The 71,397-nt window shown below is 46.1% G+C and overlaps 2 protein-coding genes and 2 pseudogenes across 3 annotated transcripts; all 4 read left to right on the top strand.

Annotated features, from left to right (window-relative positions):
* The first annotated feature begins 15,428 nt into the window (after window positions 1-15,428).
* On the top strand, window positions 15,429-18,904 carry LOC147000541 (sperm motility kinase Y-like). The gene is made up of 3 exons (XM_085833328.1): window positions 15,429-15,915; window positions 16,409-16,523; window positions 17,281-18,904. The coding sequence occupies exons 2-3, from the start codon at window positions 16,421-16,423 to the stop codon at window positions 18,822-18,824; spliced, it is 1,647 nt and encodes a 548-aa protein (XP_085689454.1). The 5' UTR covers window positions 15,429-15,915; window positions 16,409-16,420; the 3' UTR covers window positions 18,825-18,904.
* A 147-nt stretch (window positions 18,905-19,051) lies between these two features.
* On the top strand, window positions 19,052-26,543 carry LOC147000540 (FERM domain-containing protein 1-like; annotated as a pseudogene).
* Window positions 26,544-55,379: 28,836 nt separating this feature from the next.
* On the top strand, window positions 55,380-59,851 carry LOC147000539 (sperm motility kinase Y-like). 2 transcript variants are annotated; one of them, XR_015045914.1, is made up of 5 exons: window positions 55,380-55,866; window positions 56,360-56,474; window positions 57,232-58,820; window positions 59,536-59,691; window positions 59,805-59,851. XR_015045914.1 is itself a non-coding variant. In XM_085833008.1 (3 exons), exons 2-3 carry the CDS (start codon window positions 56,372-56,374, stop codon window positions 58,773-58,775), a joined length of 1,647 nt encoding a protein of 548 aa, XP_085689134.1. In that variant the 5' UTR covers window positions 55,380-55,866; window positions 56,360-56,371; the 3' UTR covers window positions 58,776-58,855. The 2 variants fall into 2 exon arrangements, 1 of the variants encoding a protein (XP_085689134.1); XM_085833008.1 differs by lacking the exons at window positions 59,536-59,691; window positions 59,805-59,851 and having other exon boundaries at window positions 57,232-58,855.
* LOC147000538 (FERM domain-containing protein 1-like) lies at window positions 59,003-66,469 on the top strand (annotated as a pseudogene).
* Window positions 66,470-71,397: the final 4,928 nt, after the last annotated feature.

Genomic DNA, 71,397 nt, shown 5'->3' with positions numbered 1-71,397 from the left:
AGAACTGCTAAGAAGCCAACTTGCCTGCTGGCTACAAAGAGCAGCTGTAGGCTTCTGGGTTTATGCTATATTCTTTATAACCTCATATACTGAGTGCAGAATACCAATGGCACCTGTTAATATGGTAGCAGATGACACACAGCTCCTATGAGGTAGCCTTATTCTCAAGAAGGCTTTCATCCACAGGGTACCAGATTTCTTTCTGCCATGTCCCTGCTGCCAATGGGGCCACCCTATTTCTTAGTTCATGTACCTTGTGTTTCCCAGGACTGCAACCATCTGCCCTTGAATGCTATTCTTTTTAAATTTTTTTATTAGATATTATCTTCATTTACATTTTAATTGCTATCCTCTTTCCTAGTTTCCTCTCTGAAAGTCCCTTATACCCTGCACCCCCCCCCCTCAATAGGCTTCCCAACCCACCCACTCCCACTTCCTGGCCCTGTTATTTGCCTGTACTGGGTCATATAATCTTCGCAAGACTAGGGCCTCTTCTCCCACTGATGGCCGACTAGGCCATCCTCTTCCACATATGCAGCTAGAGACAGGAGCTCTTGGGGGTACTGATTAGTTCATATTGTTGTTGCTCCCATAGGGTTACAGACACCTTCAGCTCCTTGGGTACTTTCTCTAGCTCCTTCACTGGGGGCCCTGTGTTCCATCCAATAGATGACTGTGAGCATCCACTTCTGTATTTGCCAGGCACTGGCATAGCCTCACTGGAGACAGCTATATCAGGGTCCTGTCTCAGCAATATCTTGTTGGCATATACAATAGTATCTGTGTTTGGTGGTTGTTTATGGAATGGATCTCCAGGTAGGGCACTCTCTGGCAGGTCCTTCCTTCTGTTCAGGTCCAAACTTTGTCTCTGTAACTCCTTCCATGGGTATTTTGTCCCCCATTCTAAGAAGGAGAGAAGTATTCACCTGTTGGTCTTCCCTCTTACTGATTTTCTGGTGTTTTGCAAATTGTATCTTGGGTAATATAAGTTTCTGGGCTAATATTCACTTGTCAGTGAATATATAACATGCTTGTTCTATTGTGATTGAGTTACCTTACTCAGGATGATCTCCTCCAGATCCATCCATTGGCCTAAGAATTTCATAAATTCATTGTTTTTAATAGCTGAGTAGTATTCCATTGTGTAAACCTACCACAATTTCTGTATCCATTCCTCTATTGAGGGACATCTGGGTTCTTTCCAGCTTCTGGCTATTATAAATAAGGCTGCGGTGAGCATAGTGGAACATGTGTCCTTATTACAATTTGGAACATATTCTGTATATATGCCCAGGAGTGGTATTGCTGGATCTTCTGGAATTGCTATGTACAATTTTCTGTTTAACCACTAGAATGATTTTCAGAGTGGTTGTACCAGCTTGCAATCCCACCAGCAATGGAGGAGTGTTCCTCTTTCCCCACATCCTTGGCAGCATCTGCTGTCGCCTGAATTTTTGATCTTAGCCTTTCTGACTGGTGTAAAGTGGAATTTCAGGGTTGTTTTGATTTGCATTTCCCTGATGCTTAAGGAAGTTGAACATTTTTTCAAGGGGCTTCTCAGTCCTTTGGCATTCCTCAGTTGAGAATTCTTTGTTTAGCTCTGTATTCCATTTTTAAAGTGGGATATTTGGTTTTTCTGGAGTCCAGCTTCTTGAGTTGAATGCTATTCTTATAGTGCTTTCTGTGAGGAGCTCTGGATTTCCTTCATGCCTTATGTCTTGTGTTTCTCCAAGGCTCATTTCAGAAAACACTTGAGGAAGCCCAAAGGTTGTTTCCATAGTAGAAATCTATAACAACAAAAACTTTGACCTTTTGGCCAAATACAATTCTACAGTGATCTCTTGGTTTAAGTGCCAGAAGGTGACAACCCAGGAGGGACATTCAGAGGTACTCATGCTGTCCTTGAGGTGAAGTGCTCCTGGGGACCTGTGTCCTGCAGGCTGGTACTCAACCTTACAGCAGCCCACTCCAACTGTGCCTGGGATGGAGTCAATGCTATCAACCTATCTATGAAGCAGTTTATGAAGTTTGCTTAATGTATGGCCAATAGGTGCAGTGTATATCAAGGCCAATATGCAGAAGCAATACGGAACTTAGCCAGCTGGAATGCTGTATCTCACAATGTACATGTCTATCAGAACATCAAGATGCTCACTCCCAACATGTATAGGGTTTATATATCAAAGATATCTTAATCAAGCTGTTAAAAAAACGAAGAAAAATGAGGTTGGGTGAGCTCTATGGTTGCAGGTACTAACCCTGAAATTTACATGTAATTAAACACACACACACACAAACACACACACACACACACACACACACACACACACACACCCTGGGAAGTGTGGAAAAAAATTTTAAAACCTTTAAAAATGTAAATAACTGTATAAGTTTTAAAAGTCTACATGAAAGCCAATGGGTATCATCCAGGTTTGAGGAAGGGTCTTAGAGACGCCCATCCCCAACACTCAAACACATATACACACTCAGTCAAGAATAAGTGTACATATCTATTTTATAGGAAGCCATAATGGATCATTAGGGGAAAATGAGAACCAACTTATTCGTTAAATGTCAGTATGGTCATTCTTCAAGATGAGTGCAGCTGTGCCAGTGTTATTCACCATGGGATGCAAGAGGCACCAGACCTGCCAGACTAGACCTGACTTGCTCAATTCTGAGAATACAGGCCGGCTGCCCACTCAAGGGTCCATAGAGGGAAGGTTTCCAGGCTATGTACAGAGCTGGAAAAGCCTACAGGAAGGCACACCTTTAACTGTAATGCAGGAAGTACTAGGAACCAGCTTTTTGCTGATGGGCCCTGGTTAACATGTAGCTCTGCTAAGGCAAGCATTCATCATCCATCTACACTCTGACAGCAATGAGAGTGTAGCTTAAGTTTTGTTTCATAGATGTGATCTGCTGCCCAACGTATCTTAAAAACTGAATCCTTAAGGATATAGCAAATAGAGTAGTGGATTCTAACACCATTGTGCATTTCAGAGTGAGCAAGTCACCAATGGCCAGCTGACTGATTCCTATATGAGTGCTCTATATTGAGCTATGAGCCTAGATCCTCCTCAACTTTAGATAGTGGGTATCACTCAGTTGTCTAAGCTGGCCTTGAACTCATTCTGTAGACCAGACTAGCCTTGAACTACACCCCATGTGCTTCTTGAGTATCTACTTTTATAAGCCTATTTCTCTAGGCCTAGCAAACTTCCTTCCTCCCTTCCATATTCTCTCCCTCCCACTCTCCTCTCTTTGTTTCTTTGTTTCTTTCTTTCTCTCCTGGTTTTCTTTTCTTTTCATTTCTTTTCTTTCCTTTCTTTCCTCCCTTTCTTTCTTCCTTCCTTCATTCCCTGTCAGTCTTCCTTCCTTCCATCATTTATCCTTCCTTTCTTTTTAGATTTATTTATTTATTTATTTTGTAAAGATTTATTTATTTATTATATATAAGTACACTGTAGCTGTCTTCAGACACTCCAGAACAGGGCACCAGATCTCATTGTGGATGGTTATGAGCCACCATGTGGTTGCTGGGATCTGAACTCTGGACCTTCGGAAGAGCAGTCGGGTGCTCTTACCCACTGAGCCATCTCACCAGCCCGATTTATTTATTTTTAAATGCTTTATTTATTTATTCATTCATTTATTTAATGTATATGAGTGCGCTACCTGCATGTATACCTGTGTCCCAGAAGAGGCCATCAGATCAGATTAGAGATTGTTTGCCATGATGTGGTGGTTGGAATTGAACTCAGGACCTCTGGACGAGCAGCCAGGCTCTTAACCACTTAACTTTCTGACCATCCCCAGCCTACTTTCTTGAGCATCCTTGGATAATATGAGAGCTGTCTGTCAGCTGAGTACATTTAGGTTCCCTTGAGCACAGAGCAGTTGCCTTTTGCCAGATCAACCTGGGATTCTTCTGACTGGTGCTGTCCTTTGCCAGGCCTGTCACCAGTGCCATGGAGTTTGTGGGGCTCATTCATAGAGGCATGCAGCTCAGAGTACAACACCCCACCCTGGTGCCCAAGAACTCTGCAGGTCTCACTTGAATATCAATGCTACTGTGATCCCAGCTTTCTCCGCAGGCAGTAAGGAAGGTAAGCTCACACCTGTGCCAGGACAGTTCCCTGTATAGTAGTCCATTCCTGGAGGACCAAAGTGAGCAATGCAGTGAGCATTGATGGTCTAGAGCCCACATCAAGGAGGCCCTTGTGATACCAGGCTTTGGATGGGGAGAGGGAGGGAAGGAAGTCAGAAAAGATGGTGGACTTTCTGACTTTGATAGGACACAGATAGGACACAGATGCATCCTAAATGAAACACAAGCTCTAGTTGCCAGTTGTCCAGTATATAACACATCCATGAAACCAATCCCCAAATTGGAAATGCCAGTGACATACAGGGAAGGAGGTTAGATGTTAGCCACCTAAGTCATACAGTACTCGACCATATGAGAGTCACTCCCGGACTTAAACACAGGCAGTTCATGGCCTCACATGCTATGCTGGACAGCTGCTACCCTGGGACTCCATATCCTTCTGCAGAAGTGCAGAACCCTGGACAGAGCAGGTCCCAATGCAGGCTAGTTCTCAAGCTCATGAAAAGGCAGTATAGAGAGTTATAATCTGTCTTGCCATGGTGACACTTCGGCAAGGGAAGAAACTGGTAAAGGCACCATAGTTTATTAACTAGCAACAGCCTGTTCCAAGACGTGCTCACTGTAGTCAGGGCTTGGGGAATGACTGCTTCATGGTGCGTAGAGAGTCCCAGTTGTATACTAAGGGATTCCCAGACTATGTGCAGAAGCCTGTTCTTTATTTAGTGAAACTACTGGTCTATTGTGGTTCTTTCTTTCTTTCTTCCTTTCATCCTTTCTTCCTTTCTTCCTTTCTTCTTCCTTTCTTCCTTTCTTCCTTTCTTCCTTTCTTTCTTTCTTTCTTTCTTTCTTCTTTTCTTCCTTTCTTCCTTTCTTCCTTTCTTCCTTTCTTCCTTTCTTCCTTTCTTCCTTTCTTCCTTTCTTCCTTTCTTCCTTTCTTCTTCCTTTCTTCCTTTCTTCCTTTCTTCCTTTCTTCCTTTCTTTCTTTCTTTCTTCTTTTCTTCCTTTCTTCCTTTCTTCCTTTCTTCCTTTCTTCCTTTCTTCCTTTCTTCCTTTCTTCCTTTCTTCCTTTCTTCCTTTCTTTCTTTCTTTCTTTCTTTCTTTCTTTCTTTCTTTCTTTCTTTCTTTCTTTCACATGGGAGTTTTGCTTTGTTTGCACAATGAGGGTACATTGGTTAAGTTTTGAAAAGTGTTTCTAAGAGGTTCACTTGGGGAAAGCACATAGCAAGGTGGACAAATTGCTACCTTGAGCAGAAGAGCCCATACAGAGTTTCTGAGAACTTATTGAACAAGAATACCAGGTTTGCTTGAAATGGGGCAGACAACTATTGTGTGAGTTTTTAGTTTACACCAGCACAAGTACTTTTCAACAGCATCATTTTGCTTGGTGGGTCCTGATCAGACACTGCCTCAACCCTCTTCCATGTAACATTTTTCCCCCAAAGGGCAAGGATTGTTACCCTAATCTCTCTGTATTTTTGAGTAAAATTAGAAGTGGTGTCCCAAGAGTATATAGATTTTCAGCTACGTGTGAGGCTTGGGAGACCTTTGTGACCCTCTGTTTTCTACTCTCCTGACCCCAGGCCTAAAGTGCAGCCGAGCTTCCCTATGTGAGAAAGCAGGTTCTGGTAATTAGTGGATCATGCCACCCTGTGCTTCATGTCTGCAAACCATTCTAGTGGACTCTGCAGTCCATGCTGGACAGCTCTGGCCTTGGACTCATAGATTGGCCAGCAGCGAGTGGGCAGCTGAGTTTGGACTAGATCTGCTCTTCCATGAATGCCAGCATCAGCAAAGGCCAACACAGTGGAGGCAGATTGTAAACTGGCAAGGAAGGCCATGTTAGATTTTTCTTACTCTCTGATGGGCCTTCATGCTTGTGGTCTGTGTCTAGCAGAGTGTTTACCCACAGTTAAGAGGAATTTATTAAACAACCAGGGGACTCAATAACTATCAGGCCATGGTGCTTTTCCAGAAACTGTGCAGAGTCACAGGGTCCCTTCTAAGAGGCATCTCTGCCTGCCTGGTTCCTGTCCCAATGGCATGCTCACCTATGGCTGGTTTCCATACTTTCCAGCTCTGTCTAGGGTCACTGGATTGGCAGTGAAGGAGACCTCTATCATCAACAGGAGTCTGGCTGTCCTACCAGATGTCCTTGGGGCCTTGTCTGAGCACTGTGACCACATCCCATATAGGAACACCTAGCTCACTCACCTGCTCCAGGATTCCATCAATTTGATTTCCTAAGAAACCCCAAAATAGCAGTGACAGAGAGCCAGGCTTTCAGGAACTACTACAGCCATGCTTGTTCTTTTGCCTAAGCCATACCACCTCTGGCAAAGTTACAGCTTTGTCAGGCCCCTGCTGTGTTCTGTCCTCAGTGTCTTTGTAGGTCACTAGAGCTTACACCATGTATTAACTGTGCTGTAGACTGGTATACATGGTAGACTTTGCTCTTGTCTTTCCAGACAGATTGTAAAGTTTTTTGTGGGGAGTCTATCATGGTTATCAAGGCCTATATGAGGAGAATGTGCCCAACCCAGCCAGGCAATCTTCTGCTCCACTCTCACAAATGTGAGAAAGATGTCAAGATGTGGCCCACACACCAATGGGTCCGTGGTTTGATCACAATTACTGTGATCAGTAGTGACATACAAGCCTCCTCTTGTCCAAGTAAAGTGACATCAAGAAGTACTTCTTTGGACCTTGGGTAGTAAAGGAATCCTGAGGGCTCCATGGGTAGGTCACCAACCCTATTCCTTCCCTGAGTCCATGAACTACACCTGCTTAATGGTCCCTGGACCTCCATGACTAAGACAAGGAGAGGAGACCCCAAGGGGGCCTATACCACTGCACCAGCAACACTGCCCTTCCAGGTGGAGGCAGCCTCCACAGACTGAGGAGAAGCCTAAGTGTTCTCTCCCATTGCATCCAATGGGGTCTTGTTTGCATAGCAAGTGGCAGCATCTCCTGTGCAACTGAGCCATGCTGCTAGGGAGATCTTTGTGTTGTTTACAGTAATTCTAAGCTAGACATGGGAAGAGGAACTAGAGACTTGTGATTTAGAGATCCTGCAGTAGCCTGCTTTGGGTCTGTAGAGCCTAGGCTGGCTTTGCAGTCATAGAGCTACCTCTAATGCCCAAGTCTCACAATGACACATTCTGTAGAAGGTCAGACAGAAGTCAAAGTGGATTCAGGGCTTACATTGACACTTGTTTCTCTCAGATACTTTTGCTCCTGAGAATCCTAGGAGCTTAGAGCCAAAGACAAAAAGAATAGGACCTGACCCATGCCCCAGGCTAATCTCAGAGATTGTTCCCCATCTCCTACCAGTGGGCAGGCCAAGGAGACTGATATGGTGGTCAGAAGGATTGAGGGTCAAGAACTGCCTTGCCCAGACATGGCTAAAGGCTGGTGGTGCTTGAATGCTAGTAAGCCACCTTCAACGCTGGCTGGCATAGATGGGACAGCTGTACAGCTCTTGCCTACAACACAATGTCTTGCAGGGTTGGGTCTTCACCTGGCCAGTACAGAGAGAGGAAGCTTAGGAACTTCATTCCATGGAGAGGAGTTACTCTCTGGAGGAACCAGCCGCTCTACCAGTGTCCAGCCTCAGGTCTCACTGTTTGAGTTGGTCATGAGCTGTCTGGATGACTGGGCAGACACATATTGTCCATCCAGGCTGAGGACATACTGATCACCCCTGTGGTCATTTTCTGCCTCCCCATTCTGCAGAGAGATACAACAGTGTGGTGTTAGTTTTCATCCTGAACATTTGTTGTTTCTACAATCCCAGGACTTCCAGCTCTACTCAGACTTTACTAAGTCTGACATAGGAGACCTGTCGTGTGCCTGATAGGCCTTCCTGTTCGTATGCCCAGTTTTAGCTCTCAGAACACACTTCCCTCTGTGTTACCTCATGCTGTTTCCTCCAAAAACCCCAGCATGCATCATCTCCATATCCCACCCTCCCTAGGATCCCTGATGATCCCTGATACAATTGTGTTCTCCCAGGCTGGACTGTGGGCTCTTGTGTGACTCAGAAAGATACTAAATAATATAGGCATCCTCCATGCCTTGGTATATGACCTCTTTGGGTCCACACTGGCCTAAGGATTCCAGTCAGACCAGGATTCTCTCCCCATCATTGTCTTTTTGTACTTCCCTCTTTGAGGAATGGCCCTGGATGTGGTCAATACACATAACCGTGGAAGCATGTGAGAATTTAAAGAGGGCCACTTTGAACTTAAGCAAACCTCTCCACTGACTGCCTGGGTTCCATCATCTGACATTTGCTCCACGTTGCTGGGCAAATTTATGCTTTTCAGCCATGACAGACTAAGTTCTGGTCTCAGGACCCTACACATAACACAGGTGGAGAGTCACACACAAGACTTGTTATTTGGTCAGTTCTTCAGAGTACTGCCTTGAGCTGAGACACATTTGGAGGGCATATGCAGCTTTATTAAATGTGCTGGCATCACTCTGGGCCTGGACTCTGCTGTGACTGACTCTCATGCTCTCTCCTCCCAGTCTCTATCTGTTCCTAACTCTCTGTGAATCCAGCACCATGAAACCTTCCTGGTCAGTCAGCCTTCATGCCAGTCCAGAGCTAGTTCAGGAACACAGAGCCCATACTGTCCTCTCTCTAGGTTTTTTAGGACCATGGGTTCAGTCTCTCTGGGCCTCTATGGTGGTGGGAACTCAAGTTTCTTAGGTCTCCAGGGCATCTGGTAGCAGCCCATTAGAACAAGGTAGAGGTAAAGAAAGGTGGAAATAATGTCCTGCAGTTCTGCATTTCCAACACTGGGGGCTCCACACTGTTCTCAACGTTGTGAACTATACTCAGCAAGCCCTCTCACTAAAGCTCTGAGCCTGAAGCAGAGAACCACTGTTAAACCCAGTGTTCCCAAACCTGACTGTAACTCCAGGGCTGCTTGTACAGGATTCTCCAGGACCCTGAGGACCCAGTTTGGAAATCTTAGGTGGGCAGGTTGCAAGGAGACACAGGGCTCTATGGCGTCCTCATCTGGGATATGACTTCTGTCTGGCCCTTCATCTGGATTAACATGACCCACAGAACTGGTCCTATAGCTCACCTCCATTGTAGTGCTTTATCCATGTGTGCACTTCTATGAGCACCTGTGATCATGGGACCATATTTCAGCACAGCCTAGGCCTATTCTATACAGCAGCAGGAAGATAACCAAGTGGTAAACATATAAGAATGTGACACTACACAGAACTGGTCCTATCCCTCCTCGTTTGGGGAGCCTTGTTGAAAGGAGACCCATCAGTGCTCTGCACACATGCCCACCCTTATCCGGAAGCCAGTTCATGGTTACAGACACATCAGGACAAATACTTAAATGGTTAAGATGTGACACACATAAACATGTGGACCAACTATACTGACTGAGAGAAATAGTGGATACAGCTCTGCCCTGAGGCTGTCGTAGTGTACTGCTGCTACTGCTACTGGTGTGTGTGTTTCATGGTTGTATGTGTGTATATGTGTGTATAGCAGAGTGTCTACATTGACATTTGTTTGTGCATGTATCTATGTACTGTATAGTCATGTTTTTATGTGTCTGCACGGATATGTGTGCACAGATGTCTATGGGTCTGCATGAGTGAGTGAGTGAGTGTGTGTGTGTGTGTGTGTGTGTGTGTATGTGCATGTTTGTGTGTGTGTGTGTTACTTACATAGACCTGCATGTGGGTTGCTGTCGTATGCTTGTATGTATGTGTGTGTTACATGGGCCTGTGCGTGCTTGTGGATGTGTGACTTTAAAAAGAAAATAGCAGCCTCTGGGTTAACTGTGGAGATGTGAGACCCTCACTCCCCAAAACAGGTTAGAAGTCTTCTGTCTGTCTCTCTGTCTTTGGAAACAATGTGCTGTCATCCTCCTCTCTGAGTCCATAAAGTCTCAGGCCAGAGGTCAGTGCTCTGATCTGGCCATGTTAAGCATCAATAAGTTCATAAAGAGGGCAGGTTTCTCTTTCCTCTCTAAATCTCTAGTGCTGAACCACATCCACTAGACATGGCTCCAGCTTGGCATGGGGCCCACTGCTCATAGATTCTAGGTCTTTTCTTGCCCCTTAAAGCAATGTAGCAGGAAGAGATTGAGCCAAGGCTACAGCTACCAGGTATTAGTTAGTATTGACTGTCAAGTGTGTGAGCCAGCTCTCTGTCACTGTGAAAGACACCTGAGAAGATCAACTCCAGGAAGGAGGGGTTCTCTTGGTTTGTGATTTCAGATCCAGGTGAGATAAATACATTTCTGTGTGCCTGAGGCAAGGTGGGATTTAAGGTAGTGGAGATTAAGCTGTTCTTATCATCCTTGTGAAGAGACTGGGTAGGGCCAGGCAAGAAAGAGACTTCAAGGTTAATCCTCTAGATACACACTTCTTCCAACAGGACACCCCTCTCAAGAGCCCATTCAAATTTTGAATTCATCAGTGGATCCAGGCACAGTCAACATTGTAAGATTATGACATGACATCATCATCTCTAAATTTCACACTCAAGAACTGAATAATCAGGTATTTTTGGGAAGTTTTTGTTTTTCTGGCTCCCATTTATAGCTATCCACAACCGGAGGTATCCTGTGGGCTACCAGATAGATATGCCTGGAATAACTGATTAAATCATCACTCTTAGGATCTAGGCTCAGGAAATACCCCCATCCCCAATACAGGCCCAGAGGTGCATTGCTCTAGTGTCCTAGGCTGTTCTTCATCTGTCCATGCCAACAGTCAGCATTACTTGTTGTACTGGCTGATCTTCAAAAACAGGCAACTCCTTCTCCCCAGAGGGCTACAGGTACACCACCTACCTATACCTGCACTTGTGATACACAGCAGACTCCAGTCATTATGAACTGCTGGGTAAGCATGCATGGCATGGGACAGAAATCCTAATGTAGTAAGGCCAAGATCACTCCCACGTTCAGTATCCATTGGCTGACCTCATTGTGATGTCCAGTGGCCACTGGCTAGAGAACGTCATTGTCCAGTATAACTGGCTGACCACATCCAGGTGTTCAGAGGCCAGTGGCTGACTGCACCTTGATGTCCAGTGTTTGTTGCTTTCTTCTTTGTAGAAATATCCCTTTGCATTTCTCTCTCATTTTTGTCACATCATCCCTGTAGACAGCCATATCAAGGGTGTATTTAGTGTTATCTGTTTTATAAACCTTTCTTGCTCGTTTGATGTATGTGTGTGTGTTTGATTTTTACTTTCCTGGGTAAACTTCTACTTGTACAATAAATATTAATGACCCTCCCTTTTGTTTGCTTTGGGATTCTGTTCATGTCTTCACTCTTCAAAATCATTAATGTTTTCTAGTATTTCTTGGTTTTACTGCTAAATGTTAACCTGTTGTCTGGCTGGTCTTAGTGCAAGCAATGACATAAGCTGAGACTGAATTAAATCTATCACATACTTCCCATATCTTTGGAATTATAAAGAAGAAAGAATAGGAATGATGTTGGATAGGGAAGAGGAGTAAGAAGGAGGAGAAAGAGCTTGTTTGAGAGGACATGACATAGGAGGGGAAGATGCCTGTTTGCTACTGTAGTGTATTTTTCCATAGTTTAGAAACAAAGCAAGCATGCTACCCTGCTGAGGACACCCAGAAGGACCATTCATGTCCTGAGACTGCATTTGTCCAGGAGTCCTCTGTGGGAAGATGCTGAGGAACTGTCAGCATAAGTGTAGGTGTGGAGTGCCCCCTGCTGGATACATGGACAGAAGGGCAGCAGAATAATTGCATCCATTTCTGTGCCAGCATATTTACTGAGAAGAACTGTCACCACTTTGGGCCATTTACTTGTGCTGTGGGATCACACAGTGACATTGGGCATCATGTAAGATATAAGATAGTGTCTTATGCCAATGACTAAAAGTTCTCCTGTGAACAGCAGCTCCTGTTCCTCTGCAGGGTCCAGAACTGCTTCTGCTTCCTTCTAGTATTTTGTGAGTTTATTTAAAAGTTAACCTGGTCCATCCATGCAGCCTGCCTAGTCCTTCTGGACACACCCAGTTGCCTGGAATGTCCTGTTGTCTACTCTGACCTCCATTTCATGGACACTTCTCTGCCCACCTTCATCACACCTGTTGATCTGGAAATAAACAGGTTCGATTTCCTCCCTACACCCATTCCCCTGAGCAGGCCCCCAAGTCTTCTGAGACTAGGGGCATGTACAGTCCTGACGCAGCTCCACTGTCCTCCCACCTCTCCATCTGCTTTTCCCTCCCTTTAAATTCCCTACTAGCCATGTCCCTGAGGCACACCCAACTTTTGGGAGACCTGCACTTCTCCTTAAGTTCCATTGTCCTGCTAAAGCCTTCCCATGAGAGGATTACTGTACCAGGAAACACATTTTAGCAATAAAGATAGAATTTACCTCAGAATAAAAGACTGGCACCAAAGTTTCTTGGGCAAACAAACCTAAGCAGCCAGCTGGAGTAGCCATTCTAATATCTCATAAAACTTTCAACAAAATTTAATGAAAAGTCATGGGGAAGTATTCTTAATATTCACTAAAGGAAACATCTACCAAGTTGATGTCTCAATTCAGAACAATCTGGAATCTACTCACTCAGGGAATTATGCCCTGGACTGACAGCTGCAGCCAAGACTTCTGTACACAGGTACCCAGCCAAGAGACAGATAGGAAAGGATTAAATGCTGAGAAGCAGACTGGAATGCGGGGGAGGTTAACCCACCAACAACCCCAAACCCCTAGCAGGATGAGAATCGAGAATGGAGAGCCGGTTCTCAGCCAGCCTCACTACCCATAGATAGACTTCTTCCAGGCCTTCCTTTTATGTCAAGGGGCATCATCCTTAGTGAGGTAACTCAATCACAAAGGAACTCACACAATATGTACTCACTGATACGTGGATTTTAGCCCAGAAACTTAGGATACCCAAGATATAAGATACAATTTGCTAAATGCAAACTCAAGAAAGAACAAAGACCAAAGTGTGGACACTGTGCCCCTTCTTAGAAATGGGAACAAAACACCCATGGAAGGAGTTACAGAGACAAAGTTTGGAGCTTGGCGAAAGGATGGACCATCTAGAGACTGCCATGTCAAGGGATCCATCCCATAATCATTTTCCAAACACTGACACCATTGCATACACTATCAAGATTATTCTGAAAGGACCCAGATATAGCTGTCTCTTGTGAGACTATGCCGGGGCCTAGCAAACACAGAAGTGGATGCTCACAGTCAGTTATTGGATGTATCACAGGGCCCCCAATGGAGGAGCTAGAGAAAGTACCCAAGGAGCTAAAAGGATCTGCAACCCGATAGGTGGAACAACATTATGAACTAACCAGTACCCCGGAGCTCTTGATTCTAGCTGCATATGTATCAAAAGATGGCCTAGTAGGCCATCACTGGACAGAGAGGCCCATTGGACTTGCAAACTTTATATGCCCCAGTACAGGGGAACGCCAGGGCCAAAAAGTGGGAGTGGATGGTTAGGGGAGTGGGGGGCGGAGGGTAAGGGGGACTTTTGGGATAGCATTGGAAATGTAAATGAGGAAAATACCTAATAAAATATTTAACAAATAAAGAAGGAGCGGGGAAGGAAACACTGCTCTGTCCCCGTGAGCCAAAAACAAGCCCCCTTCCACCCTCCCATCTCAGCCCATAAGCAGCCACACACCAGGCCTGTGTTTATCTCTAGAGGCCCATGAATCCAGGCAGATGAGCCCCCCCTTTTTTTGCCATACTCAATCAGCTCAGCCACCCTCTGCAATGGCAAACAGCTCCTGTATGCCCTTGTATGTATGCCAGTCCTGAGACCCTGGGCCATAGGTGCTCTGCCTATGTAAGATCAGAGAGCCTGCAGTTAGCTAAATATCAGTGTCCCTTGGCCACAAGGGAGAAGGGAGTTTGGATTCCAGCCCTAGCCTAGTCCTGTAATAAACAGTCCTCCTCAAATGCAGACAGCAATGTCTAGATGACAGCTCCCCTGGCCTAAAACTGTCCTGTGATTGATACTATAAGCCAGGAAGCAGGGACTTGAACTTGACTGACTCAGGCTAGGGAGGGGTCCAGGGCACTTGATCTCAACTGCAATGTCAGAAGCTGAGCTACAATGACCAGTGGTGGCAGGTTTTCTTTTCTGTTCTCAGGCCTGGCAATAAAGTCCACATATGAGGATCTTTCCTCCCAGTCATAGTGTCTGCAGATATGATTTTCCTCAACAGAGGCCTCAAAATTCCAGAACAGAGTCTTCAAAAGGAAAGAGCTGCACAGTGCACTGCCTACAGCACTCTGAAAATCAGAGGCCCTTTTAGAATTTTAGCCAATCAGTGCTCAGTGCTGAGGAGTAACACAGCAGCCTAGGTCCTGTGACCTGACTGTCACAGTCTGTGGCTCAGAGCCTATTTCTTTTGTGTCAGCACAGGCACTCTGTTCTTTCTGGTCCCAGGGAGCACAGAGCTTCTGATCCTCACACATGCCTGCTCCACCTATGGACCTTAATGTCTAAAGTGAGTCCTACACTCAGTATGGACTCGGTTTTCTATACACCATGTCAACCTCTGTGTGGGAGAGTGTGTTTGCATTTGTATGCTTACCCCCTTGTGTGCCTAGGCATACATACATACCCCTATGCTTATGTACTGTCAGAGGCCATCTTCCGGATAGATCTTCACACTTGCACATCCATGTCTCCCATTCCCATCCCCACCCCAGGAATGCTGAGCTTATGGACTTTACTGTTGTACCCCACTTTGATATGGTTTCTGGGGATTCAAATTCAAGTCCTCACCTAGGGAGGGAAGTCCTCTGCCTAAAAAGTTCAGCCCTGTCTCAAGAGAACCTAGAGCCTTTCTGAGGAATTATGAGTACAGTATCTTCCCTGATTGCTTGCTTTAGAAAGACAGCTTAGTCTTGAAAGTTAAACTGGAGCACCAGCTTGAGGTCATTCAGTCAGAATACAAAGAGAAGTTGACACACAGAATCAACTTATAAGGGCTTTATAGAAGGAGGCACAGCAAACATTCTAACCAGATACCAAGGACAGCAAAACACCCTAGAGACCTTGCTTTCAAAAAGCCTAATGTCACACTCCATAGCCCAGCTAAGCCAGAGCCTTGCAGTCCTTCCAACTATGTCATAAAGGGTCCTATTATGACCTTGTGAGGAGAGATTGTGAGGCTCTCCAGGCAACAGATGTTAAGCTGTGGCCAGGCCTGAATTTCTTTGAGTGCATTGAGAGGAGGTGTGGAGTGGTGCCCTCTGCGACTTTATTGTATCTAGTGAGCTGTGTGTGGTTGTATTGGTTTGTAAGTGTGCTGTGTAGATGTGTGTGTATAAGTGTGTGTAGGAGTGTGGTTGTTTACAGATTTGCTTGTGTGTGAGGCTGTGTATACTAGTTCCTGTGAGTGTGTCAGTGTATGTAGGATTGTGTGAGTTTCCCGTTTTGTTTGTGTGTGTGTGTGTGTGTGTACCTTTTCCTGTGTGTATGTGTAGTGTGTGCTTACATGTTTGCTTGTGTGTAAGTATGTGTGTACCTGCTCCTTTGTGATTGTGTGTAGTGCAATTCAGGTTTTGTGTAATAAGGGTTTGTATGCCTGTGTTCCTGTGTGTGTGTGTATAAGATCACTATTGTGAATTTGTGTGTGTGCTTTTGTGTGTGTGTTTGTGTGCTGTCACACACGTGAGTGTGTTTGGGTTCCCGTGCCCATCACCCTTTCCCTCTTGCATCTGTGTTACCTGCACCTTGGTGCAAGAGAGTGTAGAGGCCAGTAGCCAGCCCGGCTGCTGTTCTTAAGGTAGGCCATCAACCTTATTTTCAAGACAGGCTCACTCACTGGCCTGAAGCTGGCCAAGTCTCTGGCCTGGCTGACCAGTGGCTCCCAGAGATTTGATATGCCAACCCCATAATCTCAGATTAAGTGCCTATGTGGATGGCTGGCTGTTTATTTATTGATTGGTTGATTTTGGTAGCAGTTCAAGAGATAGCATTGGGCCCTATATTTTCAAGGCCACTGACTGTTTGCTTCCTTAGTGTTGGTGTTTTGATTTTTATTTATTTGGATGGGTGCTTTTGTTTTATTGTGGTCGGTTTTATTTTCTCCCATGGTATTTTGTTGTGTTGATTGTTTACTTTTGCATTTTAGGCTGCTCTAGTGTATCTCCATTTTCAATGCATTTTGGTTTCCAATTTTTACATCGTCCCTGTTTCTCAAAGTATTCATTACATGTTATCATTGGGTTATAATTTATACATATTTGCCCTTTGTGATATTTTGTTTTTTCCATCAGTCACTATTTGACATGCCTGCGAATGAGCCCACAGGGACCTCGAGGTTCAGCGGGAGGACATCTAGTGGTTCCCGGAGCAGCTGCAGCATCCAGGACATATGGAACTACAGTGGAGGTGAGCTATAGGACCAGGTAGCAAAGAGCCTGACTTGACCAATGCTAATCTGAATTCCTGGATGCAGGCTGGAATGGTCTCAGGGCTACACTGAAAGCCACTCAAGTATCATTAACACTGTGTGGCCTCATTCTCAGAGTCTTGATCAGGTAAAAAGCAGCTGTGGCCTTGGCCACTCAGGTTGAGTCTATGGCATTTTGGAATTGGTTTTAGGTTGAATAGTCACTGATATTTCACTTTCTTATTGTTTATGGTTATTGAATTTTAATTTTCAATATTTTGCTCTTGGGAAGTATGGTTTTGTTGTGGATGAAGAGGTCCTGAAATGAAATGGAATTTTCTCTGAAGTGCTGGGGGATATATATATCTGTTTTGTCTTATACTAATTCTTTCTCCTCTCATTTATTTCATATGATTTTTTTTCAATCAACATCCACTCATAATGTTGATCAGCTGTAGCCCTCCCAGTCCCACTGTCTTATGATTATAGTTTCATCATCTGTATTTAGGATGTGTGTGCTCTTGGCTTTCTAGTTTGGGGTTGGTTTTTTGGTTGGGTTTTACTTAAGATTTTTTGACTTTAGCTTTTCCCCCATATCTTTTTCATAATTTTTATTCTAGGTCTCTAACTTTTACTTACCTTTATTTCAAGCACCCTTTCTTTGTTTATTTTAGGTAGCACTTGTAGTAATTTTAGTTTCTATTTTCCTACATGTTTTTCATTATTTTGATTTTATTCTTTTTATGTTATTTTCAGGTACCACTGGTAGTGATACAATGCCTGCATATATTGAAGAGGAGTTACCACCACCCAGTCCTCAGCCAAGTAACCCTGATGCGGGAAACTTGTACTCCCAATATGAAGTTGTAAGAACTATCGGGCATGGGACTCAAGCCAAAGTCCTCCTGGCCCAGCACCGGCTCACAGGCACTCCCGTGGCTGTCAAAGTTCTTGTAAAGAACAACGCCTGGTTTCAGCCAGCCATGACGGAGACCAATATAATGAAAAAGATCAAACACCCCAATATTGTCTCACTTCTCCAAGTGATTGAGACCAAAACAAGAGAATACCTCATCATGGAACTGGTTGAAGGCCAAGAACTTTATGAATACATCAAAAATTCTGGCCACATAGGGGAGGACGAAGCCCGACAAATATTTTTACAAATACTGTCAGCAGTGAGCTACTGCCACAGACATCGTATAGTGCATAGGGACCTAAAGCCTGATAATATCATGATAGACAAGAAGGGGAAAATCAAAATAATCGACTTTGGGCTTAGTACCCAAGTCAAACCCGGAGAGTTGTTGGATGAGCCCTGTGGTGCTTATGCTTATGGTGCCCCTGAGTTATTCCTTTGGGAAAGATATGATGGCACAAAAAGTGACCTATGGGCGTTAGGAGTGCTATTGTATTACATGGTTGTTGGAAAGGTCCCATTCGACTCGGTCACCGTACCTGAGCTAAAAGAGCAGATCCTGGCAGGTGTATACCCTGCCCCCTGTGGAGTGTCCAATGAGCTGGAGGACCTGTTGAGCCTCTTAATGACAGTAAACCCCAAATATAGGCCGACAGTCACGGATGTGATGAAGCATCCATGGTTCAAAGGCCACTGGAAAGGGTTCAAAAATATTCATGAGGAACCTGTCCCTGTCAGACCAGATCCTGACATTGTAGATGCGATGCAGCATATTGGGTTCCGAGCAAAAGATATTAGAGAATCACTCACTAAAGAAAAATTTAATGAAATGTCAGCTGTATATTATTTATTGGAAGGGCAGGCTGTCCAGAGGGAAGTCCGCTCAACCCAGGCTCCAACAGTGAGTCAAGTTAAGGCCCCATTCCCTTCCATTGATGCTGGTACTGCTTTGTGTTTGAAAATTAAGAAGAGTGGAAGCACTCCCATCCTTGGCAGATCGCTCTGGCCATCCTCCATTGGTCAAGTGCCAGCCTATGACCAGAAGGTTAGGCAAAGAGCAGGCAGAAGATCCACTGGGCATGGTCTCTTCCGGACAAACCAGATCACACCCACACAGGACCAACACCACATCAGTGCCATGAGTGTCTCCTGCATGCTTTCAACAAGCAACATAACTGAACAGAGCTTCAGTGAGAAGAGAGAAGAGAATCTCCCCCACAGTGTGTTAGCAGAGGAAAAGCCCATCCCCAGCAGGGGCTGGCGCAGACGCATCACAAGATGGACAAGGAGGTTGGGGAATGCCATGAGGAGGCTGTGTTGCTGCATTCCATCAACAAGAAAACCTCGGCTGGGGCAGAGCAGAGTCTCTCCCCAGAAATGAGGCCCAGGGAGAAATTCCAGAGACACAGCAGCAGGCAGGGCCCAGGTACCTTGGTGCTTTGTCCTTCCCAGTTTGCTGTGTGTTGGTCCCTCCTCTGTCTCCAGTTTCCATTTTCCACACCCAATTCTTACCTTCTTACCTTCTCTAAGTACTTTACAATTCGTCCTCAACCCCAAGCCTTCTCCCTCTTCTGAATTACTCCTCTTCCCAGCAGGGACGCAATATGAATGATTTCTACCCGTTTCAACACAGTTGTCTTGCTGACCCCATCTCTTCCCCTGGACTCCATGTTCCCTAAGGAAAATAGCTCCCACAGGGTGAGGACTAGAGGGCTATTGGTTCATGAACTCTCTCAGGTGATACTGGCCCTAGCAATTTGTCAATCAATCACAAAAGCTGAAGAATAGATTCTTACATTTTTAAAATAACATCACACCCAGTAAGCTTCAGAACTAATAACAAGCAATGTCATTGAATAAGTATCAACAGCATAGTTTGCTGGTTATTGACGATGGTCAGACTCCTGCATGCATGCATAGGTTTGTGCATACTGATTGTTCGTTTGTTCCTAAGACCTAGTGGTGTATACATTTTTATAGGAAACACTTCTAAGTGATTTCTCCTTATGGATTGTGAAGTATAAAAAAAAAAAAGACTAAGGCTTTAATACTAAGGCTAGTCAAAGCCCCACACGGTATTCTTAGAATTCTACCTCAGTATTTCTTTTGTCTAGAATAAATTATTTTGTCTCTTTCACAGTGTCATCTGGGAACTTTTTCACATCCTGAGTATAAACAGGTAGCTATTTGAAACACATGGCCCTGGAAAAGACACAAGTGTAGAAGCAGCAGCAGCAGCAGCAGCAGCAGCAGTAAACCCCCTGGCTTCCCTGTCTATGTAAGTATTCCCGACAGACTATTTCTGGAACCAGATAGCACACTGAGAACCAATTCTGAACACGATTTCAATGAATATTAGCATTCATAGGAGACATATCAATATTCCTGCAGGGTCCATTCCTGGGAGACTGAACTAGATGACAGAAGCAAGAGCATGGTATGTTCTTAATGAGGAACACCTTCTTCAAAGCTGATGAAGTAGAAGGTCTGAACGAGCGTTTTTTGGGGGAGTCAGCGTCTCATCCCCTTCTGTCAGGGCACACAGTGCTCCTGGCCTTGCATCCTGCCTGATCATGGTGGTATTGCTTGCTTTCATTCCAGCAGTCTTCACACACCCAGCACTGTGGCCCTGACCTTTGTTCCCAGCTCAGCCACTGAGTTCCTGGTCTTTCCCAGCCACTGTCTGGATAGGGACAGCAGAGACAGTGCAGCTACAGATGTGAGCTCCTCCCCTGCCCCATAACCAGAGAGGACATCAGGGAATTAATGTAGTGGCACCAGTGGGACCAGAGACAGAAGAACTCAAGTCCAAGGGTGCTCACCAACCCCAACCCCAACACTGCAAAGGCTGGCAGTGACCTGTAAGAGCTATGGCCAGAGTAGGCCATGCCTTTGTGTCCTGCATAAACCTACTTAGCTTGACAGCTCAGTGTACCTTGGCCTGCTCAGGTGCAGAGTGGTATCCACCCAGCCTCTGTAAAGACTCAAAAACCCAGGTACCTTAGGCTTTCTGTGCTTCTCTTTCCTCACCTGTACCCTGAAAACGGAGATGGTGAGCGTTAGCTAGTTCTTGCTGAAGCCTAGCTTGACTGCCATGCAGAGCAAAAAATCCTGGGGTCTGTGAGCCCTGCCTATGTTCTCAACAAGTGGCCTACAAGCCACACTTCTTAGATGTGTGCCTTAGGCCTCACACATCTGCCTTGCAGCGCTATCTCCAGTGCCAGGCTGGAGGCCAGACAGCTTTTCCCAAAGCTTCTCTCAACCCACACTCACACAGTCTCTCACTGGCAAGTTTTTCCAAGAACAGTAGCTGTGGGGTTGAAATGAGCTCAACAGACCTCTAAAGAGAGCTGCTTCTATGGTCCTTATGGACACCTGGGTGACATGAGAGGGGAGCAGAACCACAGATTTATAAGCATCACATCCTCACCTTTGGGTGTGAGGCTAAGGCAGATAAAGTCTGGACATAGTCTGTAGCTAGCTTGTTTGTTCTGACCTCAGGTAGTGAGAAAGGGCAGGGTGGGATCTGAGCTAGCTGGTGACCCTGTCCTCAGATTATCAACAAGAGAGGAGTTGACTACATTCTAAGGCACATGGCTGCCAAGCACCATGAACATGGTGGACTCCATGCACCAGGGTCTGACTCCCAAGGAGGCAATACTATGCTTCACCAGGGATGCTTGCCTACTTGAGGACGTTCCTGTCCACTTCTTCAGGCTGTACAAGGTCCACCCTGAGGTGTTGGAAATGGGAGGAACACAGGAAAAGGGTGGTTCTATTTCCCAGGCCTGACAAAGTGACTCAGACTCCAGGCAAGGGTAGGTAGGACAGTCCCTCGGGCCTGGTTTGCATGTGGTGAGTTGGTGGCTCTCCTGGAGGTGGCATGCTGCATTTGTCTGGTGTCAATTCTGTTAAAACTTTGCTCAGTCTTTGCTGTAACTGGTTTGGTCTAACATTGATTGGACTGGTATGCCTGTCCTCTCTGGGTGTCTCCCATTCAATGCCTGAGCACTGCATGGCCTGTGTTCCCAGGTGACAGCCTCCCACAGAGCACAGTAAGTGTGGAACTTGGGTCTACGAGGTTCACAGAACTCAAATATCTAGAGAAGCATACCGCATACACATGTGCCCTCGGCATAAGTAGGGAAACAAGAGAGGCTTAGACAGAGCTCTGGGTTTATGGAGACTCTAGCCTGTTAGATGGACCTCCTTCCATTGGCCTCCGGGTCAAAGCCTAAGCCTCTGACTTGTGTTCTTTAAGGAAAAGAAGGAGGATCACCCTACTCTTCTCCTGGGACCCACTCTGAATGGAGTAACCATCTATCAAGTAAGGACTCCTCTTTCTTTCCTATCTCCTGCTGCCACAGATCCCACCCCATGCTCTGGTTCCCACAGTTCACCTGACTTCTGTCTTTTAGGAGGTGGACAACACTCCATAGCTGCTCTGTGACTTCCCCTGGTCACTTATTTCAAAGGTGACATTTCTGGTGGGCGTCTGAAGGGGAAGGCATCTATAAACTCAGGAGTCCAAAGAACACTGGATAAAACCACCTCATCCTCACCAATGCCATCCAGAGCTCCCTGAGGCTTCTCCACACCCTTAGGCATCTCTCAGTCTCCACATCCAGGTCTGGTATTGAACTCTCTGAGCAAGGAACAGCTCTGACTGCTAACAATTCCCCACTCACCAACAAAAGGACAAACCATGGTACCTTAAAGATACAACTGTTAGCCTCTGTCCCCCTTCCACATTCCCTAAGACATGACAGTGAGGATTGCTGCACAGCAGAATGGCTCCAGACACTGATTATGGTTCACTACAAACCCTGCATGCCAGACTGTTGTACAGCCATGAGCAGGGGGGTCCTAAAGAGAAGGTCTTGCCCCAGGTTTCTTCTGCATTCTTAATGCTGCAGACGGATGGTACTCACAGTGACCTGAGACCTGTTTGCACAGGGTCACCAGTCCTCAACCCTGGAAATATGGGACCAGGGCCAAGTAGGGGCTTATGATTGACATTCATGTATTTCTCTCCTGCTTCTGGCACAGTTTTCTGGACTGTAAAATCACATTGTGCTTCCTGTCTGTCCAGGGGAAGAAGCTGGAAATCCAGCTAGAAGGGCTGTTGGCAACACAGAAGCTGCTGTTCTACACAGGCCATACCTGGCACTCCCGTTTCCTGCTGCAACTGCCCTGCTTCGCCCTACCCATCGGCTTCACCTCAGCTTGGAGCCTGTGCTGCAGTGGCTACAAAAGCTGGAGGAGGCAGAAAGTGTGTATTAGATCCACTTGGGACTGCGCACCCAGCTGATGGCTGCACACACCCTCTCTAGGGTCTGAGGAAATAGCATATCATCTCCTGGAGACCACTCAAGGAGTTGTCTGACTGTGTTGAAAGGGGAATCTGTTGAAAATCATCATTGCTGATGGTCATCAGTCCTATTCCTCCTTTTATGGGTTAGTATGAAATGTGGCAGTGATCTTTCCTTCACTCCAAGATGCCTATGATTCCTCAGTGTAATTTTCCTTACATCCTTAGCCTTGCAAAGAGCCAGAGATGTAGCCTGGAAGGGGGAGAGCCTTGGTGTTGCCTAAAGACCCACTGTTCTCTCCACTTTTCTCTTCTCTCCTCTCCTCTTTTCTTTTCTTTTCTTTTCTTTTCTTTTCTTTTCTTTTCTTTTCTTTTCTTTTCTCTTCTCTTCTCTTCTCTTCTCTTCTCTTCTCTTCTCTTCTTTCTTTCTTTTTTTTTTGGGGGGGGAGTAGGGGGCTTTAAGACAGGGTTTCTCTGTTTAGCCCTGGCTGTTCAGGAACTCACTTTGTAGACCAGGCTGGCCTCAAACTCAGAAATCTGTATTCCTCTGCCTCCTGAGTCCTGGGTTACAGGCGTGTGCCACCATGCCCCGCTTCCCTCCACTTTTCAAAGTCTCCACTGAGAGAGGACTTGACTTGCTGCACACTGAAGCCACAGTGCACTGGCAGAAGTGTACGCCTCTGTGCATGTATGTGTGTACATGCATATGTGTGTGTGTGTGCATATGTGGGTGTGGGTACATGTGTGCATGCCTGTGGCTATGCATGCATGTGTGTGCATGTCTTTGTGCACATAGTACTTGTATGTGTGTGTGCACTACCAGTGTGCTTTGTGTGTTCATGAATGTGTTTGTGTTTGTGTGTGTGTGAGAAAGACAGAGAGACAGACAGATGACCAGAGAGGGAAAGAGAGGGAGAGAGAAAGGGGGTACCCTCAGAAGAAACTGATAGGCTCTGCTTTTTACCTGACAGACCACCAGGGCTGCTGAGGATGGCTCTGTAGCTAACAGAAAAAGGGTCACAGCCAGAAGAGCCATAACAAGGGGATGCTAGGAGCCTGTTGGGGAGTAAGTGTATTCATGGTTGCCTAGCTGTCATGGGAATGCAGAGCTCATTCTCCAAGGATGCAGCTTTGCTCTATGCACCTAGGCTCCAATGTATCTCAAGGGTGGCAGGACACTGATCACCACTGGCTCCCGGAACGCAGGGGTACTTCATGTTCCTCCAACACTAGCTCTTGTGCTGCTTTTCACACAGAGAAGAAGAGCTATCAGGAATCCTATACAGTGACCTGCTGGAGCTAAACCTGGACCTGGAAGCAAGCAGCAGGAACTCCTTGGGTAATGAGGATAATAAGAACAGCACACAGCATCTCCTCCACTGCCTCTCATTCTGCTCCAAAAGCTATGGCAGCTCCCACACAGCAGGCATCAAGCCTAACTCCCAGCAGGGATAATGTGAGAAGTCTGTGATTGAACCCACAGGGACCTCAAGGTTCTGTGGGAGGACATCTAGTGGTTCCTGGAGCAGCTGCACCAGCCAGGACACATGGAACTACAGTGGAGGTGAGCTATAGGACTAGGTAGCAAATAGCCTAACCTGGCCTGTGCTAATCTGAATCCATAGGCTCAGGCTGGAATGATCACTCAGGGCTACACTGAAGGCCACTCAGGGGCAAGCAATGTGTCACTAACACTGTGGGTGGCCTCCTTCTCAGAGTCTTGTCCAGACAAAATCAGCTGGCCTTGGCCACTGAAGTTGAATCCAGACTCTGTGGGTGACAGTATAGTATATCTGCCAGAGTATGAAATTACATGAGTGTGGCCACTGGGTGCTCCCTGGACTCACTATAGATGGGCACAGAGAAGGTACCATTTCTGTGTCTGCAGGGGTAGGGAGAGCTGCTTTCAAGAGCAGGCAAACTCTGCCTCTCCTAACCTTGTCTCTGGGGAGGAAATGGCCTCACTAGTGAGATAGGCTCATCTGGGACCCTGCACACTGGTGTATGTCACAGACAGCTCATGTCTTTCTGGCTGACAGTTCAGACCCCCAGCTGGCCTCATCTCAGACAGTTCTATGAGGAGGGGTATTTGTTTCTAATTCAGAGTTATGGCAGGAGAGAGCCCAGGACAGGATGGGCCCACAGCAGTGTGTATGGGCAGTGATGCTGTCTTGGCCCTGCTTACTTGTCTCCACTTCATCCTCTATATTCTCCTCCCTTTTTTAGCAGCCACCCAGAGACTTTCGCAGAATTGTGGTTCATGCTAATCAGAATGACGGGCCAGAGGTTACATCCCATGTAAGGATTCCATTCAGTCCTTTTGGCTGGCACCCTGCTCACTTAAGATTTCCAAATTGGGTCATCAGCGTCCTGGAGAATCCTTTACAGGCAGTCCTGCAGGGACAGCCAGGTTCTTGGGAACACTGGGTTTAGCAGTACTTCTCTGCTTCAGGTTCAGAGCCTTAGTGAGTGGACTTGTAGTGGCTCACCAGGTGCATAGCAGTGTTGCACCCTCCAGTGGTGGACATGCAAATCGGCAGGATATTATTTCCACCTTTCTTTTACCTCTTATTATAAAGGGCTGCTACCAGACACCTCAGAACCTATGAAACTTGAGTTCCCACCATCATAGGGTACCAAAGAAACTACACTAGAGGCCCTGTGAAACCCAGGTAGAGTACAATGTGGGTGACTCTACTACCTGTAGTATGTGTAGGGTCTTCAGAGGAGAACCTAAAGCCTGTAATGGCTAAGTCTGTCATGGCTGAAAAGCATAAGTTTGCCCATCAATGTGGAACAACTGTCAGCTGATGGAACCCGGACAGTCAGTGGAGAAGTTTAAGTGAAAGGTGGCCCTCCTTAAATTCTCAGATGCTTCCAGGGTAGTGTATGGTGATCACATCCAGAGCCATTTCAGAAAGATATAAGTGCAAATAGATGACATTGGGGAGAGAATTCTTAATACTTTGGGTCTAGTGGGGACCCAAAGAGGTCATATACCAAGGCATGAAGGCTGCATAGAACATCTAGGATGTTTCAGAGGTACTCAAGAGCCCTTGGACCAACCTGGAAAAAACCCTAAAGTATCAGGGATTATCAGAAATTCTAAGGTAGGGTGGGATATGGAGCTGATGAATGCTGGGATAGTTGAAGGAAACAGCACGAGGTAAACTTGAGGGAAGTGTGTTGTGAGACCTAAAACAGGGCAAACTAACAGGATGGACTATCAGGCCCAGGATAGATAGCCTATGCAAGAATTAGAACTGTCTGGGTAGAGCTGGCTTCTGTGGCTGTAGGAACACTGAAAGCACATATGCAGGAGGACTACCAGCACACTCTTATATCTCTCTGCAGGTTGGGGAGGCAGAGGACAACCACATCGGTGACCAGTATGTCTGCCTAGTCATCCAGACAGCTCATGACTAGCTCACACAGCGACACCTGAGGCTGCACACTGGTGGAGCTGCTGGTTTTCAAGAAGTTAACTCCTCTCGATGGAATGAAGTTCCTAGCTTCCTTTCCCTGTACTGGCCAAGTGAAGACCCACCCCTGCAGGTCATTGTGGTGTAGGGAAGATCTGTAGTACAGCTGTCCCGTCTGTGTCAGCCAGCCTTGAAGGTGGCTTGCTAGCATTCTAGCACCACCAGCCTTTGTCCATGTCTGGGCAAGGCAGTTCTTGGCCCTCAACCCATCTTCCCACCATATCATTCTGTTATGTCTTTCCACTGGTAGGAGATGAGGAAACAGCTCTTACCACTAGTCTGGGCATGAGGAAGGTCCAATTCTTCCTGTTCCGGGCTCCCAGCTCCTGGGGTTTTAAGGAGCAAAAGAGAATCAAGAGTCAATGTTAGTCCTGAAGTCACTTGGACTCCTGTCTTATTTTCTAGAGAATGTGTCATGGTGGTTCTTGGGCATTAGAGGGAGCCCTATGACTGCAAAGCCATCCTAGGCTCCACAGATCCAGAGCAGGCTACTGCAGGATCTCCAAATCACAAGTCTCTAGTTTGTCTTCCCATGTCTAGCTTATAAGTACTGTAAACAACACAGAGGTCTCCCTAGCAGCTTGGCTCAGTTCCATAGGAGATACTGCCACTGGCTATGCAAACAAGACCACATTGGATGTAATGGGAAAGAACACTTAGCCCACTCCTCAGGCTGTGGAGGCTGCCTCCACCTGGCAGGACAGTCTTGCTGGTGCAGAGGATAGGGCTTTTTGGGGTCTCTTCTCCTAACCATAGTCAAGAAGGTCCAGGAGTCATTAAGCAGGTACAGATCATGAGCTCTGGGAAGGTATAGGATCGGTTATCTTTCCATGGAGCCCTCAGGATTCCTTACTGCCTAAGATACAAAGAAGTACTTGATGTCAGTTTACTTGGACACAAGGAGGCTTGCATGTCACTGCTTGTCACAGATTCTTGGTAGTTGTGACAAACTTGTACCCATTGGTAGGAGGGCCACAGCTGGACACCCTTTAACATTTGTCAGAGTGGAGCTCAAGACTGGCTGGCTGGGTGTGGAAGCACCTTCTCATCTAGGGCTTCTGTGTTATACTCATTTCAATCAGAACTGGTGGTTTTGGGATAGTCAGCCAGGATTTCAGCTAGTGCAAGGACTCACACGGGGGCGCTGGTTGAGTTGAGGGTTCTGTTTCCCAGACAGTGTGATACAGAACAGACTGGGAACTGTAGGAAGGCTAAGGCACCAACCCCCCAATGCCTGGCTCAACCTGCAATCCCAAAAGATCAGTGTTCCTCATTGGTACAAAATGATGTGAACCTGCCCTGACCAAGAGGTATAATATATTCCATTAGAAAACCTTTGTAAAAAAAAAAAAAAAACCCTGGTGTTAAGTGTGGTCTGTACCAATTGTGGTGGACCTGCATGTGTCAGGACTGGTGCCAGGACATGTCCCACCCACACAGGCAAACATGCTGTTGCATATACAGACAACACGCACACCCACCTACACTAACACACACACAAACACACACACACCACATTCATACACAAATGTAGACATACACTGATTAGTATGTTGGAAGGTTACCATGTGTCCAGCATGCCTACCCTTACCACATATGTTCCTGAAGAGTGTGAGCCAGGGCTAGTCCCTCCCTTCACTGGGACCCCTATCCCAGAATCTCAGGTAAGGTCACTCTGCTCCTCCTTATCCTTGTCTGGCCTCAAGCATGTCACCTGGCCCTGGATTTCACAGGTGATCCCAAGGAATAAAGTCATCCATGTCCCCAGTTTTACATGGCTGCACATAGTGCTGACACCCAGCAGGAGTCAAGTGTGGACAGGTACTTGGCAAGGTCCTTGGCTTTGTCAGTGTCTTCACCACCACAGAGCTCCTGTGGGACCAAAGCACTCCAGACAGAACTGGGTAAGTGCTGGGTATAATAGCTAAGTATGCCTGTGAGGAACAGATAGGCCCAAGAAGCCACAGAACATCCTTCTCTTGTCCTGGATATGCCTGTCTGCCCTTGCTACCAGAGCATGGCTGGCTGTTACAGCTGCTCTTCACTTTCTTTGGGAATAGAGCAGTAAGAACCCAGCTGGTGCCTCTGGTCTTCAGGGAGCAGGCAGGGTTCTTGTACTTAATTGTTCCGAACTAGATCCAGGAATTGCCTAGAATTATGGTTTTCAACACTCTCCGGAGCACAGAGGCCAGCTCAGGTCATCCTTAGTGTGTGTGCAGCAGCTAAGGCTGCATGGAGGTCAGGACCTGTGTCCTGTGTCTTCACAGACAAGAAGGAACCAAGACCATTGGGTGACCCTGAGAAGTCATGTGGGTCCTCCAAAAATTCCTATTTCTGTCCTTCCTCTGGGCCTGTGGAGAGGCATGGGAACTATGCCAAGTTTCTCTGGCCGTGAGACTTTGGAGAGCTGCAGACTGTGGTCATGATCCTTAGGGAATGTAGAGAAATATTAGAGATCAGGCTCTCCTCAAGCCTCTTCTCTAGAGGGTGCAATGGGGGCACGGTGTGGGCATAAGATGGGCAGAGGCAGAATCCCAGAGTCTCCTTACTATATTTGTCGATGAGACAGGTGAGAGAAAGCCACCACTCACAGTCCCTCTGTTCCCTGAACAGAGGCTTGAACTCTGTTAATAGGTCTCTCATACAGACTGGCCTGCTGGTCCTATGATAGAATCAGGCTGAACGTACAGCTTGGTGTCTAGCAAAGGGACACCCCCTGGGAGCACAATTGTCCACCTACAGCCATGTAGTATTTCTGCAGGATTCACAGGAACTGGAGCCCCAAAACCTGCTGTTAGGTCCTGGTACCCACTGGGTAAGGGGGATGTGGAACTCTGGATGGGGTGTGCAGGCAATGGTGGCTGTTTTTTGACATGGTCATTGGAGAAGAGTGACTACACAGACGCGATGACTCTCCCCCCCAACCCCCATTAGTCAGTGGAAGCCAGAACACTGCTCCACTTTACACTTCTGATGGGAGTTCCTTTGCCTTATGAATGTCTCTGACCTGAGGTTTCATAGAGCTGTCCACACCAAAGCCATGAGGCTGGGAACAGTCAGGACAACAGAGCACCAATGGAGATGAAGCTTTGGGGTTCCAATAGTACATTGTCATGGTTGTACTTTTGAAAACATGCTGACTAAGACTTTTGCCAGGTGTCATTAAGATCTTCTCCTCTTTCACTTTATAGCATCACATGTCTGGAGATCAGTGGCTCTATGGGACCGCCACAGATAGGATCCATCTCCTGACCTGTGATGGAGATATCTTTAGCTCAGGGATATGAGAGATGGTCATCAGCTGGATGTGTTCTGGCTCACTGAGGGCAGCAAGCTTGCTGGAACATGGCACCTTGGCTCAGTCCACTCTGGAATGGATAGACGAGTGTAGATCTCAAGTCATGATGGCAATGTGTCAACTGCCCCTAAGCCAGAACATATGGTATTGGGGCCATATAGGGTCAGGACACAAAAGTACCAGCCTCCAAATCAACAAGATTTAGGGAAAAGGAAACTTTAAAACTTTCTAGAAAGAAACTACATTGGCCACACCAGGAGGAAACTAGGGTCAAAAGGCAGCACAGAAATGAGCAATAAATTAAGCCATTGCTTATGAGCTGCTGACCATCCTAAGGGTGCTGTCAAGCTTGGCAAGTAGCTCAGTGACACTACTTGCTCAGCACAGGTATGGTCCAGCATTTGATCGCCAGAAACATGAAACAGAAGACATGGTCACTCTGAGTCTGGTGCCTATTTACCCACATAGTAGAGGCAGGGGCTTGGTGGTGTTTAATCTTGCCTTCATTTATCTTCTGAAAGATAGCATTTGTCCTATTAATTCTTTCTTGCAAAAAGAGCACTACCCTGGGACCATCTATGAAGGGTTCAGGGCTCAAAATCAGGTTGAAGATGAGCACTAATCTTGGAGCCTCAAGTGCTATGTGGAGAAGCTGACTTTCAGGGACATGTGACCAAGTCCCCTGAATCATTTGTCTGCACAAAGCCCCAACCAGCATACAGAAGCAGATTCTAGCTACCAGGTACAAGGCTGTGGGCTATTGGCTCTTCTTTGATCCTCACCTGCTCACCCTCCGTGTTGCTCCCTGCAACATTCTTGGCCTCGGCTCCAAGTCTCTGTCCTGACCTACTCCTGTGTCTATACCTATGGAACTCTAGGTATAGGGTTCTGTGCAGCTGGATCTAGTTGCATCCCATTGGTTTCTTCTGGAGTCAGCAGCAGACACTCAGGGAAGGGTTGGCCAATGGTTCAGGCCTCTAAGTGGTACCCAGAAGTCAAGATTTCAGTGTACTGAAGGCCTGCTAAACAGACTTTGTTCAAATGTAATTCCCTGAGGCAGGGACCTTTGTCCTTTAGGCACCTGGGCTTCAAGTTCCAGCCTCTGGGCAGGGTGGGGGGCTGTGAACAGGGCCTAAGGCAGTAACATTAAGATAGGAGAAAGAAGACACCCCTTTTGTAGCATGTGAATGTCAGTGGGCAGGGGGACAGCTGCTCACCAGCTAAACCTCTACATCTTTTCCAAGAGGATCAAGCCTAGGGGCCACTGAAGGCAACATGACTCCTCTGATACAGCTGTGTCTTGGGAAAGGCCATGGAGAGTTATGGGAAGGGGCTGGGAGGGCAGGAGAGGTGTGCAAATTTAAGGCCACTCAGCTTGGGATTGGAAGTTTAGGGCCTAGGGCATACTGGTCATACTGGTCAGGGAAGTGTGGACAGTTCGAGAGTGGCATACCTACAATCCACCTCTCCTCTCAGTGATATTTGTCTATTAAGCACCTATCCTGTGGGTGTGAGGGCTGTGGTGTGAGGGCTGTGTCTGAGTGTTGTGGGTGTGAGGAATGTGTGTGTGGGTGTGGTAGGTGTGGTGGGTATGAGTACTGTGTGTGAGTGTTGTGGGTGTGGTGGCACACTGATGCAGAAGACCTCAGTGAGAGAGCACAAAGTGTCTAACATTTCTATATTTTTTATCTATTCATTGACTATTGAAACTATAATGTTTTGATGTGTGAGGTTGGATCAGATCCACTTATTGATCAGCCTATTAGCTGTGTAAGAACAATAATGTAGAAACTACAGAACCAATGAGGCTGTCATCTGTTATCTGTCTATGATCCAGCTGCTTATTATCACTTACCGACTAACTTATTGGTTGTTTATCTCTCCATATCTACCATCTGCTATTTTGACTCTGGCTCCTACAGACACCAGGAAGGGGTAGAGATCCCATGTCACACACCTCCCTTCATCCACACACAGGACACAGACTTGCATTAATTCCTAGAACACATACCTCCTCTCTCTGGAACAGGTTAGGGTGCCAGAAGCATTTTCCAGAGATTCATACCAAATGTTCCCCAAAGCCAGCAGCTGGGACTCCTCTCAGAAAACTGCTCCTCTCAATTTCCCAAACTGTCTCCTTTCCTCAATACTTCAATTCCCTTTTCCTGTGACCTAACTCTGAAGTTTAGGAAAGACACAGCAATGAAAGCAAGGAGCAGGCTGGCCTTGCTCTAGGCAGAGGGCATTGTAAAGTGCCATTACCCTGCACATCCATGCATGCAGACTCATTGATAGGCTTGCTATTTAGGGGTTAGGCCCTGTCTGATTTAGAGCCCATTGGGGCCGGTTGCTAGCTATCTAAGCTTCTGCCACCTAGCCAAGGATCATCCTCCAGTCACAGGAACATGCACCACTCTGTTCGCAGATCACCACTTGAATGCTGCTTGCTTTCCTGGTGATGTGGAGGAACACACCTGTGCCACACATTGGGACCAGAGCTGGGAGACACAGTCATAATCTAGCGTGCTTTGTTGCTCTGGGCACTCTGACTATGCTCTGGACATAAGGCACAATGGCAGAGACCCAAGCTCTACCTTACCTGCCCTGTGTTCAGTGTCTGATAAAGGAAGGCTAAATTAACACATGAATCTTTTCACAGATCCAGTCCCTGGGGGCTTCATCTTGGCCATGGTCAGGGCCCATCAGGGAAAGAGACAATTAAGGAGCAGGGATCCACCCTGTCTCTAGTCTTATCTTCCTCTTACCCATTCTCCTGTATCCCACTGATGTGTCTTTAAGCCAGTACCACTGGTCAGACACAGGTGTCAGCATCTGGTGATGTCAAGCTGTATCCTGGTTCCATCCATGAGGGTACTTGGGGTCCTAAGCTGAATCCCTGGTCCTGATCCTTTAACTAGCTCCTATTGTCCCTGCCAGGGAAGGTATTCATGATCATGTGGGAGACTTCCTGAAAGTTCTGGTTGTCCTACCATCTCTCATTCGGGTCATCCCACTCCAGATTCCCCTTTTGTCTCAGGCTCAATGCTGCTGGTTTGCATCTCTTTGAAATCATCCTGAGTGATAGGATACAGGGAAATTCAAGCCCTCAGCTAATGATAGGCAGCCAGGTCACTGCTTTCTCCACAGGTCTGGAGGATGTGTATCCGGGGTTCTGTGTCAGTTTGGTAAAGCTAAGGTACAACCCAGACCATCTGAGAACCAGAATTGGAGTTAGGATGGCAAAACTGTTTCCTGTCATTGTGGTCTCTTCAGCTATACACAATACCCACTGCAGGTAGATCTACTGGACCTCTTCCAGGCCTGTCACAATGAAGCTGGCCTAAATGGCCCTGGCATCCATGTTGGAAATGCACACAGGCTGGACTCTGAGACAGGTGAAATAGATTGCCCTCTTTATTGTCTAGGCTCACTTAGCTGTACCAGCTACTCATAGTTCTACAGAGAGGAGTCTCGGGGCTGGCCACCATTTCTCTGGGATATGAGGCTTCTTGTCACTTATGCCCAGCTTGAAACACCTGCTTCCTAAAGAGGATTAGTACTATAAACACATCTTTTGTCCTGTGGGCCTGGCACCATGCTGATTTTTACAAGCCACTCATGACCTGTGTTAACCCTATGTCCTCCATGCCTACACAGTTGGAAGAATGGGAATGGAGCCTTAACCTGACTGGGACATAGAGCTGGGAACAGACAGGGCTTATGTATGGCTCTGCAATATATGTGCAGATCCTGGACCTCACTATGTCTCCTGAGGTGACAAGTTCAACCTTGTCCTCCCTGTCCTGTGACCAACAATTCAGCTACTCTTTCAGGAGTGGGCCCAGGCAAGCTCCTGGTCCAGGAGGAGTATCCCTACCAGACAACTGCCTCCCCTATCAGCTTAGATTCACGGGATCAGGGGAAAAGCTGTGCTAAGGCCCCATCCAGGCCCACCATCAACCTCGGAGAGCAAACAGCCTACTCAGGTAGAAAAGAAACCTGGTTATGTCTGAAGTGTTGCTGAGCACACACACACACACACACACACACACGTGCGCGTACGCGTGCACATGCAGAGGCACACACATTAAAGCAATGACAATAAGCATATTTCACTGAAGATCCAATTCCCATGCAAGGCCCATCCCTGGCTTCCCCATCTGAGAGCTGAGGACTCTTTTTAGATGGTCTTCTCTCAAGTTGTCGAGCTCTAGCTCAAATTTTAGGCCTCATAGAGTCTCAGCCATGTGTGAGCCCAGGGGATGCATACAGAGTAATTAGTAACTTTGTATCACTGCCTTTTAAAAGAAAAATTAAAACTGCCAGGTGTAAAGCATGAAAATGACATTTGTGAGTGCCAGACAGCTCTTGGCATGGAGAGAGTCTGCCCACACTCCAGGATGGAACTATAGGGATGGAGAGTGCCTGCTTACACTTTGAGCAGGTACTACATGCTACCAAACAAGTGGCATAGGCAGTGGGTCTTCAAATGACTCAAAGTCACTAATTCCTCAGTGGGGTCCCCTCTCCAATAGCTTAGAGACTCATCCACAGACTGTGCCTGACAGAATGAAGACAGCCACGACAGTCTCCCCAAAAGAACTTCATAGTCTGGCTGGAAAGGCTAAAGGAAAGCCCACCTTATGCACCAACCTGCAGCACAGTTAATACATAGTGTAAGCTGCACTGACTCACACTGACCCTGTGGACAGAACATGACAGGGGCCTGGCATAGCTCTAGCTTTGCCAAATTTGTATGGTCTGGGCAAGAGGACAAACATGGTTGTGATAGCACCCTAAAGTCTGGTTCTCTGTCCCCTCTGTTTGGGGTCTCCTAGAGACACAAACTGATGCAATCCTGGGCCAGGTGAGTAAGCTTGCTGTTCCTGTGTGGGATGTGGTCCCAGTGCTCTAACAATATCCTGAGGACTTCTGCTAGTGCAGCCACAGTCACTTCATAAGTATACACAGCATTCATAAGTATAGAAATGTCCACTTAGCACTAATATTTTGACTTTTCTTATCAAAAAATATCAAAAATACCAAAGTTTTCCATAGTATTTATTTGGAGACTAAGATATTAAGCTCAATATGTAACTCTTAAAATTAAATAAAATATTTAGGCCTCTTGTTTATATTTCTTCATAACAAATCTTCCATTAGCAAGGAAAAATCCAGACCCAATGTGTGAGCCAACATGAGTTTGCTTTCTGGACAGCATTTCCTGTCACATTATCTGCTTCATCAAAAGCACTTCCTGTGTATTAATGATATTCTGGGCCATCAGATAGATAGATACTCCCTTGGCCTGTTTGTCCCTCAAAAGCTTGTCTGAGCTGTGTCCTCTCACCACATATGAATGGGCCACAGTGTTCCCTGGGAAACATATATTTTCACAGGAATGAGCTTCTCCATGGGGTGATACACATGGAAAGATGTTTCCAAAGACTCCAGGGGCTTTTGTCCATTGTCAGAACACTGTTAGGCCTCCCTCACAGCTACACTTCTGTCTTGTACTTAGAACACTGTTAAGCCTCCCTCAAGGCTACACTGCTGTATTGACCTTTATACAGGAAGTGCCTGCTCAGGCATAACACTTTGGTTCTCCAAGGTGAGGAAGGGTTGAATCAAGAGCTGTCTTAAGTCCCTCCAGCCTAATTAGAGTATTAGTCCTCAGAGAAAGCATTCAGATGTGTGTTGGACCTCTTAGTCTTTCTGCCCATGTTGGGGCCCCTGTTTTAGGAATTGAGCTTAGAATTCAAATTTTTAAAAAAAACTGTTAAGAGGAATTACTGTGTGCTGTTGTTCCTTTATTTAACATGTCCTTTGGCACTGTTAGAGGGATCATTGTTTTCTAATGAGCTCTGATGCTACACATAGAGCTTTTCCCTTAGACAGGAATAGCTGGTCCTTTGCAGATCTAGGCTCTAAATCCAGGTCTTAGAATACTAGAAGCCTGACTGCAAACAGTTCAAAACATCTCACTTAATAATCTAATGCTTTCAAGGCTTTTATACCTTTGTCTTAAAATTGGAATTTAATTGTAGAAAGAAATACCTATATTGGAAAACTATTTTGAAAAATCCTGTAGACTCTAGCAGAGTCAGATGTCAAAAAGTAAAGGCTGTCGTGATTTTGTTTTGCATGGCTGACAATTTACTAACAATAGCATCCTTCGTATGCTGTTGCGAAGCTACATACACACAAATCTCAACCTGCAGTACTTGTTTGACCTGAAAGCACCTTTTAGAAATACAGACTAGTACAGAGTCTGCCAGGCTTTTCTGCTGGCCTTGATTAGATGACAGATGTCAGATACTCAGTTTCACTGCATTAGGCAGCTTGTCACTGGGCTACAGAACAGTGAGACTGATGTCAAGGTTTACAACCACTTCACCAGCTAGGAGAATGTAGAACCATGTGTTTTAGAGAAAATGTCTCTTGCCATATTTGTGAGCCTGCACTTAGAATTTGAGCTCTGTGACTGAACTTGTTAGCTAAATCATTGTGCAGTGCTTCTCCTGTTGGGTAACAGGAGGAGCTCAGTTGTGGAGAAGGGCAAATGTAGATTTGGTTTTGCTCCTACATTGCTGCCTTGGTCAGTGTTTCTCTTCCTGCACAAACATCATGACCAAGAAGCAAGTTTGCAAGAAAAGGGTTTATTCGGCTTACACTTCCATGTTGCTGTTCATCACCAACGGAAGTCAGGACTGGAACTCAAGCAGGTCAGGAAGCAGGAGCTGATGCAGAGTCCATGGAAGGGTGTTCCTTACTGGCTTGCTTTCCCTGCCTTGCTTAGCTTGCTCTCGTATAGAATCCAAGACTACCAGCCCAGGGATGGCACCACCCACAATGGGCCCTCCCTGCTTGATCACCAATTGAGAAAATGCCTTACAGCTGGATCTCATGGAGGCATTTTCTCACCTGAAGCTCCTTTCTCTGTCATAACTCCAGCCTGTGTCATGTTGACAAAACCAGCCAGTACAGTTGCCTTCTCTGAGCATTTGTTGGTCTCTGGGCTGTTGGATTTTGTTTTCTTGTGGGGTTCTGTTTCCCCCAGTTTTTCCTAACCACCAAATTCTTATGTTTTGACATTAGCTCCTCTGGGGTGTGCAAAGTTTGCTGTAGCCCCCTCATTGAAGTTCTCAGTGAAGACCTTGGTTTTCCTGTCTCTTTGAACCTTGGTTTTTCATAACCAGTGTCTATGCCTGCTATAAAATCCACTCAAAATCCCAACTTCTCTTTAGACTTGCACCTACTTTGTTAAAAAAAAAAAGATAACTTCATTTGTCTTTTTGAGAAGACTATTTTTTTCTGGGATGTTTTATTATTTGCTGACACCAATAACCCAAACATCACAGGCTAATTTATTCTTTCCTACTGGATATAGTAGAGTTTCTCATGTTTTATTTGATGTGTTTGAACATATTGCCAACATATATGACTGTTCCTGGTGCCCTCTGCAGCTGAAAAGGGCATCAGATCCCCTTAGACTGGAGTTAAAGATGATCTCGAGTTCTGTGAGAATCAACCTTGGACCCTTTAGAAGAGCAGCCAGGGCTCTTAACTGTTGAGCTAGTGTTTTATTTCATTGAAAATAAGGAATAAAATTTTAGATTTTGTGTGTGTGATTTTTTTTAAAAGCATACAAGTACAATCTAAGTTCAGAATTTTAAATAGTTTTTCTATAAACACTGTGTAGGCAAACTGGTGATTTTGTGGAACTTGAACTGTATCTCACAAGAATCTCTTTATTATAAAGAGTTTCTACAGTAGACATTAGCAGTATAATTTTAGGATTCAAATTATGGAGAGTTTGAGTCAGTCCTCACGGTGATATATCACAGTGCTGGTGTTTTTCTGCCCAGAGCAGCTCTTGTGCAGCATTTCAGAGTCACCACATTCTGCGACAAAACAAAAGACATAGCTGCAGGCCAGCATAGATAAAGGGGAGTCTTTATCCTACCTTAGAACTCATGATGCTGAGGAATATGGTCAGAAGGTTCAAGGAAGCACAACAAACAAGGAGAAGCACGTCACTGGCAGTTGAAGGTGGCTGGTAGTATTAGGCACTGGAAAGGGAAGGTGTTGGATCTTTTGTTGTCTCAGAAAGGTAGAACTTAATGATCAGAAATAGACAAGCATCAACTGATGGATTTGGGACCTCATATAAACTTTTAAACCAGCTGTCACATACAGCAGTGTGTCCTGTGTAGGGGAATTAGCAGTGGTCCCCATGTGTGATATTCAGAAATGAGCCATAATGAGTCCCAACTCTAAACTGTAAGTCTTAGGTCATGTCCAGCTAGAAAGAGACTCCCTGAGTCCATTGACATATGGAGGAAACAAAATTGCTTTAAGAGGAGGAGCCTCAGTCTTTTAAACCACTCCCAAGTAAAAGTAGGCTATTTATAACAGCTCCCAGCTGAGACTGGACTCAGGATAGGCAGATGTGCAAGTCCAACCCACATCCAGGGAGAAAGTGGAATTTCTTATCATTTTGGGTGGTTATCATATTACATAATTGTTAACGTGGAACCTATTGGTGATTTGTAGGAAGTGGCTAACAAAATTATTTTAGCAAAAGAATTTTTCTCTATTAATGCATGAATGTATGAAATAACTTGTTTCTTTGAGTCATGATTAATGGAAAAATAACATTGGGACTGTGTAGACAAAGCTTTTAAGTGACTGACATGGAAATGGTAAGAGCTAATTAATACATGAACTTTACCACCCTACAACAGGGATTTAGCCTGATGTTTTCTACTGGACTATCTGTGTCTGTGTGTCTGTGTCTGCTTGTCTCAGGATGTGTTTTTTGTGTCTGTGTTGGTGGGGTTGACTGGGTGAAAAATAAATTCCTTTTATTGCTAGTTGCAGGATGAGGACCACTGGTGCCCACAATAGTTGGACAAGATTCACAACCAAAAGCAGAGGATGGAGAAAGAGAAGAGAAAACTGGATGCCATTAGCAGGAAGAGCTAGTAAAGAGAGGTGCTGAAGAAAAGGTTATGGTTCTCTAAAGGCAGCTAGTTTTTACCAAGTTAGCCTGAACACAAATGATTGGCTAGGGTAAAGGGAGGCTAGAAGTTATGTGTATCTATGATGCAAAAGACAGAAGAGGGCTACATCTTCCAAATTATTATTGGACTAAAACATTATCCCCAACTGGCCTGCTACCTCTCTTCCAGTCTATCTTCAGACTCCCTTGCCTTCAGATCTGCTCTCCCTCAAATTCTTGAGCAACATGTCCCTGATGAAGGAGTATGGGGTAGGATAGTGGTCTGGTTTTCCAAGGTTCAGGTCATTTTTACAAAGTTGTTACAATTATGGTGAGAATTGCATATGAGTTCCGTGGGAGGCAACAGTAACATGGAAGGCAATCAGTTCCCATTAGCCATTTCAATTAGCTTATCCACTAAAATCACTAAATTCTGACTGATGGTAAAGAGTGTAGATGGCTTGAAAAAAACACAAAAAAATTAATAATATAACACAACATACATTCTAGTTATTTCTACATGTGGATTTTAACTGAGATACTTTCCATTGTTGAATTTTAAAATGATAGCTGATTTTGACATTCTACAAAAGAACAACTTAAGGTGTAATTCTAGGATCTCTCTGCATATTTTGTCTGAGTCTGAGGACCTGCTGGGTGAGGAGGCTGCTACCCTGAGTCCAGGTCTGGCATCTTCCCTACCTCAGGGACTGTATGTTGCTGTGTGTTTTGAGAGAAGTTATTTTTCTCGGTTACTTCTGTTCCATGAAGGTAGAAGCTCTGAGTGTCACTACTGATGGGGAAACATTTAGTTTGTATTAATAGTCATTTCCTTGATAGCCTCTGTGAACTGTGTAAATAGGACCCCCAACCCCAAAAAAGTTAAAAATATTTTAAGAAAGTTCTTTTAATGAAAACAATGGATTAGACACAAGACAATCTGAGCCAGTCCAGGAACACAGAGCCCATACTGTCCTCTCTCTAGGTTTTGCAGGGCCATGGGTTTAGTCTCTCTGGTGCTCTATGGTGGTGGGAACTCAAGTTTCTTAGGTCTCCAGGGCATCTGGTAGCAGCCCATTAGAACAAGGTAGAGGTAAAGAAAGGTGGAAATAATATCCTTCAGTTCTGCATTTCCAACACCGGAGGGCTCCACACTGTTCTCAGCCTTGTGAACCACACTCAGCAAGCCCTCTCACTAAAGCTCTGAGCCTGAAGCAGAGAACCACTGTTAAACCCAGTGTTCCCAAACCTGGCTGTACCTCCAGGGCTGCTTGTACAGGATTCTCCAGGACCCCGAGGATCCAATTTGGAAATCTTAGGTGGGCAGGGTGAAAGTCTGGAGTGGGAGCTGGGAGACATAGGGGAGGGAAGAAGAAAGGCAAGTGTTGCTAGCTACTTTTGCCATGTTAGGTTTTGTTGTTTTCTCTCTAAGGCATGAAGTTACTGTCTGTGAGCCTGAGGTGTTCTTAGGCAGACTTTGTGAGGCACAGGCTAGTAGCCCAAGTGGATGGAATGGGTGTAAGAAAGGAGCTTTGGCCCCAGTCTTCTCCTCACCAAATTGACTTTCAAATGAAAGAGCCTGGGTTGGGAGAACTGCTAAGAAGCCAACTTGCCTGCTGGCTACAAAGAGCAGCTGTAGGCTTCTGGGTTTATGCTATATTCTTTATAACCTCATATACTGAGTGCAGAATACCAATGGCACCTGTTAATATGGTAGCAGATGACACACAGCTCCTATGAGGTAGCCTTATTCTCAAGAAGGCTTTCATCCACAGGGTACCAGATTTCTTTCTGCCATGGCCCTGCTGCCAATGGGGCCACCCTATTTCTTAGTTCATGTACCTTGTGTTTCCCAGGACTGCAACCATCTGCCCTTGAATGCTATTCTTTTTAAATTTTTTTTATTAGATATTAAATTCATTTACATTTTAATTGCTATCCTCTTTCCTAGTTTCCTCTCTGAAAGTCCCTTATACCCTGCACCCCCCCCCCCCTCGCCAGGCTTCCCAACCCACCCACTCCCACTTCCTGGCCCTGTTATTTGCCTGTACTGGGTCATATAATCTTCACAAGACTAGGGCCTCTTCTCCCACTGATGGCCGACTAGGCCATCCTCTTCCACATATGCAGCTAGAGACAGGAGCTCTTGGGGGTACTGATTAGTTCATATTGTTGTTGCTCCCATAGGGTTACAGACACCTTCAGCTCCTTGGGTACTTTCTCTAGCTCCTTCATTGGGGGCCCTGTGTTCCATCCAATAGATGACTGTGAGCATCCACTTCTGTATTTGCCAGGCACTGGCATAGCCTCACTGGAGACAGCTATATCAGGGTCCTGTCTCAGCAATATCTTGTTGGCATATACAATAGTGTCTGTGTTTGGTGGTTGTTTATGGAATGGATCTCCAGGTAGGGCACTCTCTGGCAGGTCCTTCCTTCTGTTCAGATCCAAACTTTGTCTCTGTAACTCCTTCCATGGGTATTTTGTCCCCCATTCTAAGAAGGAGAGAAGTATTCACCTGTTGGTCTTCCCTCTTACTGATTTTCTGGTGTTTTGCAAATTGTATCTTGGGTAATATAAGTTTCTGGGCTAATATTCACTTGTCAGTGAATATATAACATGCTTGTTCTATTGTGATTGGGTTACCTTCCTCAGGATGATCTCCTCCAGATCCATCCATTGGCCTAAGAATTTCATAAATTCATTGTTTTTAATAGCTGAGTAGTATTCCATTGTGTAAACCTACCACAATTTCTGTATCCATTCCTCTATTGAGGGACATCTGGGTTCTTTCCAGCTTCTGGCTATTATAAATAAGGCTGCGGTGAGCATAGTGGAACATGTGTCCTTATTACAATTTGGAACATATTCTGTATATATGCCCAGGAGTGGTATTGCTGGATCTTCTGGAATTGCTATGTACAATTTTCTGTTTAACCACTAGAATGATTTTCAGAGTGGTTGTACCAGCTTGCAATCCCACCAGCAATGGAGGAGTGTTCCTCTTTCCCCACATCCTTGGCAGCATCTGCTGTCGCCTGAATTTTTGATCTTAGCCTTTCTGACTGGTGTAAAGTGGAATTTCAGGGTTGTTTTGATTTGCATTTCCCTGATGCTTAAGGAAGTTGAACATTTTTTCAAGGGGCTTCTCAGTCCTTTGGCATTCCTCAGTTGAGAATTCTTTGTTTAGCTCTGTATTCCATTTTTAAAGTGGGTTATTTGGTTTTTCTGGAGTCCAGCTTCTTGAGTTGAATGCTATTCTTATAGTGCTTTCTGTGAGGAGCTCTGGATTTCCTTCATGCCTTATGTCTTGTGTTTCTCCAAGGCTCATTTCAGAAAACACTTGAGGAAGCCCAAAGGTTGTTTCCATAGTAGAAATCTATAACAACAAAAACTTTGACCTTTTGGCCAAATACAATTCTACAGTGATCTCTTGGTTTAAGTGCCAGAAGGTGACAACCCAGGAGGGACATTCAGAGGTACTCATGCTGTCCTTGAGGTGAAGTGCTCCTGGGGACCTGTGTCCTGCAGGCTGGTACTCAACCTTACAGCAGCCCACTCCAACTGTGCCTGGGATGGAGTCAATGCTATCAACCTATCTATGAAGCAGTTTATGAAGTTTGCTTAATGTATGGCCAATAGGTGCAGTGTATATCAAGGCCAATATGCAGAAGCAATACGGAACTTAGCCAGCTGGAATGCTGTATCTCACAATGTACATGTCTATCAGAACATCAAGATGCTCACTCCCAACATGTATAGGGTTTATATATCAAAGATATCTTAATCAAGCTGTTAAAAAAACGAAGAAAAATGAGGTTGGGTGAGCTCTATGGTTGCAGGTACTAACCCTGAAATTTATATGTAATTAAACACACACACACACAAACACACACACACACACACACACACACACCCTGGGAAGTGTGGAAAAAAATTTTAAAACCTTTAAAAATGTAAATAACTGTATAAGTTTTAAAAGTCTACATGAAAGCCAATGGGTATCATCCAGGTTTGAGGAAGGGTCTTAGAGATGCCCATCCCCAACACTCAAACACATATACACACTCAGTCAAGAATAAGTGTACATATCTATTTTATAGGAAGCCATAATGGATCATTAGGGGAAAATGAGAACCAACTTATTCGTTAAATGTCAGTATGGTCATTCTTCAAGATGAGTGCAGCTGTGCCAGTGTTATTCACCATGGGATGCAAGAGGCACCAGACCTGCCAGACTAGACCTGACTTGCTCAATTCTGAGAATAAAGGCTGGCTGCCCACTCAAGGGTCCATAGAGGGAAGGTTTCCAGGCTATGTACAGAGCTGGAAAAAACCTACAGGAAGGCACACCTTTAACTGTAATGCAGGAAGTACTAGGAATCAGCTTTTTGCTGATGGGCCCTGGTTAACATGTAGCTCTGCTAAGGCAAGCATTCATCATCCATCTACACTCTGACAGCAATGAGAGTGTAGCTTAAGTTTTGTTTCATAGATGTGATCTGCTGCCCAACATATCTTAAAAACGGAATCCTTAAGGATATAGCAAATAGAGTAGTGGATTCTAACACCATTGTGCATTTCAGAGTGAGCAAGTCACCAATGGCCAGCTGACTGATTCCTATATGAGTGCTCTATATTGAGCTATGAGCCTAGATCCTCCTCAACTTTAGATAGTGGGTATCACTCAGTTGTCTAAGCTGGCCTTGAACTCATTCTGTAGACCAGACTAGCCTTGAACTACACCCCATGTGCTTCTTGAGTATCTACTTTTATAAGCCTATTTCTCTAGGCCTAGCAAGCTTCCTTCCTCCCTTCCATATTCTCTCCCTCCCACTCTCCTCTCTTTGTTTCTTTGTTTCTTTCTTTCTCTCCTGGTTTTCTTTTCTTTTCATTTCTTTTCTTTCCTTTCTTTCCTCCCTTTCTTTCTTCCTTCCTTCATTCCCTGTCAGTCTTCCTTCCTTCCATCATTTATCCTTCCTTTCTTTTTAGATTTATTTATTTATTTATTTTGTAAAGATTTATTTATTTATTATATATAAGTACACTGTAGCTGTCTTCAGACACTCCAGAAGAGGGCGCCAAATCTCATTGTGGATGGTTATGAGCCACCATGTGGTTGCTGGGATCTGAACTCTGGACCTTCGGAAGAGCAGTCGGGTGCTCTTACCCACTGAGCCATCTCACCAGCCCGATTTATTTATTTTTAAATGCTTTATTTATTTATTCATTCATTTATTTAATGTATATGAGTGCGCTACCTGCATGTATACCTGTGTCCCAGAAGAGGCCATCAGATCAGATTAGAGATTGTTTGCCATGATGTGGTGGTTGGAATTGAACTCAGGACCTCTGGACGAGCAGCCAGGCTCTTAACCACTTAACTTTCTGACCATCCCCAGCCTACTTTCTTGAGCATCCTTGGATAATATGAGAGCTGTCTGTCAGCTGAGTACATTTAGGTTCCCTTGAGCACAGAGCAGTTGCCTTTTGCCAGATCAACCTGGGATTCTTCTGACTGGTGCTGTCCTTTGCCAGGCCTGTCACCAGTGCCATGGAGTTTGTGGGGCTCATTCATAGAGGCATGCAGCTCAGAGTACAACACCCCACCCTGGTGCCCAAGAAGTCTGCAGGTCTCACTTGAATATCAATGCTACTGTGACCCCAGCTTTCTCCGCAGGCAGTAAGGAAGGTAAGCTCACACCTGTGCCAGGACAGTTCCCTGTATAGTAGTCCATTCCTGGAGGACCAAAGTGAGCAATGCAGTGAGCATTGATGGTCGAGAGCCCACATCAAGGAGGCCCTTGTGATATCAGGCTTTGGATGGGGAGAGGGAGGGAAGGAAGTCAGAAAAGATGGTGGACTTTCTGACTTTGATAGGACACAGATGCATCCTAAATGAAACACAAGCTCTAGTTGCCAGTTGTCCAGTATATAACACATCCATGAAGCCAATCCCCAAATTGGAAATGCCAGTGACATACAGGGAAGGAGGTTAGATGTTAGCCACCTAAGTCATACAGTACTCGACCATATGAGAGTCACTCCCGGACTTAAACACAGGCAGTTCATGGCCTCACATGCTATGCTGGACAGCTGCTACCCTGGGACTCCATATCCTTCTGCAGAAGTGCAGAACCCTGGACAGAGCAGGTCCCAATGCAGGCTAGTTCTCACGCTCATGAAAAGGCAGTATAGAGAGTTATAATCTGTCTTGCCATGGTGACACTTCTGCAAGGGAAGAAACTGGTAAAGGCACCATAGTTTATTAACTAGCAACAGCCTGTTCCAAGACGTGCTCACTGTAGTCAGGGCTTGGGGAATGACTGCTTCATGGTGCGTAGAGAGTCCCAGTTGTATACTAAGGGATTCCCAGACTATGTGCAGAAGCCTGTTCTTTATTTAGTGAAACTACTGGTCTATTGTGGTTCATTCTTTCTTTCTTCCTTTCTTCCTTTCTTCCTTTCTGCCTTTCTTCCTTTCTTCCTTTCTTCCTTTCTTCCTTTCTTCCTTTCTTCCTTTCTTCTTCCTTTCTTCCTTTCTTCCTTTCTTCCTTTCTTCCTTTCTTCTTCCTTTCTTCCTTTCTTCCTTTCTTCCTTTCTTCCTTCCTTTCTTTCTTTCTTTCTTTCTTTCTTTCTTTCTTTCTTTCTTTCTTTCTTTCTTTCTTTCACATGGGAGTTTTGCTTTGTTTGCACAATGAGGGTACATTGGTTAAGTTTTGAAAAGTGTTTCTAAGAGGTTCACTTGGGGAAAGCACATAGCAAGGTGGACAAATTGCTACCTTGAGCAGAAGAGCCCATACAGAGTTTCTGAGAAATTATTGAACAAGAATACCAGGTTTGCTTGAAATGGGGCAGACAACTATTGTGTGAGTTTTTAGTTTACACCAGCACAAGTACTTTTCAACAGCATCACTTTGCTTGGTGGGTCCTGATCAGACACTGCCTCAACCCTCTTCCATGTAACATTTTTCCCCCAAAGGGCAAGGACTGTTACCCTAATCTCTCTGTATTTTTGAGTAAAATTAGAAGTGGTGTCCCAAGAGTATATAGATTTTCAGCTACGTGTGAGGCTTGGGAGCCCTTGTGACCCTCTGTTTTCTACTCTCCTGACCCCAGGCCTAAAGTGCAGCCGAGCTTCCCTATGTGAGAAAGCAGGTTCTGGTAATTAGTGGATCATGCCACCCTGTGCTTCATGTCTGCAAACCATTCTAGTGGACTCTGCAGTCCATGCTGGACAGCTCTGGCCTTGGACTCATAGATTGGCCAGCAGCGAGTGGGCAGCTGAGTTTGGACTAGATCTGCTCTTCCATGAATGCCAGCATCAGCAAAGGCCAACACAGTGGAGGCAGATTGTAAACTGGCATGGAAGGCCATGTTAGATTTTTCTTACCCTCTGATGGGCCTTCATGCTTGTGGTCTGTGTCTAGCAGAGTGTTTACCCACAGTTAAGAGGAATTTATTAACCAACCAGGGGACTCAATAACTATCAGGCCATGGTGCCTTTCCAGAAACTGTGCAGAGTCACAGGGTCCCTTCTAAGAGGCATCTCTGCCTGCCTGGTTCCTGTCCCAATGGCATGCTCACCTTTGGCTGGTTTCCATACTTTCCAGCTCTGTCTAGGGTCACTGGATTGGCAGTGAAGGAGACCTCTATCATCAACAGGAGTCTGGCTGTCCTACCAGATGTCCTTGGGGCCTTGTCTGAGCACTGTGACCACATCCCATATTGGAACACCTAGCTCACTCACCTGCTCCAGGATTCCATCAATTTGATTTCCTAAGAAACCCCAAAATAGCAGTGACAGAGAGCCAGGCTTTCAGGAACTACTACAGCCATGCTTGTTCTTTTGCCTAAGCCATACCACCTCTGGCAAAGTTACAGCTTTGTCAGGCCCCTGCTGTGTTCTGTCCTCAGTGTCTTTGTAGGTCACTAGAGCTTACTTAACTGTGCTGTAGACTGGTATACATGGTAGACTTTGCTCTTGTCTTTCCAGACAGATTGTAAAGTTTTTTGTGGGGAGTCTATCATGGTTATCAAGGCCTATATGAGGAGAATGTGCCCAACCCAGCCAGGCAATCTTCTGCTCCACTCTCACAAATGTGAGAAGGATGTCAAGATGTGGCCCACACACCAATGGGTCCGTGGTTTGATCACAATTACTGTGATCAGTAGTGACATACACGCCTCCTCTTGTCCAAGTAAAGTGACATCAAGAAGTACTTCTTTGGACCTTGGGTAGTAAAGGAATCCTGAGGGCTCCATGGGTAGGTCACCAACCCTATTCCTTCCCTGAGTCCATGAACTACACCTGCTTAATGGTCCCTGGACCTCCATGACTAAGACAAGGAGAGGAGACCCCAAGGGGGCCTATACCACTGCACCAGCAACACTGCCCTTCCAGGTAGAGGCAGCCTCCACAGACTGAGGAGAAGGGTAAGTGTTCTCTCCCATTGCATCCAATGGGGTCTTGTTTGCATAGCAAGTGGCAGCATCTCCTGTGCAACTGAGCCATGCTGCTAGGGAGATCTTTGTGTTGTTTACAGTAATTCTAAGCTAGACATGGGAAGAGGAACTAGAGACTTGTGATTTAGAGATCCTGCAGTAGCCTGCTTTGGGTCTGTAGAGCCTAGGCTGGCTTTGCAGTCATAGAGCTACCTCTAATGCCCAAGTCTCACAATGACACATTCTGTAGAAGGTCAGACAGAAGTCAAAGTGGATTCAGGGCTTACATTGACACTTGTTTCTCTCAGATACTTTTGCTCCTGAGAATCCTAGGAGCTTAGAGCCAAAGACAAAAAGAATAGGACCTGACCCATGCCCCAGGCTAATCTCAGAGATTGTTCCCCATCTCCTACCAGTGGGCAGGCCAAGGAGACTGATATGGTGGTCAGAAGGATTGAGGGTCAAGAACTGCCTTGCCCAGACATGGCTAAAGGCTGGTGGTGCTTGAATGCTAGTAAGCCACCTTCAACGCTGGCTGGCATAGATGGGACAGCTGTACAGCTCTTGCCTACAACCCAATGTCTTGCAGGGTTGGGTCTTCACCTGGCCAGTACAGAGAGAGGAAGCTTAGGAACTTCATTCCATGGAGAGGAGTTACTCTCTGGAGGAACCAGCCGCTCTACCAGTGTACAGCCTCAGGTCTCGCTGTGTGAGCTAGTCAGGAGCTGTCTGGATGACTGGGCAGACACATATTGTCCATCCAGGCTGAGGACATACTGATCACCCCTGTGGTCATTCTCTGCCTCCCCATTCTGCAGAGAGATACAACAGTGTGGTGTTAGTTTTCATCCTGAACATTTGTTGTTTCTACAATCCCAGGACTTCCAGCTCTACTCAGACTTTACTAAGTCTGACATAGGAGACCTGTCGTGTGCCTGATAGGCCTTCCTGTTCGTATGCCCAGTTTTAGCTCTCAGAACACACTTCCCTCTGTGTTACCTCATGCTGTTTCCTCCAAAAACCCCAGCATGCATCATCTCCATATCCCACCCTCCCTAGGATCCCTGATGATCCCTGATACAATTGTGTTCTCCCAGGCTGGACTGTGGGCTCTTGTGTGACTCAGAAAGATACTAAATAATATAGGCATCCTCCATGCCTTGGTATATGACCTCTTTGGGTCCACACTGGCCTAAGGATTCCAGTCAGACCAGGATTCTCTCCCCATCATTGTCTTTTTGTACTTCCCTCTTTGAGGAATGGCCCTGGATGTGGTCAATACACATAACCATGGAAGCATGTGAGAATTTAAAGAGGGCCACTTTGAACTTAAGCAAACCTCTCCACTGACTGCCTGGGTTCCATCATCTGACATTTGCTCCACGTTGCTGGGCAAATTTATGCTTTTCAGCCATGACAGACTAAGTTCTGGTCTCAGGACCCTACACATAACACAGGTGGAGAGTCACACACAAGACTTGTTATTTGGTCAGTTCTTCAGAGTACTGCCTTGAGCTGAGACACATTTGGAGGGCATATGCAGCTTTATTAAATGTGCTGGCATCACTCTGGGCCTGGACTCTGCTGTGACTGACTCTCATGCTCTCTCCTCCCAGTCTCTATCTGTTCCTAACTCTCTGTGAATCCAGCACCATGAAACCTTCCTGGTCAGTCAGCCTTCATGCCAGTCCAGAGCTAGTTCAGGAACACAGAGCCCATACTGTCCTCTCTCTAGGGTTTTTAGGACCATGGGTTCAGTCTCTCTGGGCCTCTATGGTGGTGGGAACTCAAGTTTCTTAGGTCTCCAGGGCATCTGGTAGCAGCCCATTAGAACAAGGTAGAGGTAAAGAAAGGTGGAAATAATGTCCTGCAGTTCTGCATTTCCAACACTGGGGGCTCCACACTGTTCTCAACGTTGTGAACTATACTCAGCAAGCCCTCTCACTAAAGCTCTGAGCCTGAAGCAGAGAACCACTGTTAAACCCAGTGTTCCCAAACCTGACTGTAACTCCAGGGCTGCTTGTACAGGATTCTCCAGGACCCTGAGGACCCAGTTTGGAAATCTTAGGTGGGCAGGTTGCAAGGAGACACAGGGCTCTATGGCGTCCTCATCTGGGATATGACTTCTGTCTGGCCCTTCATCTGGATTAGCATGACCCACAGAACTGGTCCTATAGCTCACCTCCATTGTAGTGCTTTATCCATGTGTGCACTTCTATGAGCACCTGTGATCATGGGACCATATTTCAGCACATCCTAGGCCTATTCTATACAGCAGCAGGAAGATAACCAAGTGGTAAACATATAAGAATGTGACACTACACAGAACTGGTCCTATCCCTCCTCGTTTGGGGAGCCTTGTTGAAAGGAGACCCATCAGTGCTCTGCACACATGCCCACCCTTATCCGGAAGCCAGTTCATGGTTACAGACACATCAGGACAAATACTTAAATGGTTAAGATGTGACACACATAAACATGTGGACCAACTATACTGACTGAGAGAAATAGTGGACACAGCTCTGCCCTGAGGCTGTCATAGTGTACTGCTGCTACTGCTACTGGTGTGTGTGTTTCATGGTTGTATGTGTGTATATGTGTGTATAGCAGAGTGTCTACATTGACATTTGTTTGTGCATGTATCTATGTACTGTATAGTCATGTTTTTATGTGTCTGCACGGATATGTGTGCACAGATGTCTATGGGTCTGCATGAGTGAGTGAGTGAGTGTGTGTGTGTGTGTGTGTGTGTGTGTGTGTGTGTATGTGCATGTTTGTGTGTGTGTGTGTTACTTACATAGACCTGCATGTGTGTTGCTGTCGTATGCTTGTATGTATGTGTGTGTTACATGGGCCTGTGCGTGCTTGTGGATGTGTGACTTTAAAAAGAAAATAGCAGCCTCTGGGTTAACTGTGGAGATGTGAGACCCTCACTCCCCAAAACAGGTTAGAAAACTTCTGTCTGTCTCTCTGTCTTTGGAAACAATGTGCTGTCATCCTTCTCTCTGAGGCCATAAAGTCTCAGGAAGAGGTCAGTGCTCTGACCTCTGGCCATGTTAAGCATCAATAAGTTCATAAAGAGGGCAGGTTTCTCTTTCCTCTCTAAATCTCTAGTGCTGCACCACATCCACTAGACATGGCCCCAGCTTGGCATGGGGCCCACTGCTCATAGATTCTAGGTCTTTTCTTGCTCCTTAAAGCAATGCAGCAGGAAGTGCTTGAGCCAAGGCTACAGCTACCAGGTATTAGTTAGTATTGACTGTCAAGTGTGTGAGCCAGCTCTCTGTCACTGTGAAAGACACCTGAGAAGATCAACTCCAGGAAGGAGGGGTTCTCTTGGTTTGTGATTTCAGATCCAGGTGAGATAAATACATTTCTGTGTGCCTGAGGCAAGGTGGGATTTAAGGTAGTGGAGATTAAGCTGTTCTTATCATCCTTGTGAAGAGACTGGGTAGGGCCAGGCAAGAAAGAGACTTCAAGGTTAATCCTCTAGATACACACTTCTTCCAACAGGACACCCCTCTCAAGAGCCCATTCAAATTTTGAATTCATCAGTGGATCCAGGCACAGTCAACATTGTAAGATTATGACATGACATCATCATCTCTAAATTTCACACTCAAGAACTGAATAATCAGGTATTTTTGGGAAGTTTTTGTTTTTCTGGCTCCCATTTATAGCTATCCACAACCGGAGGTATCCTGTGGGCTACCAGATAGATATGCCTGGAATAACTGATTAAATCATCACTCTTAGGATCTAGGCTCAGGAAATACCCCCATCCCCAATACAGGCCCAGAGGTGCATTGCTCTAGTGTCCTAGGCTGTTCTTCATCTGTCCATGCCAACAGTCAGCATTACTTGTTGTACTGGCTGATCTTCAAAAACAGGCAACTCCTTCTCCCCAGAGGGCTACAGGTACACCACCTACCTATACCTGCACTTGTGATACACAGCAGACTCCAGTCATTATGAACTGCTGGGTAAGCATGCATGGCATGGGACAGAAATCCTAATGTAGTAAGGCCAAGATCACTCCCACGTTCAGTATCCATTGGCTGACCTCATTGTGATGTCCAGTGGCCACTGGCTAGAGAACGTCATTGTCCAGTATAACTGGCTGACCACATCCAGGTGTTCAGAGGCCAGTGGCTGACTGCACCTTGATGTCCAGTGTTTGTTGCTTTCTTCTTTGTAGAAATATCCCTTTGCATTTCTCTCTCATTTTTGTCACATCATCCCTGTAGACAGCCATATCAAGGGTGTATTTAGTGTTATCTGTTTTATAAACCTTTCTTGCTCGTTTGATGTATGTGTGTGTGTTTGATTTTTACTTTCCTGGGTAAACTTCTACTTGTACAATAAATATTAATGACCCTCCCTTTTGTTTGCTTTGGGATTCTGTTCATGTCTTCACTCTTCAAAATCATTAATGTTTTCTAGTATTTCTTGGTTTTACTGCTAAATGTTAACCTGTTGTCTGGCTGGTCTTAGTGCAAGCAATGACATAAGCTGAGACTGAATTAAATCTATCACATACTTCCCATATCTTTGGAATTATAAAGAAGAAAGAATAGGAATGATGTTGGATAGGGAAGAGGAGTAAGAAGGAGGAGAAAGAGCTTGTTTGAGAGGACATGACATAGGAGGGGAAGATGCCTGTTTGCTACTGTAGTGTATTTTTCCATAGTTTAGAAACAAAGCAAGCATGCTACCCTGCTGAGGACACCCAGAAGGACCATTCATGTCCTGAGACTGCATTTGTCCAGGAGTCCTCTGTGGGAAGATGCTGAGGAACTGTCAGCATAAGTGTAGGTGTGGAGTGCCCCCTGCTGGATACATGGACAGAAGGGCAGCAGAATAATTGCATCCATTTCTGTGCCAGCATATTTACTGAGAAGAACTGTCACCACTTTGGGCCATTTACTTGTGCTGCGGGATCACACAGTGACATTGGGCATCATGTAAGATATAAGATAGTGTCTTATGCCAATGACTAAAAGTTCTCCTGTGAACAGCAGCTCCTGTTCCTCTGCAGGGTCCAGAACTGCTTCTGCTTCCTTCTAGTATTTTGTGAGTTTATTTAAAAGTTAACCTGGTCCATCCATGCAGCCTGCCTAGTCCTTCTGGACACACCCAGTTGCCTGGAATGTCCTGTTGTCTACTCTGACCTCCATTTCATGGACACTTCTCTGCCCACCTTCATCACACCTGTTGATCTGGAAATAAACAGGTTCGATTTCCTCCCTACACCCATTCCCCTGAGCAGGCCCCCAAGTCTTCTGAGACTAGGGGCATGTACAGTCCTGACGCAGCTCCACTGTCCTCCCACCTCTCCATCTGCTTTTCCCTCCCTTTAAATTCCCTACTAGCCATGTCCCTGAGGCACACCCAACTTTTGGGAGACCTGCACTTCTCCTTAAGTTCCATTGTCCTGCTAAAGCCTTCCCATGAGAGGATTACTGTACCAGGAAACACATTTTAGCAATAAAGATAGAATTTACCTCAGAATAAAAGACTGGCACCAAAGTTTCTTGGGCAAACAAACCTAAGCAGCCAGCTGGAGTAGCCATTCTAATATCTCATAAAACTTTCAACAAAATTTAATGAAAAGTCATGGGGAAGTATTCTTAATATTCACTAAAGGAAACATCTACCAAGTTGATGTCTCAATTCAGAACAATCTGGAATCTACTCACTCAGGGAATTATGCCCTGGACTGACAGCTGCAGCCAAGACTTCTGTACACAGGTACCCAGCCAAGAGACAGATAGGAAAGGATTAAATGCTGAGAAGCAGACTGGAATGCGGGGGAGGTTAACCCACCAACAACCCCAAACCCCTAGCAGGATGAGAATCGAGAATGGAGAGCCGGTTCTCAGCCAGCCTCACTACCCATAGATAGACTTCTTCCAGGCCTTCCTTTTATGTCAAGGGGCATCATCCTTAGTGAGGTAACTCAATCACAAAGGAACTCACACAATATGTACTCACTGATACGTGGATTTTAGCCCAGAAACTTAGGATACCCAAGATATAAGATACAATTTGCTAAATGCAAACTCAAGAAAGAACAAAGACCAAAGTGTGGACACTGTGCCCCTTCTTAGAAATGGGAACAAAACACCCATGGAAGGAGTTACAGAGACAAAGTTTGGAGCTTGGCGAAAGGATGGACCATCTAGAGACTGCCATGTCAAGGGATCCATCCCATAATCATTTTCCAAACACTGACACCATTGCATACACTATCAAGATTATTCTGAAAGGACCCAGATATAGCTGTCTCTTGTGAGACTATGCCGGGGCCTAGCAAACACAGAAGTGGATGCTCACAGTCAGTTATTGGATGTATCACAGGGCCCCCAATGGAGGAGCTAGAGAAAGTACCCAAGGAGCTAAAAGGATCTGCAACCCGATAGGTGGAACAACATTATGAACTAACCAGTACCCCGGAGCTCTTGATTCTAGCTGCATATGTATCAAAAGATGGCCTAGTAGGCCATCACTGGACAGAGAGGCCCATTGGACTTGCAAACTTTATATGCCCCAGTACAGGGGAACGCCAGGGCCAAAAAGTGGGAGTGGATGGTTAGGGGAGTGGGGGGCGGAGGGTAAGGGGGACTTTTGGGATAGCATTGGAAATGTAAATGAGGAAAATACCTAATAAAATATTTAACAAATAAAGAAGGAGCGGGGAAGGAAACACTGCTCTGTCCCCGTGAGCCAAAAACAAGCCCCCTTCCACCCTCCCATCTCAGCCCATAAGCAGCCACACACCAGGCCTGTGTTTATCTCTAGAGGCCCATGAATCCAGGCAGATGAGCCCCCCCTTTTTTTGCCATACTCAATCAGCTCAGCCACCCTCTGCAATGGCAAACAGCTCCTGTATGCCCTTGTATGTATGCCAGTCCTGAGACCCTCTGCCTATGTAAGATCAGAGAGCCTGCAGTTAGCTAAATATCAGTGTCCCTTGGCCACAAGGGAGAAGGGAGTTTGGATTCCAGCCCTAGCCTAGTCCTGTAATAAACAGTCCTCCTCAAATGCAGACAGCAATGTCTAGATGACAGCTCCCCTGCCTAAAACTGTCCTGTGATTGATACTATAAGCCAGGAAGCAGGGACTTGAACTTGACTGACTCAGGCTAGGGAGGGGTCCAGGGCACTTGATCTCAACTGCAATGTCAGAAGCTGAGCTACAATGACCAGTGGTGGCAGGTTTTCTTTTCTGTTCTCAGGCCTGGCAATAAAGTCCACATATGAGGATCTTTCCTCCCAGTCATAGTGTCTGCAGATATGATTTTCCTCAACAGAGGCCTCAAAATTCCAGAACAGAGTCTTCAAAAGGAAAGAGCTGCACAGTGCACTGCCTACAGCACTCTGAAAATCAGAGGCCCTTTTAGAATTTTAGCCAATCAGTGCTCAGTGCTGAGGAGTAACACAGCAGCCTAGGTCCTGTGACCTGACTGTCACAGTCTGTGGCTCAGAGCCTATTTCTTTTGTGTCAGCACAGGCACTCTGTTCTTTCTGGTCCCAGGGAGCACAGAGCTTCTGATCCTCACACATGCCTGCTCCACCTATGGACCTTAATGTCTAAAGTGAGTCCTACACTCAGTATGGACTTGGTTTTCTATACACCATGTCAACCTCTGTGTGGGAGAGTGTGTTTGCATTTGTATGCTTACCCCCTTGTGTGCCTAGGCATACATACATACCCCTATGCTTATGTACTGTCAGAGGCCATCTTCCGGATAGATCTTCACACTTGCACATCCATGTCTCCCATTCCCATCCCCACCCCAGGAATGCTGAGCTTATGGACTTTACTGTTGTACCCCACTTTGATATGGTTTCTGGGGATTCAAATTCAAGTCCTCACCTAGGGAGGGAAGTCCTCTGCCTAAAAAGTTCAGCCCTGTCTCAAGAGAACCTAGAGCCTTTCTGAGGAATTATGAGTACAGTATCTTCCCTGATTGCTTGCTTTAGAAAGACAGCTTAGTCTTGAAAGTTAAACTGGAGCACCAGCTTGAGGTCATTCAGTCAGAATACAAAGAGAAGTTGACACACAGAATCAACTTATAAGGGCTTTATAGAAGGAGGCACAGCAAACATTCTAACCAGATACCAAGGACAGCAAAACACCCTAGAGACCTTGCTTTCAAAAAGCCTAATGTCACACTCCATAGCCCAGCTAAGCCAGAGCCTTGCAGTCCTTCCAACTATGTCATAAAGGGTCCTATTATGACCTTGTGAGGAGAGATTGTGAGGCTCTCCAGGCAACAGATGTTAAGCTGTGGCCAGGCCTGAATTTCTTTGAGTGCATTGAGAGGAGGTGTGGAGTGGTGCCCTCTGCGACTTTATTGTATCTAGTGAGCTGTGTGTGGTTGTATTGGTTTGTAAGTGTGCTGTGTAGATGTGTGTGTATAAGTGTGTGTAGGAGTGTGGTTGTTTACAGATTTGCTTGTGTGTGAGGCTGTGTATACTAGTTCCTGTGAGTGTGTCAGTGTATGTAGGATTGTGTGAGTTTCCCGTTTTGTTTGTGTGTGTGTGTGTGTGTGTACCTTTTCCTGTGTGTATGTGTAGTGTGTGCTTACATGTTTGCTTGTGTGTAAGTATGTGTGTACCTGCTCCTTTGTGATTGTGTGTAGTGCAATTCAGGTTTTGTGTAATAAGGGTTTGTATGCCTGTGTTCCTGTGTGTGTGTGTATAAGATCACTATTGTGAATTTGTGTGTGTGCTTTTGTGTGTGTGTTTGTGTGCTGTCACACACGTGAGTGTGTTTGGGTTCCCGTGCCCATCACCCTTTCCCTCTTGCATCTGTGTTACCTGCACCTTGGTGCAAGAGAGTGTAGAGGCCAGTAGCCAGCCCGGCTGCTGTTCTTAAGGTAGGCCATCAACCTTATTTTCAAGACAGGCTCACTCACTGGCCTGAAGCTGGCCAAGTCTCTGGCCTGGCTGACCAGTGGCTCCCAGAGATTTGATATGCCAACCCCATAATCTCAGATTAAGTGCCTATGTGGATGGCTGGCTGTTTATTTATTGATTGGTTGATTTTGGTAGCAGTTCAAGAGATAGCATTGGGCCCTATATTTTCAAGGCCACTGACTGTTTGCTTCCTTAGTGTTGGTGTTTTGATTTTTATTTATTTGGATGGGTGCTTTTGTTTTATTGTGGTCGGTTTTATTTTCTCCCATGGTATTTTGTTGTGTTGATTGTTTACTTTTGCATTTTAGGCTGCTCTAGTGTATCTCCATTTTCAATGCATTTTGGTTTCCAATTTTTACATCGTCCCTGTTTCTCAAAGTATTCATTACATGTTATCATTGGGTTATAATTTATACATATTTGCCCTTTGTGATATTTTGTTTTTTCCATCAGTCACTATTTGACATGCCTGCGAATGAGCCCACAGGGACCTCGAGGTTCAGCGGGAGGACATCTAGTGGTTCCCGGAGCAGCTGCAGCATCCAGGACATATGGAACTACAGTGGAGGTGAGCTATAGGACCAGGTAGCAAAGAGCCTGACTTGACCAATGCTAATCTGAATTCCTGGATGCAGGCTGGAATGGTCTCAGGGCTACACTGAAAGCCACTCAAGTATCATTAACACTGTGTGGCCTCATTCTCAGAGTCTTGATCAGGTAAAAAGCAGCTGTGGCCTTGGCCACTCAGGTTGAGTCTATGGCATTTTGGAATTGGTTTTAGGTTGAATAGTCACTGATATTTCACTTTCTTATTGTTTATGGTTATTGAATTTTAATTTTCAATATTTTGCTCTTGGGAAGTATGGTTTTGTTGTGGATGAAGAGGTCCTGAAATGAAATGGAATTTTCTCTGAAGTGCTGGGGGATATATATATCTGTTTTGTCTTATACTAATTCTTTCTCCTCTCATTTATTTCATATGATTTTTTTTCAATCAACATCCACTCATAATGTTGATCAGCTGTAGCCCTCCCAGTCCCACTGTCTTATGATTATAGTTTCATCATCTGTATTTAGGATGTGTGTGCTCTTGGCTTTCTAGTTTGGGGTTGGTTTTTTGGTTGGGTTTTACTTAAGATTTTTTGACTTTAGCTTTTCCCCCATATCTTTTTCATAATTTTTATTCTAGGTCTCTAACTTTTACTTACCTTTATTTCAAGCACCCTTTCTTTGTTTATTTTAGGTAGCACTTGTAGTAATTTTAGTTTCTATTTTCCTACATGTTTTTCATTATTTTGATTTTATTCTTTTTATGTTATTTTCAGGTACCACTGGTAGTGATACAATGCCTGCATATATTGAAGAGGAGTTACCACCACCCAGTCCTCAGCCAAGTAACCCTGATGCGGGAAACTTGTACTCCCAATATGAAGTTGTAAGAACTATCGGGCATGGGACTCAAGCCAAAGTCCTCCTGGCCCAGCACCGGCTCACAGGCACTCCCGTGGCTGTCAAAGTTCTTGTAAAGAACAACGCCTGGTTTCAGCCAGCCATGACGGAGACCAATATAATGAAAAAGATCAAACACCCCAATATTGTCTCACTTCTCCAAGTGATTGAGACCAAAACAAGAGAATACCTCATCATGGAACTGGTTGAAGGCCAAGAACTTTATGAATACATCAAAAATTCTGGCCACATAGGGGAGGACGAAGCCCGACAAATATTTTTACAAATACTGTCAGCAGTGAGCTACTGCCACAGACATCGTATAGTGCATAGGGACCTAAAGCCTGATAATATCATGATAGACAAGAAGGGGAAAATCAAAATAATCGACTTTGGGCTTAGTACCCAAGTCAAACCCGGAGAGTTGTTGGATGAGCCCTGTGGTGCTTATGCTTATGGTGCCCCTGAGTTATTCCTTTGGGAAAGATATGATGGCACAAAAAGTGACCTATGGGCGTTAGGAGTGCTATTGTATTACATGGTTGTTGGAAAGGTCCCATTCGACTCGGTCACCGTACCTGAGCTAAAAGAGCAGATCCTGGCAGGTGTATACCCTGCCCCCTGTGGAGTGTCCAATGAGCTGGAGGACCTGTTGAGCCTCTTAATGACAGTAAACCCCAAATATAGGCCGACAGTCACGGATGTGATGAAGCATCCATGGTTCAAAGGCCACTGGAAAGGGTTCAAAAATATTCATGAGGAACCTGTCCCTGTCAGACCAGATCCTGACATTGTAGATGCGATGCAGCATATTGGGTTCCGAGCAAAAGATATTAGAGAATCACTCACTAAAGAAAAATTTAATGAAATGTCAGCTGTATATTATTTATTGGAAGGGCAGGCTGTCCAGAGGGAAGTCCGCTCAACCCAGGCTCCAACAGTGAGTCAAGTTAAGGCCCCATTCCCTTCCATTGATGCTGGTACTGCTTTGTGTTTGAAAATTAAGAAGAGTGGAAGCACTCCCATCCTTGGCAGATCGCTCTGGCCATCCTCCATTGGTCAAGTGCCAGCCTATGACCAGAAGGTTAGGCAAAGAGCAGGCAGAAGATCCACTGGGCATGGTCTCTTCCGGACAAACCAGATCACACCCACACAGGACCAACACCACATCAGTGCCATGAGTGTCTCCTGCATGCTTTCAACAAGCAACATAACTGAACAGAGCTTCAGTGAGAAGAGAGAAGAGAATCTCCCCCACAGTGTGTTAGCAGAGGAAAAGCCCATCCCCAGCAGGGGCTGGCGCAGACGCATCACAAGATGGACAAGGAGGTTGGGGAATGCCATGAGGAGGCTGTGTTGCTGCATTCCATCAACAAGAAAACCTCGGCTGGGGCAGAGCAGAGTCTCTCCCCAGAAATGAGGCCCAGGGAGAAATTCCAGAGACACAGCAGCAGGCAGGGCCCAGGTACCTTGGTGCTTTGTCCTTCCCAGTTTGCTGTGTGTTGGTCCCTCCTCTGTCTCCAGTTTCCATTTTCCACACCCAATTCTTACCTTCTTACCTTCTCTAAGTACTTTACAATTCGTCCTCAACCCCAAGCCTTCTCCCTCTTCGGAATTACTCCTCTTCCCAGCAGGGACGCAATATGAATGATTTCTACCCGTTTCAACACAGTTGTCTTGCTGACCCCATCTCTTCCCCTGGACTCCATGTTCCCTAAGGAAAATAGCTCCCACAGGGTGAGGACTAGAGGGCTATTGGTTCATGAACTCTCTCAGGTGATACTGGCCCTAGCAATTTGTCAATCAATCACAAAAGCTGAAGAATAGATTCTTACATTTTTAAAATAACATCACACCCAGTAAGCTTCAGAACTAATAACAAGCAATGTCATTGAATAAGTATCAACAGCATAGTTTGCTGGTTATTGACGATGGTCAGACTCCTGCATGCATGCATAGGTTTGTGCATACTGATTGTTCGTTTGTTCCTAAGACCTAGTGGTGTATACATTTTTATAGGAAACACTTCTAAGTGATTTCTCCTTATGGATTGTGAAGTATAAAAAAAAAAAAAGACTAAGGCTTTAATACTAAGGCTAGTCAAAGCCCCACACGGTATTCTTAGAATTCTACCTCAGTATTTCTTTTGTCTAGAATAAATTATTTTGTCTCTTTCACAGTGTCATCTGGGAACTTTTTCACATCCTGAGTATAAACAGGTAGCTATTTGAAACACATGGCCCTGGAAAAGACACAAGTGTAGAAGCAGCAGCAGCAGCAGCAGCAGCAGCAGCAGCAGCAGCAGCAGCAGTAAACCCCCTGGCTTCCCTGTCTATGTAAGTATTCCCGACAGACTATTTCTGGAACCAGATAGCACACTGAAAACCAATTCTGAACACGATTTCAATGAATATTAGCATTCATAGGAGACATATCAATATTCCTGCAGGGTCCATTCCTGGGAGACTGAAGTAGATGACAGAAGCAAGAGCATGGTATGTTCTTAATGAGGAACACCTTCTTCAAAGCTGATGAAGTAGAAGGTCTGAACGAGCGTTTTTTGGGGGAGTCAGCGTCTCATCTCCTTCTGTCAGGGCACACAGTGCTCCTGGCCTTGCATCCTGCCTGATCATGGTGGTATTGCTTGCTTTCATTCCAGCAGTCTTCACACACCCAGCACTGTGGCCCTGACCTTTGTTCCCAGCTCAGCCACTGAGTTCCTGGTCTTTCCCAGCCACTGTCTGGATAGGGACAGCATAGACAGTGCAGCTACAGATGTGAGCTCCTCCCCTGCCCCATAACCAGAGAGGACATCAGGGAATTAATGTAGTGGCACCAGTGGGACCAGAGACAGAAGAACTCAAGTCCAAGGGTGCTCACCAACCCCAACCCCAACACTGCAAAGGCTGGCAGTGACCTGTAAGAGCTATGGCCAGAGTAGGCCATGCCTTTGTGTCCTGCATAAACCTACTTAGCTTGACAGCTCAGTGTACCTTGGCCTGCTCAGGTGCAGAGTGGTATCCACCCAGCCTCTGTAAAGACTCAAAAACCCAGGTACCTTAGGCTTTCTGTGCTTCTCTTTCCTCACCTGTACCCTGAAAACGGAGATGGTGAGCGTTAGCTAGTTCTTGCTGAAGCCTAGCTTGACTGCCATGCAGAGCAAAAAATCCTGGGGTCTGTGAGCCCTGCCTATGTTCTCAACAAGTGGCCTACAAGCCACACTTCTTAGATGTGTGCCTTAGGCCTCACACATCTGACTTGCAGCGCTATCTCCAGTGCCAGGCTGGAGGCCAGACAGCTTTTCCCAAAGCTTCTCTCAACCCACACTCACACAGTCTCTCACTGGCAAGTTTTTCCAAGAACAGTAGCTGTGGGGTTGAAATGAGCTCAACAGACCTCTAAAGAGAGCTGCTTCTATGGTCCTTGTGGACACCTGGGTGACATGAGAGGGGAGCAGAACCACAGATTTATAAGCATCACATCCTCACCTTTGGGTGTGAGGCTAAGGCAAATAAAGTCTGGACATAGTCTGTAGCTAGCTTGTTTGTTCTGACCTCAGGTAGTGAGAAAGGGCAGGGTGGGGTCTGAGCTAGCTGGTGACCCTGTCCTCAGATTATCAACAAGAGAGGAGTTGACTACATTCTAAGGCACATGGCTGCCATGCACCATGAACATGGTGGACTACATGTACCAGGGTCTGACTCCCAAGAAGGCAATACTATGCTTCACCAGGGATACTTGCCTACTTGAGGACGTTCCTGTCCACTTCTTCAGGCTGTACAAGGTCGACCCTGAGGTGTTGGAAATGGGAGGAACACAGGAAAAGGGTGGTTCTATTTCCCAGGCCTGACAAAGTGACTCAGACTCCAGGCAAGGGTAGGTAGGACAGTCCCTCGGGCCTGTTTGCATGTGGTGAGTTGGTGGCTGTCCTGGAGGTGGCATGCTGCATTTGTCTGGTGTCAATTCTGTTAAAACTTTGCTCAGTCTCTGCTGTAACTAGTTTGGTCTAACATTGATTGGACTGGTATGCCTGTCCTCTCTGGGTGTCTCCCATTCAATGCCTGAGCACTGCATGGCCTGTGTTCCCAGGTGACAGCCTCCCACAGAGCACAGTAAGTGTGGAACTTGGGTCTACGAGGTTCACAGAACTCAAATATCTAGAGAAGCCTACCACATACACATGTGCCCTTGGCATATGTAGGGAAACAAGAGAGGCTTAGACAGAGCTCTGGGTTTGTGGAGACTCTAGCCTGTTAGATGGACCTCCTTCCATTTGCCTCCGGGTCAAAGCCTAAGCCTCTGATTTGTGTTCTTTAAGGAAAAGAAGGAGGATCACCCTACTCTTCTCCTGCCACACACTCTGAATGGAGTAACCATCTATCAAGTAAGGACTCCTCTTTCTTTCCTATCTCCTGCTACCACAGATCCCACCCCATGCTCTGGTTCCCACAGTTCACCTGACTTCTGTCTTTTAGGAGTTAGACAACACTCCATAGCTGCTCTGTGACTTCCCCTGGTCACTTATTTCAAAGGTGACATTTCTGGTGGGCGTCTGAAGGGGAAGGCATCTATAAACTCAGGAGTCCAAAGAATCCTGGACCCAACCACCTCATCCTCACCAATGCCATCCAGAGCTCCCTGAGGCTTCTCCACACCCTCAGGCATCTCTCAGTCTCCACATCCAGGTCTGGTATTGAACTCTCTGAGCAAGGTACAGCTCTGACTGCTAACAATTCCTCACTCACCAACAAAAGGACAAACCATGGTACCTTAAAGATACAACTGTTAGCCTCTGTCCCCCTTCCACTTTCCCTAAGACATGACAGTGAGGATTGCTGCACAGCAGAATGGCTCCAGACACTGATTATGGTTCACTACAAACCCTGCATGCCAGACTGTTGTACAGCCATGAGCAGGGGGGTCCTAAAGAGAAGGGCTGCCCCAGGTTTCTTCTGCATTCTTAATGCTGCAGACGGATGGTACTCACAGTGACCTGAGACCTGTTTGCACAGGGTCACCAGTTCTCAACCCTGGAAATGTGGGACCAGGGCCAAGTAGGGGCTTATGATTGACATTCATGTATTTCTCTCCTGCTTCTGGCACAGTTTTCTGGACTGTAAAATCACTTTGTGCTTTCTGTCTGTCCAGGGGAAGAAGCTGGAAATCCAGCTAGAAGGGCTGTTGGCAACACAGAAGCTGCTGTTCTACACAGGCCATACCTGGCACTCCCGTTTCCTGCTGCAACTGCCCTGCTTCGCCCTACCCATCGGCTTCACCTCAGCTTGGAGCCTGTGCTGCAGTGGCTACAAAAGCTGGAGGAGGCAGAAAGTGTGTATTAGATCCACTTGGGACTGCGCACCCAGCTGATGGCTGCACACACCCTCTCTAGGGTCTGAGGATATAGCATATCATCTCCTGGAGACCACTCAAGGAGTTGTCTGACTGTGTTGAAAGGGGAATCTGTTGAAAATCATCATTGCTGATGGTCATCAGTCCTATTCCTCCTTTTATGGGTTAGTATGAAATGTGGCAGTGATCTTTCCTTCACTCCAAGATGCCTATGATTCCTCAGTGTAATTTTCCTTACATCCTTAGCCTTGCAAAGAGCCAGAGATGTAGCCTGGAAGGGGGAGAGCCTTGGTGTTGCCTAAAGACCCACTGTTCTCTCCACTTTTCTCTTCTCTCCTCTTTTCTTTTCTTTTCTTTTCTTTTCTTTTCTTTTCTCTTCTTTTCTTTCTTTTTTTTTTTTTTGGGGTGGGGGAGTAGTGGGCTTTAAGACAGGGTTTCTCTGTTTAGCCCTGGCTGTTCAAGAACTCACATGTAGACGAGGCTGGCCTCAAACTCAGAAATCTGTGTTCCTCTGCCTCCTGAGTCCTGGGTTACAGGCATGTGCCACCATGCCCGGCTTCATTCCACTTTTCAAAGTCTCCACTGAGAGAGGACTTGACTTGCTGCACACTGAAGCCACAGTGCACTGGCAGAAGTGTATGCCTCTGTGCATGTATGTGTGTACATGCATATGTGTGTGTGTGTGCATATGTGGGTGTGGGCACATGTGTGCATGCCTGTGGCTATGCATGCATGTGTGTGCATGTGTCTTTGTGCACATAGTACTTATGTGTGTGTGCACTACCAGTGTGCTTTGTGTGTTCATGAATGTGTTTGTGTGTGTGTGTGTGAGAAAGACAGAGAGACAGACAGATGACCAGAGAGGGAAAGAGAGGGAGAGAGAAAGGGGGTGCCCTCAGAAGAAACTGATAGGCTCTGCTTTTTACCTGCTCCTACCTGCATGCCAGACCACCAGGGCTGCTGAAGATGGCTCTGTAGCTAAGAGAAAAAGGGTCACAGCCAGAAGAGCCATAACAAGGGGATGCTAGGAGCCTACTGGAGAGTAAGTCTATTCATGGTTGCCTAGCTGTCATGGGAATGCAGAGCTTATTCTCCAAGGATGCAGCTTTGCTCTATGCACCTAGGCTCCCATGTATCTCAAGGGTGGCAGGACACTGATCACCACTGGCTCCCGGAACGCAGGGGTACTTCATGTTCCTCCAACACTAGCTCTTGTGCTGCTTTTCACACAGAGAAGAAGAGCTATCAGGAATCCTATACAGTGACCTGCTGGAGCTAAACCTGGACCTGGAAGCAAGCAGCAGGAACTCCTTGGGTAATGAGGATAATAAGAACAGCACACAGCATCTCCTCCACTGCCTCTCATTCTGCTCCAAAAGCTATGGCAGCTCCCACACAGCAGGCATCAAGCCTAACTCCCAGCAGGGATAATGTGAGAAGTCTGTGATTGAACCCACAGGGACCTCAAGGTTCTGTGGGAGGACATCTAGTGGTTCCTGGAGCAGCTGCACCAGCCAGGACACATGGAACTACAGTGGAGGTGAGCTATAGGACTAGGTAGCAAATAGACTGACCTGGCCAGTGCTAATCTGAATACCTAGGCTCAGGCTGGAACGACCACTCAGGGCTACACTGAAGGCCACTCAGGGGCAAGCAACGTGTCACTAACACTGTGGGTGGCCTCCTTCTCAGAGTCTTGTCCAGACAAAATCAGCTGGCCTTGGCCACTGAAGTTGAATCCAGACTGTGTGGGTGACAGTATAGTATATCTGCCAGAGTATGAAATCACATGAGTGTGGCCACTGGGTGCTCCCTGGACTCATTATAGATGGGCACAGAGAAGGCACCATTTCTGGGTCTGCAGGGGTAGGGAGAGCTCAGCTTTCAAGAGCAGGCAAACTCTGCCTCTCCTAACCTTGTCTCTGGGGAGGAAATGGCCTCACTAGGGAGATAGGTTCATCTGGGACCCTGCACACTGCTGTATGTCACAGACAGCTCATGTCTTTCTGGCTGACAGTTCAGATCCCCAGCTGTCCTCATCTCAGACAGTTCTATGAGGAGGGGTATTTGTTTCTAATTCAGAGTTATGGCAGGAGAGGGCCCAGGACAGGATGGGCCCACAGCAGTGTGTATGGGCAGTGATGCTGTCTTGGCCCTGCTTATTTTTCTCCACTACATCCTCTATATTCTCCTCCCTTTTTTAGCAGCCACCCAGAGACTTTCGCAGAATTGTGGTTCATGCTAATCAGAATGACGGGCCAGAGGTTACATCCCATGTAAGGATTCCATTCAGTCCTTTTGGTTCCCACCCTGCTCACTTAAGATTTCCAAATTGGGTCCTCAGCGTCCTGGAGAATCCTTTACAGGCAGTCCTGCAGGGACAGCCAGGTTCTTGGGAACACTGGGTTTAGCAGTACTTCTCTGCTTCAGGTTCAGAGCCTTAGTGAGTGGACTTGTTGAGTGGCTCACCAGGTGCATAGCAGTATTGCACCCTCCAGTGGTGGACATGCAAATCGGCAGGATATTATTTCCACCTTTCTTTTACCTCTTATTATAAAGGGCTGCTACCAGACACCTCAGAACCTATGAAACTTGAGTTCCCACCATCATAGGGTACCAAAGAAACTACACTAGAGGCCCTGTGAAACCCAGGTAGAGTACAATGTGGGTGACTCTACTACCTGTAGTACGTGTAGGGTCTTCAGAGGAGAACCTAAAGCCTGTAATGGCTAAGTCTGTCATGGCCGAAAAGCATAAGTTTGCCCATCAATGTGGAACAACTGTCAGCTGATGGAACCCGGACAGTCAGTGGAGAAGTTTAAGTGAAAGGTGGCCCTCCTGAAATTCTCAGATGCTTCCAGGTTAGTGAAAGGTGATCACATCCAGAGCCATTTCAGAAAGATATAAGTGCAAATAGAAGACATTGGGGAGAGAATTCTTAATTCTTTGGGTCTAGTGGGGACCCAAAGAGGTCATATAACAAGGCATGAAGGCTGCATAGAACATCTAGGATGTTTCAGAGGTACTCAAGAGCCCTTGGACCAACCTGGAAAAAACCCTAAAGTATCAGGGATTATCAGAAATTCTAAGGTAGGGTGGGATATGGAGCTGATGAATGCTGGGATGGTTGAAGGAAACAGCACGAGGTAAACTTGAGGGAAGTGTGTTGTGAGACCTAAAACATGGCAAACTAACAGGATGGACTATCTGGCCCATGATAGATAGCCTATGCAAGAATTAGAACTGTCTGGATAGAGCTGGCTTCTGTGGCTGTAGGAACACTGAAAGCACATATGCAGGAGGACTACCAGCACACTCTTATATCTCTCTGCAGGTTGGGGAGGCAGAGGACAACCACATAGGTGACCAGTATGTCTGCCTAGTCATCCAGACAGCTCATGACTAGCTCACACAGCGACACCTGAGGCTGCACACTGGTGGAGCTGCTGGTTTTCAAGAAGTTAACTCCTCTCGATGGAATGAAGTTCCTAGCTTCCTTTCCCTGTACTGGCCAGGTGAAGCCCCAACCCTGCAGGTCATTGTGGTGTAGGGAAGATCTATACAGCCATCCTGTCTGTGTCAGCCAGCCTTGAAGGTGGCTTGCTAGCATTCTAGCACCACCAGCCTTTGTCCATGTCTGGGCAAGGCAGTTCTTGGCCCTCAACCCATCTTCCCACCATATCATTCTGTTATGTCTGCCCACTGGTAGGAGATGAGGAAACAGCTCTGACACTAGTCTGGGCATGGGGAAGGTCCAATTCTTCCTGTTCCGGGCTCCCAGCTCCTGAGGTTTTAAGGAGCAAAAGAGAATCAAGAGTCAATGTTAGTCCTGAAGTCACTTGGACTCCTGTCTTATTTTCTAGAGATTGTGTCATGGTGGTTCTTGGTCATTAGAGGGAGCCCTATGACTGCAAAGCTAGCCTAGGCTCCACAGACCCAGAGCAGGCTACTGCAGGATCTCCAAATCACAAGTCTCTAGTTCGTCTTCCCATGTCTAGCTTATAAGTACTGTAAACAACACAGAGGTCTCCCTAGCAGCATGGCTCAGTTCCATAGGAGATACTGCCACTGGCTATGCAAACAAGACCACATTGGATGTAATGGGAAAGAACACTTAGCCCACTCCTCAGGCTGTGGAGGCTGCCTCCACCTGGCAGGACAGTGTTGCTGGTGCAGAGGATAGGGCTTTTTGGGGTCTCCTCTCCTCACCATAGTCAAGAAGGTCCAGGAGTCATTAAGCAGGTACAGATCATGAGCTCTTGGAAGGTATAGGATCGGTTATCTTTCCATGGAGCCCTCAGGATTCCTTACTGCCTAAGATACAAAGAAGTACTTGATGTCAGTTTACTTGGACACGAGGAGGCTTGCATGTCACTGCTTGTCACAGATTCTTGGTAGTTGTGACAAACTTGTACCCATTGGTAGGAGGGCCACAGCTGGACACCCTTTAACATTTGTCAGAGTGGAGCTCAAGACTGGCTGGCTGGGTGTGGAAGCACCTTCTCATCTAGGGCTTCTGTGTTATACTCATTTCAATCAGAACTGGTGGTTTTGGGATTGTCAGTCAGGATTTCAGCTAGTGCAAGGATTCACACGGGGGCGCTGGTTGAGTTGAGGGTTCTGTTCCCCAGACAGTGTGATACAGAACAGACTGGGAACTGTAGGAAGGCTAAGGCACCAACCCCCCAATGCCTGGCTCAACCTGCAATCCCAAAAGATCAGTGTTCCTCATTGGTACATAATGATGTTAACCTGCCCTGACCAAGAGGTATAATATATTCCATTAGAAAACCTTTGTAAAAAAAAAAAAAACCCTGGTGTTAAGTGTGGACTGTACCAATTGTGGTGGACCTGCATGTGTCAGAACTGGTGCCAGGACATGTCCCACCCACACAGGCAAACATGCTGTTGCATATACAGACAACACGCACACCCACCTACACTAACACACACACAATCACACTCACACACACAAAAACACAAACACCACATTCATACACAAATGTAGACATTCACTGATTAGTATGTTGGAAGTCTACCATGGGCATGTGTCCAGCATGCCTACCCTTACCACATATGTTCCTGAAGAGTGTGAGCCAGGGCTAGTCCCTCCCTTCTCTGGGACCCCTCTCCTACAAGATCAGGTAAGGTCACTCTGCTCCTCCTTATCCTTGTCTGGCCTCAAGCATGTCACCTGTCCCTGGATTTCACAGGTGATCCCAAGGAATAAAGTCGTCCATGTCCCCAGTTTTACATGGCTGCACATAGTGCTGACACCCAGCAGGAGTCAACTGTGGACAGGTACTTGGCTTTGTCAGTGTCTTCACCACCACAGAGCTCCTGTGGGACCAAAGCACTCCAGACAGAACTGGGTAAGTGCTGGGTAGCATAGCTAAGTATGCCTGTGAGGAACAGATAGGCCCAACAAGCCACAGAACATCCTTCTCTTGTCCTGGAAATGCCTGTCTACCCTTGCTACCAGAGCATGGCTGGCTGTTACAGCTGCTCTTCACTTTCTTTGGGAATAGAGCAGTAAGAACCCAGCTGGTGCCTCTGGTCATCAGGGAGCAGGCAGGGTTCTTGTACTTAATTGTTCCGAACTAGATCCAGGAATTGCCTAGAATTATGGTTTTCAACACTCTCCGGAGCACAGAGGCCAGCTCAGGTCATCCTTAGTGTGTGTGCATCAGCTAAGGCTGCATGGAGGTCAGGACCTGTGTCCTGTGTCATCACAGACTAGAAGGAACCAAGACCATTGGCTGACCCTGAGAAGTCATGTGGGTCCTCCAAAAATTCCTATTTCTCTCCTCCCTCTGGGCCTGTGGAGAGGCATGGGAACTATGCCAAGTTTCTCTGGCCGTGAGACTTTGGAAGCTGCAGACTGTGGTCATGATCCTTAGGAAATGGAGAGGAATATTAGAGATCAGGCTCTCCTCAGGCCTCTTCTCAAGAGGGTGCAATGGGGGCACGGTGTGGGCATAAGATGGGCACAGGAAGAATCCCAGAGTCTCCTTACTATATTTGTCGATGAGACAGGTGAGAGAAAGCCACCACTCACAGGCCCTCTGTTCCCTGAACAGAGGCTAGAACTCTGTTAATAGGTCTCTCATACAGACTGGCCTGCTGGTCCTATGATAGAATCAGGCTGAAGGTACAGCTTGGTGTCCAGCAAAGAGACACCCCCTGGGAGCACAATTGTCCAGCTACAGCCATGGAGTATTTCTGCAGGATTCACAGGGACTGGAGCCCCAAAGCCTGCTGTTAGGCCCTGGTACCCACTGGGTAAGGGGGATGTGGAACTCTGGATGGGGTGTGCAGGCAATGGTGGCTGTTTTTGTGACATGGTCATCGGAGAAGAGTGACTACACAGATGTGATGACTCTCCCCCGCAACCCCCATTAGTCAGTGGAAGCCAGAACACTGCTCCACTTTACACTTCTGATGGGAGTTCCTTTGCCTTATGAATGTCTCTGACCTGAGGTTTCATAGAGCTGTCCACACCAAAGCCATGAGGCTGGGAACAGTCAGGACAACAGAGCACCAATGGAGATGAAGCTTTGGGGTTCCAATAGTACATTGTCATGGTTGTACTTTTGAAAACATGCTGACTAAGACTTTTGCCAGGTGTCATTAAGATCTTCTCCTCTTTCACTTTATAGCATCACATGTCTGGAGATCAGTGGCTCTATGGGACCGCCACAGATAGGATCCATCTCCTGACCTGTGATGGAGATATCTTTAGCTCAGGGATATGAGAGATGGTCATCAGCTGGATGTGTTCTGGCTCACTGAGGGCAGCAAGCTTGCTGGAACATGGCACCTTGGCTCAGTCCACTCTGGAATGGATAGACGAGTGTAGACCTCATGTTACAATGGCAATGTGTCAACTGCCCCTAAGCCAGAACATATGGTATTGGGGCCATATAGGGTCAGGACACAAAAGTACCAGCCTCCAAATCAACAAGATTTAGGGAAAAGGAAACTTTAAAACTTTCTAGAAAGAAACTATATTGGCCACACCAGGAGGAAACTAGGGTCAAAAGGCAGCACAGAAATGAGCAATAAATTAAGCCATTGCTTATGAGCTGCTGACCATCATAAGGGTGTTGTCAGGCTTGGCAAGTAGCTCAGTGACACTACTTGCTCAGCACAGGTATGGTCCAGCATTTGATCGCCAGAAACATGAAACAGAAGACATGGTCACTCTGAGTCTGGTGCCTATTTACCCACATATTAGAGGCAGGGGCTTGGTGGTGTTTAATCTTGCCTTCATTTATCATCTGGATGATAGCATTTGTCCTATTAATTCTTTCTTGCAAAAAGAGCACTACCCTGGGACCACTTATGAAGGGTTCAGGCCTCAAAATCATGTTGAAGATGAGCACTAATCTTGGAGCCTCTAGTGCTATGTGGAGAAGCTGACTTTCAGGACATGAGACCAAGTCCCCTGAATCATTTGTCTGCACAAAGCCCCAACCAGCATACAGAAGCAGATTCTAGCTACCTGGTACAAGACTGTGGGCTATTGGTTCTTCTTTGATCCTCACCTGCTCACCCTCCGTGTTGCTCCCTGCAACATTCTTGGCCTTGGCTCCAAGTCTCTGTCCTGACCTACTCCTGTGTCCATACCTATGGAACACTAGGTACAGTGTCCTGTGCATCTGGATCTAGTTGCATCCCATTGGTTTCTTCTGGAGTCAGCAGCAGACACTCAGGGAAGGGTTGGCCAATGGTTCAGGCCTCTAAGTGGTACCCAGAAGTCAAGATTTCAGTGTACTGAAGGCCTGCTAAGCAGACTTTGTTCAAATGTAATTCCCTGAGGCAGGGACCTTTGTCCTTTAGGCACCTGGGCTTCAAGTCCCAGCCTGTGGGCAGGGTGGGGGGCTGTGAAAAGGACCTAAGGCAGTAACACTAAGATAGGAGAAAGAAGACACCCCTTTTGTAGCATGTGAATGTCAGTGGGCAGGGGGCCAGCTGCTCACCAGCTAAACCTCTACATCTTTTCCAAGAGGATCAAGCCTAGGAGCCACTGAAGGCAACATGACTCCTCTGATACAGCAGTGTCTTGGGAAAGGCCATTGAGAGTTATGGGAAGGGGCTGGGAGGGCAGGAGAGGTGTGCAAATTTAAGGCCACTCAGCTTGGGATTGGAAGTTTAGGGCCTAGGGCATACTGGTCATCCTGGTCAGGGAGGTGTGGACAGTTCCAGAGTGGCATACCTACAATCCACCTCTCCTCTCAGTGATATTTGTCTATTAAGCACCTATCCTGTGGGTGTAAGGGCTGTGGTGTGAGGGCTGTGTCTGAGTGTTGTGGGTGTGAGGAATGTGTGTGTGGGTGTGGTAGGTTTGGTGGGTATGAGTGCTGTGTGTGAGTATTGTGGGTGTGATGGCACACTGATGCAGAAGACCTCAGTGAGAGAGCACAAAGTGTCTAACATTTCTATATTTTTTATCTATTCATTGACTATTGAAACTATAATGTTTTGATGTGTGAGGTTGGATCAGATCCACTTATTGATCAGCCTATTAGCTGTGTAAGAACAATAATGTAGAAACTACAGAACCAATGAGGCTGTCATCTGTTATCTGTCTATGATCCAGCTGCTTATTATCACTTACTGACTGACTTATTGGTTGTTTATCTCTCCATATCTACCATCTGCTATTTTGACTCTGGCTCCTGCAGACACCA

The sequence above is a fragment of the Mus caroli genome, unplaced genomic scaffold, assembly GCF_978045245.1.
Source record: "Mus caroli unplaced genomic scaffold, Mus_caroli_1 scaffold_18, whole genome shotgun sequence".
Taxonomy (NCBI): domain Eukaryota; kingdom Metazoa; phylum Chordata; class Mammalia; order Rodentia; family Muridae; genus Mus; species Mus caroli.
Note: the sequence above shows the minus strand (reverse complement) of the source record. Positions and strands in the feature narration are given on the sequence as shown.

Coding starts and splice junctions, on each gene's coding strand:
- LOC147000541 (XM_085833328.1), top strand. CDS start 16,421: ATGCCTGCGAATGAGCCCACAGGGACCTCGAGGTTCAGCGGGAGGACA. Junction 16,524..17,280: donor CATATGGAACTACAGTGGAG/GTGAGCTATAGG, acceptor TGTTATTTTCAG/GTACCACTGGTAGTGATACA.
- LOC147000539 (XM_085833008.1), top strand. CDS start 56,372: ATGCCTGCGAATGAGCCCACAGGGACCTCGAGGTTCAGCGGGAGGACA. Junction 56,475..57,231: donor CATATGGAACTACAGTGGAG/GTGAGCTATAGG, acceptor TGTTATTTTCAG/GTACCACTGGTAGTGATACA.